The sequence below is a fragment of the Orbicella faveolata genome, unplaced genomic scaffold, assembly GCF_042242905.1.
Source record: "Orbicella faveolata isolate gen_17 unplaced genomic scaffold, um_ofav_v1 contig_24, whole genome shotgun sequence".
Lineage (NCBI taxonomy): Eukaryota > Metazoa > Cnidaria > Anthozoa > Scleractinia > Merulinidae > Orbicella > Orbicella faveolata.
Window position 1 is genome coordinate 14,856,368 of NW_028301552.1, and position 68,168 is coordinate 14,924,535.

At 42.6% G+C, this 68,168-nt stretch overlaps 5 protein-coding genes, 3 long non-coding RNA genes, 2 other non-coding genes and 3 pseudogenes across 11 annotated transcripts; 5 read left to right on the forward strand and 8 right to left on the reverse strand.

Annotated features, from left to right (window-relative positions):
* Positions 1-8,517: 8,517 nt before the first annotated feature.
* Positions 8,518-10,168, forward strand: LOC149110544 (uncharacterized; annotated as a pseudogene).
* Positions 8,613-8,684, reverse strand: Trnam-cau (transfer RNA methionine (anticodon CAU)). Its single transcript has one exon. It is a non-coding gene; the product is annotated as a tRNA-Met (tRNA).
* Positions 10,169-17,727: 7,559 nt separating the features above from the next.
* Positions 17,728-18,672, reverse strand: LOC149110546 (uncharacterized). Its single transcript, XM_089292250.1, has one exon. The coding sequence runs from the start codon at positions 18,644-18,646 to the stop codon at positions 17,783-17,785; it is 864 nt and encodes a 287-aa protein (XP_089148376.1). The 5' UTR covers positions 18,647-18,672; the 3' UTR covers positions 17,728-17,782.
* A 2,657-nt stretch (positions 18,673-21,329) lies between these two features.
* Positions 21,330-22,446, reverse strand: LOC149110547 (uncharacterized). The gene has a single exon (XM_089292445.1). The coding sequence runs from the start codon at positions 22,272-22,274 to the stop codon at positions 21,447-21,449; it is 828 nt and encodes a 275-aa protein (XP_089148571.1). The 5' UTR covers positions 22,275-22,446; the 3' UTR covers positions 21,330-21,446.
* Positions 22,447-24,327: 1,881 nt separating this feature from the next.
* On the forward strand, positions 24,328-24,399 carry Trnah-gug (transfer RNA histidin (anticodon GUG)). Its single transcript has one exon. It is a non-coding gene; the product is annotated as a tRNA-His (tRNA).
* Positions 24,400-25,682: 1,283 nt separating this feature from the next.
* LOC149110549 (uncharacterized) lies at positions 25,683-29,207 on the forward strand. Its single transcript, XM_089292306.1, has 4 exons — positions 25,683-25,929; positions 27,518-27,608; positions 28,653-28,778; positions 29,102-29,207. Exons 2-4 carry the CDS (start codon positions 27,535-27,537, stop codon positions 29,205-29,207), a joined length of 306 nt encoding a protein of 101 aa, XP_089148432.1. The 5' UTR covers positions 25,683-25,929; positions 27,518-27,534.
* Positions 28,057-28,590, forward strand: LOC149110550 (uncharacterized). Its single transcript, XR_016207971.1, has 2 exons — positions 28,057-28,194; positions 28,490-28,590. It is a non-coding gene; the product is annotated as an uncharacterized LOC149110550 (long non-coding RNA).
* A 7,417-nt stretch (positions 29,208-36,624) lies between the features above and the next one.
* Positions 36,625-37,849, reverse strand: LOC149110551 (uncharacterized). The gene is made up of 2 exons (XR_016208163.1): positions 37,509-37,849; positions 36,625-36,806 (listed from the first exon to the last, which is right to left on the reverse strand). It is a non-coding gene; the product is annotated as an uncharacterized LOC149110551 (long non-coding RNA).
* A 1,042-nt stretch (positions 37,850-38,891) lies between these two features.
* Positions 38,892-40,534, reverse strand: LOC110040704 (uncharacterized). Its single transcript, XR_016208193.1, has 3 exons — positions 40,370-40,534; positions 39,359-39,481; positions 38,892-39,078 (listed from the first exon to the last, which is right to left on the reverse strand). It is a non-coding gene; the product is annotated as an uncharacterized LOC110040704 (long non-coding RNA).
* A 1,944-nt stretch (positions 40,535-42,478) lies between these two features.
* On the reverse strand, positions 42,479-43,821 carry LOC149110552 (uncharacterized; annotated as a pseudogene).
* Positions 43,822-44,297: 476 nt separating this feature from the next.
* Positions 44,298-46,859, reverse strand: LOC149110553 (uncharacterized protein F54H12.2-like). Its single transcript, XM_089291962.1, has one exon. It carries the CDS (start codon positions 46,525-46,527, stop codon positions 45,127-45,129), a length of 1,401 nt encoding a protein of 466 aa, XP_089148088.1. The 5' UTR covers positions 46,528-46,859; the 3' UTR covers positions 44,298-45,126.
* A 5,087-nt stretch (positions 46,860-51,946) lies between these two features.
* On the reverse strand, positions 51,947-56,490 carry LOC149110554 (uncharacterized; annotated as a pseudogene). The gene is made up of 9 exons (XR_016208067.1): positions 56,166-56,490; positions 55,774-55,895; positions 55,563-55,692; positions 55,301-55,453; positions 54,742-54,939; positions 54,461-54,511; positions 53,613-53,928; positions 52,705-53,347; positions 51,947-51,994 (listed from the first exon to the last, which is right to left on the reverse strand). The product of XR_016208067.1 is annotated as an uncharacterized LOC149110554 (transcript).
* Positions 56,491-65,163: 8,673 nt separating this feature from the next.
* LOC149110555 (uncharacterized) lies at positions 65,164-67,434 on the forward strand. Its single transcript, XM_089292258.1, has 7 exons — positions 65,164-65,253; positions 65,485-65,562; positions 65,754-65,837; positions 66,089-66,202; positions 66,498-66,617; positions 66,710-66,889; positions 66,988-67,434. Exons 1-7 carry the CDS (start codon positions 65,164-65,166, stop codon positions 67,288-67,290), a joined length of 969 nt encoding a protein of 322 aa, XP_089148384.1. The 3' UTR covers positions 67,291-67,434.
* The last annotated feature ends 734 nt before the right edge of the window (positions 67,435-68,168 follow it).

Here is a 68,168-nt window from a genome sequence, read left to right on the forward strand (position 1 = left end):
ACATCCTTAGTGCACATGATTTATAGCGTCACTAGCACGCACTCGTGCACGTGCACATTGAAAACATGGCAGATTTGCCTTGATATTGAGTTCTGTCAGTTGAAAAATGGCTATAGCTCACTTACGAGCTTTGGCACCCCAATTTCTTTTCCATTCGTTTTAATCAACTAATCACTAGCTTTGTGTGAGAAAAGACTGATCTGATTTCTATTGCTGAAAATTGAAGAAACAAGGAAAATAGCAGTGCACCGTAGTCGTTTCTATTTTGCAGTTTGATAGCTGTGGCAAGCAATTTGGTTCCAATATTTTAACAAGGATTCAGCTGTCTGTCAAAGTCAAACTTAAAAAGTTTAGTTACATCAGAAACAAGTATTGACTGCAGTTTGAGGCATGTTTTCATGAGTCTGGGCTCACAAAGATTTTACAATAACTTGGAATGAGCTCTTGTAATAAGCATTAAGTAATGCCAAAATGGGACATTTTCAATGTCTCACTGCTCCTTAACGAGCATGGGCACCCCCCCTTTTTATTTTGTAATTAAAGTTCTCATATGATAAATATTCAGCAGACAAAGTTTGAACAAAAATCTATTAACAGTCTTTTTTTCTGGGGAATTACCTTAAAAAGACACACTTGGTTAATTGATTGTATTTATTTTTGGCCAAAGCAGAAACCTCAACATCCTGTTTGACTTAACTCTTTGGAAAATATGATAACCATGACAACAGGAAAGTTAAGAGTAAGTAAATGTACCTCTTACACAAGATTACATCAGTTGCTAACAATTTAGTCGCCAAGTTCTCTCAATTCACACTGTTTTGACATGGTTTTTCCGTAGTTTGTCCACTTCAACAGCAATGCTTGAACTCAAAATAGTTTAAACTTTGCGTGGGTATTTTCAACCCCAAGTATGATCCCCTGAAAAATGTTCGATATGTTTTTCTGTCTAGTTAACTCTGCAAATGGTACCTTACAGCAACCACACACTACTAGCATGTAATTTAGGATCTACACTGTGTATCAACAATCATGGACAAAAACAGTTGCAACACTCCCCGAAAGAGACCTGTTTTGTTGAACGTGTGAGTTTTTCAATCTCCAATTTACACATTCCGACCCTATCTCCCCTTTTCAATGTTGTAACCACGTGACGGTGTCCACAGAGCCTATTTCAGCATTGAAAAGGGGGAGAGGGGGGTTTTTCTTTCGGCAAAAAAGATGTTTTTTGAAATTACAGAAGGAGGCCGATAGAAAGCGTTTGTTTTGCTGAAATGTGTCAACACTTTTGTCCATGATTGCAGCTGTATCTTTCCTGACCAGTTGCTAGTATCCAGATGCAGTTCCCCTCCTTGCAATTACAACTGGAACAACTTTGTCAATATGTCTGACGTATCTGGTGCACATCGTAGGGGTTACTGCGGACAAAAAGGCCTTAATTCCCGCAATTAGCTCTTCCTTCGTCTTAGGCTTTACAAATTTCCTCAAGAACCATTTCAAAGTATGCCCGAAAGCCCGTTCACTTGGAACTGTGGATGTGAAAAATGTCGAGAAGTACGTATTGGCTCGTCTGCCGCTTTGGCTCAGTAATAGATGTGTGGATGTATGGAACGAAAAATATATGTCTTGGGCGATAACAGGTTTATATATTTGGTGTTTGAAACCGACTTTTACTACGGGCGAACCAGTTTTCAGGCGAAATGACCGGATTCCCCTGTGGTCTGAAAATGGTTGCAGTAAATCGCATACTATGAATCACTGGATGCTCTTTAGTTCCATAAAAGAAACCTAATGTTTATGAAATAACAGTAAAAATCCAACAGGCTTATGTATTATGTACTGCCTTACGTATTTCGTTGCACTGAAGTAGGAACTTGTCACCCTAGCTGGTTTTTTGGTTTTGTTGGGTGTTCCCTCGGGCGTCCGCATATTAACCGTCTCTCCATAAACACATTTAAAACATATTTTAAAACTCACCAAACCATAACAAAAATGTCCTGAGCATTTTATTCAATTCGTTAATTTAATACTTCACCACACACCAGTGTATGAAGTACACAAATTATTTTCCTTTCAAGTGACAATGAAAATGTGAACTGTTTGCAAATAAGCTAGGCTTATGACTATTTGGCCACACTTGCACAGAACTATGAAGTAATAGCGGAGCTCCCGCGCACCAAAGGTGCGCGAGCAGAGCCCCATACCTTAGAAATTTGGGTAAACCCATCAAGCCGAGAAAATTTGGTTATGACGTCAGTAGTAAAGCACGCTTATAGGGGCCGTAACCAATCAGGAGGCGATGCATATCATTAAAAAAGGCTCTCGACCAATCAGAGGGCAGTATTTTCGATTTGCATAAACAAGATGGCGTCCAGGGGGGTCAAACATGGCGCCCATGCCCAAATAAGGGCAACATGTCCAAATAAGGCGATAGACAGGAAGTGAGTTTTAACAATTGATTTTTATTGATTTTTACAGGAAGTTACATGGGTGTGTATCCGTATGGAAACGATTTGAAAGTGTTCGTGTCTCTGACGCGTTTGTTGAAGACGAGTCCGTAGCGTTTGGTGCGTGTGATGACCTTGAGATGTTTGGTGGCTGGGTTTCTGTAGAAGAAGTTGGGGTTGACGACGGGGATGTTGCGTCGTCCACCGTCCTCGAGAGGTTGTTCGAGTTCGTCGAGGAGATTTTGTTTCATGACGTCATAGTTGAGTTGCCTGGATCCTCGTACATTGAGGGAGAAGCCACGCACCTTACAGCACACTTTTCCATTTTTTGTCTTGTACCCATAATTCTTGGGTCCTGCTGAGGTGAAATCGATGATGTAATCACCGTCGTCCAATTCGTTAGTCATCTCTCCGAGGTAATCGCCTAGCGGAACGTCGGCTTGACCTGGTTTGTGCGAGTAGATGACGGAATCGGTGTCAAAGTAGAGAACTTGTTGCTTTAACAGTTCCAGGTAGCTGTATAATTTGAGCCGAGCCCAGCAGGTGGTGAAAGCGGCGACGAAGATGTTGATTCGTCCGTTATCGGGTTGATTGTCTTTGAGCTCGGCGTAGACGACCTCTAGGGCTTCGTCGTTAGCGATTTTGACTTGTTTTATGTCGTTGAAGTGATTGGAAACGAGGGCGAAGAGTTGCGCTGCGGTGTAGACGACTTCGGTAGTGGGTTTGTGTAGGTTTTCGCCGAACTTGCCCCAGAAGGAGTTGAGCATGAGTTTGGCGGTGGCTTTGCGTCCGGGATTTTTCTGGATCATGGCCGGATCGAGAGCGATGCCTTCTTTCTGGCGGTATTGTTGCACGTACCGTGTCTTGTCTTGGGGGGTGTGACACCAGCTCGGGTAGCCGGAGGATTCCTGTTTGATTTTTAGCCAGGTGTTCACGTAATCGGCAGAGTCCTCTACGGCGTTGTTCTGGCGGGAAATGGTAGACTTCGTGGATCTTGATGAGCGTGTATCCCATGGCAACGGCTTTCTCGATTTCGGGGGTGCACCAGGTCCCTCGTAGCGTGCGTTGCTCGGACGTGTGAGGGCAACGAGGCGATTTCTCAAGGAGGGGTTTGGTCATTTCGTCTTCCACGCACGATCGGCAGAGTGGGAAGGTGAGTTTACCCCTGTGCCGAAAAGGTAGAACGGGATGGTAAAGTTCGTGAGGTGGTAGTATGTCCACTTTGGCCATGCCGAAGTAGTAATGGATGTCTTGATCGTCGGGGTTGACGATGATTTGTGGGTGTCCTACGGGGTAGTCGCTTCCCTTGTTGACCCAGGGGTAGAGCGACGTCACGTCGACGTACTTGATTTGTTCTCCTCGAGCCCCGTCGGCCACGTGATGCAGTTTGACGGCGTTCGTGCGCCCTCCGAAGAAAGCTTCTCGGGGTTCGAGCGGTTTGACGATTTCGAACGTGTCTAGAAACTGGCTGAGATCAGGGTCGGTTTTGACTTCTAGGTTCCAGTCGCATTCCCACTTGATGCAGAGCTGGTAACCTTGGCGACTGAGAAGGTCGTGTTTGCGGAGTGTGGCCTCGTAGACTTCCTGCATGGTGCGATCGGCGTGACAGATGGGATATCGGTCTCGATGGGTCGGGAAACAGCGAGGACATCCGTGCCATAGACATCCGTGGAATTCGTAGACGGTTCGAGTGGTCGGATCGTATCCGTCCACGAGATGACCGGCTAGTCGGACTTCACCCCCGTTTCGCACCGTAAGGATACGATCGCCTTGACCCGTGCGTTGCAACGAGTGTTCTTGCCAGGCTAGCCATTTCAGGGCTTCGACGGACTGATTGGATCGGGCCCCGTGCCATCCTCGCGGGGGTCTGGAGGCGATGGTGTTGATCGGGACGAGTTTCTTGCGCCAGAATCGGTTGCAGGCGGAGGCGATGGTGACGCATTTCTCCATGGGATCAAAGTCGGCTTTTTCTTTGAATTCTTGCCGGAACTTTTGACAGCCCGCTTTGAGGAGTTTGACGTCCGACTCGCAGTAGGCTTCCATTTCTTCCCTTAGTACGAAATGGTAGTCGTTGTCGACTTTCTCTTGGTACCACTGTTCGAACTCGGCTTTCTTTTTGGCGGACATGCCGTCGGGATCGTACATGTCTCGCGGTGGCATGGGACCTTTGTACGCTTGGTTTTCTAGGGTGTTGAATTTGTGCGGGAAGAATCCTTTGCGCAGTTCCTGGATTCCGAAGGTGGCGGGAAAGTTGGCCAGCGGGAACGGGAGAAAGCAGAGGGAATCTTTGAAAGTCAGTCTGTCGGATTTTAGGGACAGTATCTTGGTGCCGACGGTGATTTGGCCGGTGACTTCTCGATGGGTGGCGTAACAGTGTTGCAGGATGAACATCCCGTCGTAGCCTTTGAGATTGTGAAAGAGGACGATGACGTTCCGTTCGTCATTGTCCTGGTCGACGGCGAGGGATTCGAGTTGGTCGAACATGTCGGCGGTGCAGTTGGGCCCGTAGAAGGAGTAGCATATCTCATTTTCGTCGTCCTCCAGGCAGAGTAGAATGGGGGTCTGATTCCCTTCGGCGTCGGTGATGGCTTCGAAGTCGCAGTACACTTGAAGGGGCGGATCTCTGTCTACCAAGACGCTCGTGTCTGGATCGTCGGGACCGGATTCTTCGAAGGGTCGACCGTTGACTTTGTCGCGGGGGACGAGTTTCTTTTTGGGCTCGTCTTCGTCTTCGGGGAGACGTTGGATGTAACAACGGTGCGTCGGCAGATGGACTTGTTTTTCGCAGATGCTGCATTCGCCCCATTCGCACTTGTGATCGGGGGAACGACGACTACCTCCTTGTCCTGTCCTGCGTTTACATTCGTAGACTTGGCAACACTTCTCACACTTTTTGTGAGTGTCGCAGATTGAGGGGATGCTGAGACTCCGCCGTTGCAAGTGGTCGTTGTAGCATCGGTCACCGAAGAATTGTCTGTGACACAATCGGCAGATCTCGGTGGGTTCGGGAAACTTGCCTGGCGCTAGGGGTCGTTTTTTCTCGATGAAATCGGGACAGTCCTTTCGTTTGCAGGCGGGACACCATTGACCGAGGCAGGGATGATTTTTAAAGTCGTCGTGATCGTAGCCTCGATTGCATTCGTCGCAGAAGTAGGATTTGCCGAGGAATCCCTTGAACGAATTGCATCCGTCGTAGTGATCGCCTTCTTCGACGAGACGAATGATCTTGGTCGAGGGTTCGGGTCCCGCGTAGATGATCATGTGGGGTGGGTCGATGGACATGACTTTGAGCTGGTAGCCAGGTAAGGCGGCCTGAAACTTTTGCAGTTCGGGAATGCCACAGGGTCCTTCGGGAACGTTGGCTCGACGGTGGAGGTCTTGGGCCAATCGCTCTTGGACGGGTCGTCCCTGTTTGAGATTGTGGTAATCTTGGTCACGCGAATTCTCGTTCGCGTCTACCCAGGCTTTCATGGTGACGATGGCTCGGGCGCAGCAGAGAGTGTCTTTGTTTTGGATGGTCACGCGCGACCGTTTGACGATTCCCCGCACAGCGGCGCAACTCGGCTTGTATCGTTTTCCGTTCCCGCTGCCACGACCTGGGGTACGTATGAAAGTGGTTTCCATGGTAAACGTGTCGTCGGGGGTGAATTCTTCGTTGGAGTTGAGTTTGGCCGCGAGAGACTGGAGATAAGTGTTTAGTCTTTCACTCCCTTCTTCGAATTCGCGCACGGTGAAGGTGGTGGACTGAAAGGCGTGCGTGAAGGCACTGGACTGCATGGTGAAATGGACCGTGGAGTCGGGTGTCAGGGTAGGATCCTGAGCGATTTGTTGCTCGACGGATCGTTGAAGGGCCCGAGTCAATTCTTGGCCTAGATTGTCCTCGCAAGTCACGTCTCTGTGTTGTCTGAGCGTGGCTTCGTACCGTTGTTTGTGGAGGACGTTTCTCCAGTGACGTCGAGCACCTATGGGTCTTAAGTCGAAGTCTAGGAGGGGTCTTGTATTGTTACCACCTCCGGTTTGGATCATCACTCGGTCGTCGAAGGGGAAGGCTTCGTCGTAGGTCCGTCTGTTCTGTAAAAGACAACAAACACAACGTTTTTTAATTAGGCAGTTTTTATTGTCGGGTCTCCGAAAAGAAGCGGGCAACTTCGCGGGTTGGTTTTTCTAAGTTGTCTAATGCGTTCCTGAAACTACTTCCTAGATAGAAACTCCTTTTCTCGTCACGCTTGTTGGTAATCCGCCATAATCCGCCATAATCCACCATACAATGTCCATGTATTTGGCCAATATCCATATATTTCAGGATCCACGCGACAATTACAGAAGTTTGTGCAGCTTTTAGACGGTCGTAGTTCTATGTGCCCGTAAAACCATTGTCTTTTCAGTTCGCCATATTTCGAGATTTCTCTGTGAAGGTTTCTCAGTCGATAATTTTTCCTTCTATCGCGTATGTGTTGCCGAGTTGCTAAGTCAAGTACGTAACGCTTTAGTTCTTCCGGTAACCAATCCCAGTAACTCTATGAAAGAAAGATTAGGGTTAGAGCGTATGTGTTGCCGAGTTGCTAAGTCAAGTACGTAACGCTTTAGTTCTTCCGGAAACCAATCCCAGTAACTCTATGAATGGGTATGGGTATGGGTACCATTCCTGGCCTAAACAACCCTAACAATACGGTTCTTATACAGTTGTTGTATTGGTCCACGTAGGTTCCGTACATGCGCATTTCCCTATTTCCATTTCGTGAGCATATCCGTTGAACCACTTTGATTGGGCCATGGTCCCATGATGCTTTGATCTTGGCGAAGGTGCGTATCTCGTTACAAAGCTCTCGCCTGATTAAACGTTCGCGTGTCTCGACGAGAGCCTGGGCCTCTCGTAAATGGAGAATGTAAGTCTGCACCTCGGGAGGTAACCAATCCCAGTAATTCTATGAAAAAGATTAGGGTTAGAGTTCTAAAGATGACTTTCTTACATAGGGTACACGTCATACTCACTGCTTCATATTGATCCGTAAGTTGGTTCATCTCTTCATCGGTCACTGATTCATGTTGATCCATCTGTTGGTTCATCTCCTCGTCTGTCAGCTCTTGTGCCATGATTTTTTTCCAGCGCTCGATACAAGTCAAAAACTCAGAGTGACTTGAACGGTTCGAACCGATCTTTTTTATACCTACGGTGAAACGGGGTCCAGTCTCCGACCGAGTGGGGGTATAGGGGGTAACCCCCACTCGACCCGCCCCAGTCTCCGACTGAGAGAGGTATAGGGGGTAACCCCCACTCGACCTGCCCCAGTCTCCGACTGAGAGAGGTATAGGGGGTAACCCTCACTCGACCCGCCCCAGTCTCCGACTGAGAGAGGTATAGGGGTAACTCCCACTCGACCCGCCCCAGTCTCCGACTGAGAGAGGTATAGGGGGTAACCCTCACTCGACCCGCCCCCAATCTCCGACTGAGAGAGGTATAGGGGGTAATCCCCACTCAACCCGCCCCCAGTCTCCGACCGAGTGGGGGGTATACCCCCCTATCCCCTGGGTCTGGTTAACACATGACTTGGTTGGGCAGATCTTTATAAGGCGAATCCGCGCCGTCCCCGATCTTCACATGACTAGTTTCACGTGGAATGCTTCAATGTGGCTTACATGACGACGACATTGCGAAATCACTCAAGTCAAGTCAAGTCAAGTCAAGTCAAGTGCATCATTTCAACGTCCTAAAGGTATTTGAAGTAAATACGAATGTAATTTTACGGTTAGCAAGAAATTTGAAGTAAATACGAATGTAATTTTACGGTTAGCAAGAAATTAGAAGCGAAAATTTTAGGTAAGTGAGCTTGCATGACCTTCGCCATGTGCTACTCAAATTCAAATTCAAATTCAAATTCCCTTCGGACCGCCGTTTTTCCGTTTGCAATCTCAAATAATTCTTGAATTATGTGTCTTGAATCGTTTTTGGGATCGTAGAGCTCAGGAACTTTGGAAAAAAGCTTCGTTTTGTTGAGTAAACACACTTTTCGAAAAGATGCGTAACTCGATTCGAGTTAATATTCAACTGGCTGTTGCCATGGTGACGGAAATGCGAGATTTTTTTTTTGTGATTTTTTTGTGATTTTTTTTTGTGATTTTTTTTTTTTTAGATTACCAAACGTGTAAAAAGAAATGTGAATTAAAAATGGGCGGGGCGAGGTTTCGATCCTCGGACCTCTGGGTTATGAGCCCAACGCGCTTCCACTGCGCCACCCTGCCTTTATTAGAAATAAAAAAATCGGAGTGTGTTTTTTTTTTTTTTTTTTTTGTGAAGTTTAATTTATTTAAATTGTTTAAAAATTACTACTAGCTTCCATGAAGGAAAACTTTTTTTCTAGAGAGTATTTTTTATGCTCTTTTAAATGAGATATAGTAGATTATTCTCCTGTAAATATTTGCTGAGATATTAATGAATAATCTTATGACCTTTTCCACACCCATTTTAGAACTTGTATTGACCGTCCATTACGAAAGACCATGCCTGCCAGCTCCACCGAAGCGTTAAAACGAAAGAGTGAAAACAAGAGAGATTGTAAGAGAGTGGAAAAAGAAGAATCCTGAGAAAGTTCGAGAACAGAAGAGACGATATTGTGCTCGACGCAAGGACAAGACAAGTATGTACGACATGGCGCGCGATGCACTAAATCGTTGGGAAGGGAAGGGCAACACGCACGATCGGAATGAGATTCTTCAGAGTCTGTTTAGAGCCCGTATTGTGTTGATCGATTTCAGGCCCACCGCAAAAACCCCAGGGTGGAGTAAGAGGAACCCAGAAAGAGCTAGAGAGTACAAAAGAGAGTGGAGGAGGAAAAACCCCGACAAAGTTCGAGTACAAACGAGAGTGGAGGAGGAAAAACCCAGAAAAAGCTCGAGAACAAGAAAGAAGACGTTGGGACCGACGCAAGGACAAGAGGCGTGAGGTGAGGAATGAGGATATGTATGATCCGGATGAAATTCTTAGAGGTTTGTTTCCGGGTTGCTCGATAACATCATCATCATCATCATCCATCACCACGGCCACTTCTAATGAAAGCGCCATCACCTACGCCTCCACCACGACCGCCGCCGATAAGAGCACAAACACCACTACTGCAACACTACCAGCATCACCCCCACCGCAACGCCGTGGGAGACGATTGTCTTATTCCTCCTCCTCCTCTGACTCTGACTCTGAGCCTGATGAAGGGTTGGTGGCAGAGTTGGAACGCGCGTTAGCGGAACCAGAAGACCCTCCACCGAAACGTCGTGGGAGACGATTGTCTTATTCCTCCTCCTCCTCTGCCTCCAACCCTTCATCAGGCTCAGAGTCAGAGTCAGAGTCAGAAGACCCTGTAAAACGGAGACTTTCCGAAATCAGAAAAAATAGAAAAAAGGCAGAAGAAAATAGAGTGACTCAAATGCAGGAAAGACGGAAACGAATACGAAAAGAACAGGAAATGGAAGAGAGGATCGTAGAAGTGGCTAGGGAGCTGGATCAGATGACATCCATGCTTCACGACATGGGTAGATGGTTCGCGCAGTTCGAGCGCGAAGACACAGTAGAGCAGAACTTGTGTCATCTCCCAGTCTCCAACGACTTTATGGATCAATTGGAACGTTATTTATTTTCGTCTTAAAGAAAAAAAAGAGACTCTTTTTTGAAAAACAACAAAGCGTGTGTAACTTTTAATTACAACAACAATAAAAGGTTTTACAATTTCCAACGTTTCTTGGTTTGCATGATTTTCTTAACAATGCGTTCTGTCATGGTTTTACGTCCGGGTAATTTGTCGATGGCCTGGATCATCTTAGTGTCGGCATCCCATTTGTCCTGTAAGTTCTTGGCCCTGGAATAGTCAATGTCGTGTTGTTTGGCCAGTCGGTCCAGACGGTTGATCCCGGGGTCTCCACGCGCCAGACGTTTCTTCAGTTTGGTACCAGGTCCCATGTACTGATAACCGGGCCAATGAAACTCGATCCCAGTCTTGGCCAACCATTTTTGGATGTCGATCCCATACCCTCGTTGGCGACGGCGACGTCGGGTACTTCTCCTCGGGGGTGGAGGTGCCTTTTTCCTCTTCTTAATCCAAGTCATAGTCCAGTCCCCTTCTCCAGGGGTCTTCGAAATCTTCCCACCCTGCTTGTAACTTTTCTGCGGCTGACGGTTTGACCTTCTTGTACTTCTTTGCCTTGCCTTTGGGACTGTAACCACCGTCGTCGTAGTCGATACCGAGTGATTTCAGTACACGTCTGGCTCTATCGGAGATGGGTGCTTTTTTCTTGGACGATAGGGGAGTTTTACCTAGCGTGACTGGTTTGGGTGGAATGGTAGGTTTGGGGGTTTTCTTCTCCTTTTTAAAACCTGACGTGGAGGGTATGGGGGTTTTCAGCTCCTTTTTCAGTCCTGTCGTAGAAAGGGGTTGTGGCGGGATGATCACGGGGGCTGCGGCTGGTTGGTTGACTCCCTTGAGGATCTGTTTCAACAGAGTTTCGACGGGTGCGTCGACCATGCCTTCGGGTTCTGTCGTTCCCTGGTACGAGATGGGACCGCTTTTACCCGTCCGTATACGTTTCACCAGTTTCCCTTCCTCGGAGGCGATGGGTTTGGTCATCTTGACGGCCATGCTGTCGGGGATGCGTTTGTCGTTCAGGATGAGATGTTCTTCGGCGGCCAGACGTCCGGCTTTGTTCAACAAGGCATTCTGGCTGATCTTCCCCTTGTAATAATCTTGCAGACGATTGAATTCTTGAACGGGCACCATCATGACTTCGTTCATACCTTCTGACTCAAGGTCGTGTCAGGAAACTCGGACAATTCTCTCAAGGCCGTCTCGTAACAGTCTTGCCAGTACCGTATGGATTCGTCTTTCTTTTCCAACTCGAGTTCGAGACTTCGAACGGTTCGCTTGCCTTTACCACACTCCCTGCACAACTCGATGCACCCACCGGGCGGCGTGGTATCTCGTTTCGTTTGACAGGTTTGGCAGAAGTCACCGAACTTTAAAGCCATGTATTCTTGATACAGGTCGTGGTACCTCTTGTTCAAGTACTCGTACGAGTCTTTCCATCGGGATTCGCGACGATTGGCGTCTTGCAACAACTGCACAAGTTTAGGAATGGTATTGTGGGACTCGTCTTCTCTCGGTGGGAAATTGGGTATGACGTCGATCCCCTCCAGCGGGTAACCGTCCTCACTGCGTCCTTTCACCGTACACAACATGCTTTGAAACAACCGTGCAAACCGCTCCAGAACCCCGCTCCGTTTTGGGTGAGGAGATGTTCTCTTCGACGCTTGAGAGAGTTTTTGCGTCTACCCACTTCGCGCAGAACCCTTTTATGTCTTTTCAGTTTCCCATAAGTCGTTGCGTTGATGGGGATCCTCTTTTTCAGCAAATTGAGAACCATCTCGCTGATGGCGTTGATCTGATCTTTGTCGGCGATTTGTAACATCCGTTGACGTTTGTTCCGATTGGCTTCTTTCAGGACGCGCGTCAGGAAAGGACGTTGTCGTCGTAACCGCTTCATCGTGGACTTATGCGTACGAGCGGATTGGTGTACTCTTTTTATCGCTTTCCTCGACGCCTGAAGGCCGTTTGAAATGGTATCCTGCGTAAGACTCCTTCGATCTTTCCCCTGTTCTTATGGATATGTTTGTCCATTAAACCGAAGGGTCCAGCCAAAGAACCCAAACCCGCTGCTCTCATCATACTCGCCAAATCACCCCCTTTCTGTCTCCTTCTTCGTCTCCTCTTCCTCCGTGCTCGCATGGTGTCGAGTGAGGTGTACGACGGCTAGTCTCGTCCTTTTATTTTCACATGATGGAGCATCGGAACTCTTCGCCCTTGTGTGGAATTTTTTCACCTCGTCTCATTCGTTCCTGCATCCTTTTGGTATGCACCCGTTCTTGTTTGGCTCTCAGGCTTTCTATGCCTTTGGTGATACCCCAAGCCGCCTTGGGTAAACCCGCCACCACAGTGCCGATCCCTTCTCCCCTTTGGTACCGTCTTCTTTTAGTGGTTTTAGCGGTTTTACGCCTTCTTGAAGACGCTTTCTTTCTCCTCGACCTCTTGGGCATGTTGGTTCTGAATGAAGAGGATGCCTGAGATGTCATTTTTTATAGCGGCACGTGCCTAAATCGTAGGGCGTAGTCTCGAACGTATCGGTCGTACGTGGGAGATGTAAAATCCGTCACCACGTCGTCCAACGTTTGCATCTTGGTCAAAAACCCATCCAATTCCTCCACGCCACCCAGAGCGTAGTTCCTGAGTTCTGTCAGCGTCTTTTCGTACGTCGTGTAAGTGAATTGGGCCATGTCCATCTTGAACGAATACTTCTTGAAATCGTTCCATCCTTTCAGTAAGGTGGCAAAAGCCGTCATTCCTACCACCGTGTACCCATCTTTCCACACGGATCCCAAGACGATACTCACGGCCACCGTCAGTAAGGCCAGTCTGTTGAGAATGGCGTTGCACAATTTGTAGTAACCGAACATCTGCCTTCGACACCACCAATACTTGTGGTAGAAAGCGTACAAGACGTCCAAACGTTTCAGGGAATCCAAATCCACCACGGTGTTGAAAGGTTCATCCAATAAACAGACAGAAGTACTCATGACTCTTTTCCAACCAGTGCCAAACGTAGTCTGACTTTCTGTCGGGACGTTCGATCCTTTTAGCTTGTTGCTTGTATTCCCAGATCTCGTCCTTGAAGGCGGTTTCTACGGATTGGTTCAGGATGTCCTGGACTTGTCGGTAACTATCGCACTCGTCCGCGATACGTTTCATGTCTTCGTGATCCATGCTGGTCGCATCCCAGTAAGAGCGAGAGCATCGACATAGATGCAAAAAGTAGGGGAACCACTCGACTTCACTCCTCAACATCTTGATTCGAATGGTTTTTCATCGACGAGGGGGTCGTCTTTTCTTAAGTCTCACGAGTCTTCGGATCCCTCGACCCACGCCCACTCCCACACCGCCAATGGCAGCGGTCGTTCCAGCTCGGATGCCTGTTTTCACGGCGCGACCACCCAATGCTTTGGCCAATCCCAAGGCAGCCCCTTTACCAATGGGTAACATCGCAGACAGGGCATTCGCAAGAGCACCGCCCCATTGCTTTCTCCTTTTCGGTCGACAACGGCGTCTTCTCATGGTTGTTGTTCTCAGTTACGTACACTGGTCGAATTGCGTGTGACGGTAGGACGTTGTCCGTTTTTATAGGTGGTCGTAATCGTGTTAGTGGTCGTGATGCCCGCAATGCGACGACCCGCGGCCGTTTGTTGTTGTTGGCGCAAAATCTCTTCCAATTGTTGTTGCATCTGGGCTTGGTCGAGAACACGGTCTCCTCGCCTCCTTCTTCTTCCTCCTCCTCGACCCGATCGAATCGACGAAGGCGGTGTGGAGTCACTACCACTTCCGCCTCCACCTCCTCCGCCTCCACCTCCGCCTCCACCTCTGCCTCTTCCACCGCCGCTACCACTAGCGCTACTTCGTCTGCGGCTGCCGGAATCACTGGAGGACGTCGGTGTGTTTTGACGTGGGACGCGTCTCGGTCGTTTCCCTCCTCGAGCGGCTCGTGCCAAAGGTGTGGACATTGTTATCCTGGGTTCCCTGACACCTGCCGTGATATTGGCGCGCGACACCGATCCAGCACTGCCGACACCCACCGTGACGTTGGTCTGCGGTGCACCCGAGCCAGCGGTGCCCACTCCGACGGGCGAGACATTGGGCAGGGGCGGTGTCGCCAGTGACGATCGCGGTGAAGGAGGCGTGTTCAGACTCGTACCCACACCCGCGGCAGGCGGAATCGGAGTAGTCGTCCGATTTGGTGTCCCCCAAGGCGAATAATCTTCCAGAGCCGAGAAGTTGAAATCGTCACTACCATAAGAGCTCATTTTTATCCATGTACCTTTCTCTTTCTATCTTCTTCTCGGCGAGTTCTTGTTGTTTATGAACCAAATAATCGAAACCTTCACCGTTATATGCGTTGATGATGGACCGTACTTGACGGTAACTCTCGCATTCCGTGACCTGTCTCATCGGTTCGTAGTCCAGCTCGTGGGGATTCATGATGTATTTGAGCCTGTTTTTACACAGGTGAATGAATAGCGGAAACCACTCGACCTCGCTCCTCAACATGATGATGTCGCAAACTGATGGCATCGGACGAATCCTTCGTCTTTTAATACGTGACTGAGGACGCGTTGATCGTCCTGACTGGCTGGATGAAGATCCAATAGCATGTAACCGTAAGGTCGATCGGTGACCTTGCGAAACGTGTCCAACACCTCCTGCCATTGCGTGGGAAACGATTGCAGAAGTAAATTTCGTATCCCCAACTGATCCCGAGGGTTCTTGAAGGCCGCGATGTAATGCGCGTTTCTGGAAATGGTCTTGGCGAATTTTCCGTTGGGGAATAGATCCTGACACAAGTAAATCACCGTGATGTTCCGATGATGCGAATGTTTGGTGAAAAGATCCAACACGCGCTTGTCGTTACCCCCCTCGTCCATCAGATCGTCCAGGACCAACACGCCCCCTCCGGGAAACCATCGGGGTAACTGTTCGCTGTCGGGGATGCCTTCGTAAAACTTGACTCCACCCTTCTTGAGCTTTTGGAAACCGTCTTGCCACGATCCGTAGCAGTAATGAATACTCTTCGGTGTCTGTTGGAACAAGTCGCCGTTCTCCAAGAGCAGTTTGGTGGTGAACACCGTCTTGCCGCACCCCGACGGACCCGCTATCAACAAACTCGACGGCGTGTGAAATTGAAACGCTTTGCGTCGTTCCATGATCATGAAATGGTCCAGGGTCTCGAGACGTTCCGTTTTTATCTGAACAACTTGGCCAATGGGGTCTTGACGGCCAGGATGTGTTTCAACAGACCCAATAGGGTGACCTTACGATTGAAACAGATGAGTTTCTTCTTGGCCCGACTCCTGATCTTGGCCATGGCCCTCTTGGCAGCGGCTCTCTTGGGACGCCCTTTTTTCTTGGCAGGCGCCGATCTCTTTTTTCGAGGTTTTTTCTTGGCGAATTTACTCAAATCTCCGAACTTGTCCTCGTACCAATGCCTCTTTTTCATTCTTCTTTTCCTATCTTCCTTCTCGGAAAGCTTCGGCATGGCAGGGGCGGCTCTCTTGCGTTTCCTACGCGTGGTCAGCGTCGCCGGTAATGCACCGGTGTCCAGGACGGACGGCGGTTGAAAAGACACTTGTCTTTTGGTGGGTTGAAGTATTTTCAGATTGAGTTGTCGTTTTGGCGGTTGGTTTTTCTTGAAATGAGCCTCACTGGGTTGAGGCGTCTTTCCACCCGCTTTTCCATAGCGTTTTTCTAACCTGGCTATCACGTCGTCCAAATGTCTATGCCCTTGAAACTGAAGAGCCATGACTACCACACAACCTCTTTTTCAAAAATGAACCTCTTTTATTTCGAACAGCTTACTTTATAACAAATGACGCACTCCTCGGGAGGAACCGCTCGTGTCCTGGTGACACGGGGTTTTACAAATCTTGCGCCAGGCCAACTCGTCCACGATCAGACGTTCTACCATGTGTCCTACTTTACGATCGTTCTCCACAAACTCGTTTTGATTGTTGGCGAGTCCCATGACATCCGCTGTCAACAGATTCGTCGTGTTACTTTTCTTAACGGTCAATTCCACTTCGAAGAAACTCTCGTTCAAGTCGATAAAGTCTTCTTGAGGATCGACTTGGAAGGTCACGGGGTTGATCCCCGTATTGAACGGGTTGATTCTCACCAAACGTCGAGACGACATGCTGACATCCGTGGGAGGGGTACTGAACATGTTCAGGCGAGGGTTACGAACCCCCGCCGACCGGGCATGAGCCACGAGGTCCGTCATCGTCTACGTCGTCGTCGTCTTCGTCTCCTTCTCAGGGCCGACTGCACCCAACGATAGTTCGGGCGTTTTGATCGGGACGGGAAGATCGATCCGCCTTTATACGTTCGTCATATCGGAATAAGTCTCACGCGCCTCGAGTAAATGGGATTCATACTCCAAATAGATCTTTTCTCACTTTTTTCACCAACGCTCGTTTGATCTCTTGCGTCGCTTTACGTTTCACGGCCCGTGTCGCTCCTCTCTTGACCCCGGCGAGTCCACCTCTCCAATTGGGCTTTCCTCCCTTGCCGCCCGAATTTAAACCTTTCAGACCTTCCGTGGCCGTCTCGGTGATAAAGTCTCGGAGAATGCCGGGACCTCGTTTCTTGACACCTCTCCAAGCCATGCCGAATCCGTCTCCGGATTGCCTCATTTTATCGGGATGAAATCGTACCAACGTTCCCCCAATCATTCTTTCTTAAAGTGTAACGTCACGATCGTATTGCCAGGTCCAAATCTCACCAGTTCTCCAGTTGTCTCAGCCACTTGCACCTCTATTATGTCAATGACGTCTTTGCGCACGGGAATATATTGAATGTGGTAAGGCTCGAAATACTGGACACCCGCACCTGTTCTAATCAAGTTGACCTCTCTCAGTACATCCGTGACTTGATTTCCCACCACGCCACTTCTACACACGTCAGAGTAGACGAACAAGGAACGCGAACTGCTTCCCACCACCACCTCGAACGCTTTGTTCAGGTTTAGAAAACGCCAATTGCAATAGATGCTGAGTTTTAAAAAATCTCCATTTCCTCCCTTATCTGTGATGACACCCCAAAAGACAGGTGATCCTTCCTTGTCGTGGACGTCCCCGATGACGCTAATGTCCGGAACGACATCGTCAAAAAGTTCGAACTGCAAGTTAGGTCCCAGATCGTAACCACTGCTGTTCTTTTTGAGCCATCCCATTTTTAAAGCCAGTTCAACATTGACGTGGAACGTGGGGAAATGCGTGACAGGACGATAGGTGTTTTTGTTGTCCGTGACCAGTTCATCACCTTCCCACTTGAATTTGACGTAGCTTCTCTTCCCATCATCCGTGACATATTTGGCTCCCAATTTGGGTCCGGAGTTCTTGAAGATGCGTTGTCGCGTGAAAAAGGAGATCATGGATTTCATGAATCCGACACCGTCCACGTTGTAAAATACCTCTTTGAGGTCATCCGTGTCGAAGTAAGCTTCTCCAAACGAGTAAAAACTACTCGATTCTATGCGTCTCCATGAGAAGGAGGACAAGATGGTTTTATCCTCAGAAGCGGTGAAAGAAGGCAACGTCACGTGCGCATCCGGCATGGCGATGCTACTCATTCCCACTTTCCAACCTCCTTCTCCATTCAGGCGTAGGGGACGTGGTAACCTGATCTTGAAATGGTTCGCCTTGTTGTCCGAGAACTCGCTCTTACCACTGTGACTGGGTAAGCTGACGTAAAAATTACTCATCCTTTCTTGAAATGCAACGTGATCGTGGTCACGCCCGATGCAAAGTCCACCAGTCGTCCGTCGCTCTCAGATACCTGCGTCTCTACAATGTCCAAAAAGGTCGTGCGCACCGGTAGATATAGGATGTGTCTCGGTTGAAGGTCGACCACGTCCGGATCGTAACGAACCTGTTTCAACAGGTCCGTGACTTGATTCCCCGTCACCATACTCTGTCCCACATTCGAATACACGAACAAGGAACGACGCTCGTGACCGAACGCCTCTTCGTAACTGCGATCCAAATCCGTGAACACCCAATTGATGAAACAACTCAAATGTAAGGTGTCCGGGTCGATCTTGTAAAATGTCTCGTCCCCGTCATTCTGAGCTATGATCAAGTCCGTGGCCGTGGGTACGACTTCCTTGGGAAATTCTTTCCTCAGGTGGGGTCCCAAGACGTAACCCGGTTGTCCGTTCTGTAATCTTCCCATCTTCACCCATTTCATCTTCTTGGCCAATTCGATGCCGATGTTCATTTGCGGGTAGACGCGTTTACCGTTGATCAGGAGGCTGAGGCACGTTCTCGAATTGTCCAGGACGCATTCTCCATGCTCGGCCCGATGCATGACCATGTACAGCAATTCGGTGGGATCGTCGGGTTTACTCTTTTTCTTGTACATCGTCACGTCGGCATCCGTTCTAGATCTCAACCTATGCAGGTATCGATCTCGTATCGCGTTCATCAACTCGGTACCGGTCCTCGGCGTGAACTCCAAATCGCCCTCTCGCGTCGCTGAAGAGACCCGACTGTATAGGTTTATGGAGGCGTTCACCATGTCGATCCACCAGATTTCAAACAGAAGAGAATCTTTCAAGTCCATCTTTTGCGTCGCGGACGGAAATGAGAGGTCGCTGATACCCACTTTCCATCCCGGCTCTCTCAACTGCAACGGGTTCGGTAGACAGTTCTTGAAACCGTGGGCCTTGTTGTCCGGGAACTCGCTCTTGGTGGCATTGCTCATCAGTTGCACGTAAAAGTCGTCGACAGACTCATTCATCCTTAAAGTGTAATATCACCGACGTCACGCCCGAGGTAAAGTCCACCAGTCTTCCGTCGTTCTCGGCCAATTGCACCTCCACTATATCCAAGACGTTGCTGCGCACGGGTTTATATTGAATCTGAGTCGGTTCGTACGTCGTCTTGAGCGAGTCGTGGGGGACTTCTCTCAAGAGATCCGTCACGCGATTCCCCGTGATGGTGCTACGACCCATATTCGAATACAGGTACATGGGACTCCGAGGCGGAGGGAGGTCCGGATGAACGACGACTCCGCGCTGATAGGTCTTGGCGTATTCCTCGTCCAAGTAACTGAAGCGCCAGTTGCAATAGGGACTGAGCTGTAACGTTCCGTGGCTGTCCAAATTCCAAAATTCACGAGATCGATTGCTGTCATGGTTGGTCCAGTCTTTCTTGAAATCAGACGGGACTTTGTCGTCGGGAAAGATCTTGATCATATTCACATTCAAGTGAACGGAGTAATACGATTCCTCGCGAATCAAACCCAACTTCTTGACCAGTTTAGTACCAAAATACACTCTGGGACGTTTTCTGTCTCCGGAGTCGTTGAGGAACGTGTCGGTGTTATCGATAATCAAATCGTTCCCCTCCCATCGGAACACGGGGTAGTATTTTTTCCCGTTCGGTGCTCGTAGACTTTCACCCTCATGATCCATGTAATGATACAGGCGTTCGTGAAAACGATTGATGAGGTATTGCATGAGAGATGTGCCACTCGTCACTTTGTGTCGGTTACGGTTCAGTTCCTTTCCGCTGACGTAAAATGTCACGGGGTATCGATAAGGACTCCACGTAATCCCGTCGTCTAGCAACCTGAACGTTTCAATGGTCCAGTCCAGGCCAAACACGTAGTCGTCGTCGTCAAAGTCATGCGCTTGAGGGACTGGTACTTGATGCGGTCGTGACGGAGGAATCGGGTAAGACACGCTCGCCAATCCCACTTTCCATTCCTTGCCGGATTCAAACAGGAGCGGATACGGCAGACGGTTCTTGAAACTGTGGGCCTTGTTGTCCGTGAACTCGCTCGTACTGGCATTGCTCATCAACTGCACGTAAAAGTCTTTCATTTTTTCGTCTTGGGCTTTTGGGTCACGTACAAGCCTTTTTTATCCACCCAACTGTCGTACTTGACTGGCCAACCTTTCCAACGCACCAAGACTTTATCCCCTTTTCGTTTGACGATCTTGTCGATGCGGAACAGATCGTCGTCTTTCACGTCCACCTTTTGCAAATCTTGCGCGTAAAACGTGCCCTCGACCGCCGTGCCGTCCCATTCTTCCACCTTGTACGTGGTGACCTTCCCAGGACGCACTCGGCGTATCACAAACACCTCTTCGGTCCAACCGGGTAAATACCCTTTCTTGAATTGACGGAACTTCTTGTTCAGTCTCACACGATCCCCGACTTTCAGCGGAGGTCGTCTTGATGTTTTTCCCTTTTTCTTTTTTCCGTAAAGAGTCTCCCACACGTCCTCGCTATTGGCTAAAGTCACTTGATCGGGAGCCATCTTGATACTGCGATGATACGATCGATTGTACCCTTGGACCAGATCTTGTAACACGGGCACATACGTCATCGTATTCTTCACGGTGCAGTACCGGTACAAACGTTCTTTCAGGGTCCGATTGAACCGTTCCACCACACTGGATTTCGTATCCCCGCGCGTCGAAAAATGATGAATGCCTTTCTGCTTCATCAAATCCTGAAACGTCTTGTTGTAGAATTCCTTCCCGTCGTCTGTCTGGAGATTGATGGGTTTTCTACCTCCTTTCAGGATCTTTGCCATGGCTTCCGTCACCGCTTTACCCGTCTTGCTCTTCAAGGGCTGGACCCAGGCGTGTTTGGAAAACACGTCCACTACCGTCAAGAGGTAACGATACCCTTGATTGTACCTCGAAATATTGATCACCTCGATCAGGTCGGCCGTCCACTGCTCGTCGATGCCGAACACCACCACCGGGACCGTGGGAAAATGACGACGTCTGGGTTTGTGCAACGTGTACCCCAAATCCCGTTGCAGGACCTCGCGAGCACGTCGTACCGAGATCTTATTGGCCTGGGCGAATCGCGTCAGACCGCCCAGACTACCGGGTCTGGAAGGATCCCGATACCGTCCCAGTAACGTTCCGGTCGAAAGCGGCTTTTGCTTCTTCTTTTGACCTTTCTTCATAGTCGATAAAGTTTGTACACGCACTGTCTCCACAACTCGAAACGTTGCTCCCGTACCTCGAGATACTTCTTAAATGAATCGGGTTGCCGTTTCAACCACAAGATATAAACCACAAAACGCATCACGTTGGGTTCGACGTCGGTATAGTCAAACACCTCCAAGGGCGAATCGCTGAAATGGTCGGGGATGGGTTCACCCTGACCGTATCGCTCGTAGACACTAGTGCACTTGGAACACAAGGTCGTCCAACACTATCGATCGGCTATGGTCGTACACATTCTCGAGATCAACCAACTCAAAGCATGGGACATAATGATTTGAACCCAATTCTTTATTCACACTTTCTTATATGTACAAAAACGTCGTGCCTGATTGGTTCTTACGAAAAATCGACTCTGATTGGATAACACGAAAAAGAAGGCGAAGAAAAGACTTAGTCTGAATCTGTAAAGTAATCAACATGTTCCATGTTCTTAAGATCTCGTCCATACTCATCATCACAGTCTTCCTCGTAGGTATCCATGGCATAATATTTACAATTTCTCCAACAACATTCCCCTTTACCGGGTCTCCACTTCAGGGCTTCCTGCTCGTCCCCCTTCACATAGAATGCTTGTCGCATACTCTCTTTACACTCACCACACAGGTCCTCCCGATCAGTGTCCATGGCACGAAAGAAAAACCGATCCTTCCACACATCACGTTGATGCATGATATCGTAGATCAACTCTTCCAACTTCAGACACGTTTCCTTGTAATCTCCCTTGCTGAAAGTCAGTAACGACTTCACCATGGGACTCTCGTCTGCCTCCAACACCCGTCGTGATAGGTCACGAGAGAAACGCAAGGGTTCAAACAGATCACGGATGGCATCGGTCATCATGTACGTGAGGTTATCCGTGGCGATCAAACAGGCCCGCTCGGCGTCCAGGGTGGGATCACTACAATGAATGAATTTGAATTGACCGCTACCACTTCGGTACATCACGCGACACCACTCACCGAAAAACAAAAACACGTGTTTGTTATTCTTCATCATCTCCAAAATCGTACCACCCCAGTCAGGACGACGTCTCATCAAGAGCTGAAAAGACCACAGACTATCGGGTACTCGACCTGACGGTTCGAAGAGATTGTCAAAAATGTACAGGTCCACCTTGGCATCCGGAATGGCGTCGAGATCTCTTAAAGTGTGTACCTTCAGATCCACGATCTGTTCCACGAGGTCCCGAATCTGGTTCGAGTTGCTATAGTAAGTCATCTTGACACCCTCAGACAAACTCGTTAAACTTCTTTCCTTCTCGATCCGCTCGCTTCGTGATCTCCAAGCCCGACAAATGAGGATAGCAATCACGCACACCCCAGTCAATCAAGTGCCTCTGGAGCCTATAGTACAAAGGAGAGACAAGACGTAACTCCAATTCAATTATCCTCGCGTGTAACAGTCTTTCGCCTTCTTTTTCGATTCTATCCAAAACGTCAGAAGCTCGATTCAACTGTTGTCTAAGATCTTCAAGGATCTCTTGCACGTCTCTCTCATCCAAAATCCTACAGGTCATCACCGCGTCAACAGCAAGTCGAGAATGATTCGCTGCGTCCAACGGGCTCCTTTTATACCCGCGCCGTGGATCCACTTTCACTCCGTACTTTCCCGGATCACGTGCCCACTTCAGATCCCGCCAATCGGAACGAAGACCGTCACATGATCCCATCACACCACACGTCACTGATTGATCAAAAACGTCCATAAAGTCGAACAACGCATTCCATCACGAGTCACTTTTCAGCAGAAGTCGTCATGGATTCACACGTCGAACCCATCAGGAAAAAGAAAAAATTGTCCAAAAAGAAACTGGAACTGCTCTTACCCAAGAGAGTGGAAAGAGAAGTAGGAGGTAAACAACTACAATCCACTTTAGATAGATGGTTATTCAAAAAACCTCGTGCCAGACTCCGTTTCAACAAACGCGTCCTCTTCAAAGAAATCACCCCGGACTCGGTCAGTTGGACCACCGTCCCTCTCAAAGGCTTCTCGCGACCCTGGAGCGCCTTTTCGATCCAACGCCAAGAAGTCAAAAGCCAAATGAAAAGTAACCATGACAAGCGAAGGCAAAGACCGACCCCCAAGAACGTGCGAAAAACCACCCACATCCTAGAAACCATGCGACGTGAAAACACCTTGTTGGGATACTAACTCATTCTCTATCTTCACAGACTCAAAGCTACCTGCCATTCAAGGCGGATGCATGACCGTGATCAGAGACTCACCTCCTCGAACCGTGCAAGTCCTGGAAGCCATGGGACTCGACAAATTCAAGAAAGACGACCTCGTAGAAGTACCCCCTGAAGTGGACGACCGAGGAGAATTCACCGAAGTCCAAGTGTTGGAGGAATTCGACCCCGATCAGTTCCTGAACCAACTGAAACCACAAGATTCCATCTGCCCACGTTGCATGGTACCCCTGACATACGGAAGCGTGCGAACCCCAGACGGTGGTACCTGGGAATATTACCGATGCCCCTCTTCCAGATTCTACACCAAGTGTTATGTGACCTGTGGCGTCAAAGAGGTGGGCACTTACCTGAGACGCGTCGAAGAACAGACCCACCCCTGCTACAGGAACATCGACCCGGCTTGTTTCCGATGTCTATGCAGCAAATCCCTGGTCTTAGCCACCTCCCACTCCCAGTCCAACCCAGACAGGCTCTATCTCAAGTGTCCCAAGCGTACCTGCAAGTTCTTTCAATGGATCGACGAATACCCCCGAGGAGTCGCCGAAGCCATACTGATGAATGGACAGGCCCCAAACTAAGAAAAAGACAGACACAGTTTTTTGTAAAAACACACTCTGATTTTTATTTCACACTATTTACACGTTGGGTAATTTGTCCTCCGCGTCGATCATGGCTCGCATCGTTACTTGATCACAATGGTTGAAAGTACTACAATAATCGTTTATTGATTGATTGATATCCCGAAGAAAAAGAGGGTGCCGGTCAATAGGACCGTGCACACGTCCCACCCTGTAATAAGTGGAATGACCAATAAAAGTTGTTTTTTGTTCTATTTTCAGACTCCATGTCTCGATTTCCTAACCCTCAATGTCTATGGTGCAAGGAAGGATACACTTTCAAACACAGTATCAGAGACTACTTCCTGACACCCTGTTGCGACCAATTCTTTCACGGAACCTGTAAAGCCCTCCACACTGAGCGGTTGAAACCCTCTGAAAGACTCTGCCCTCATTGCAAAGCCGTGAATTTCGGACTGCCTCCCGATGACAACCCCAAAACCAAGTCCTAAAGAGGTAAGCGCTTCGATGGTCTAATGGTTAAGACGTTGAGTTGTGGCCTCAAAGACCCAGGTTCGATTCCTGGTCGGGGCATTAAATTTTTTCTTTTTTATTCCCTATAGAGACGATGAAAAAATCACGCAACAAACCATGTACATTCTCTCGTTAAAGGATCTTTATTAGTGTTACAGGCATGAATAAAAATGTTTTTTCACTCCTCTGATTCTGGTGTTTTTACAATTTGTTTGATAAATGCTCGGTACGCCAACTCGTCTCGGTCCTCCCAACTGCTCTTCCACGCTTCCCATCCGTCCTCAAATCCATCCGACAACTTCTCCAAACACACAGGGTCTTTAAACGAGATGGACTGGTCATCAAACATCTTCTCAGACAGCATTTTTCTGAACCTCATCACCTCATCCGCCAGCTTCGTCACCTCTTTCTTCAGGAGGACATCCATAGCGTGAGAAACGGCGCATTTCATTATCTTTCCAAGAATACCGTCATGAACAGCATCCATCACCCTCGCGGCAAGTTCTTCTATCTTCTCTTCAGAAACACTATTCACCTTCGTCTCGCTCTCCTCTGAAGACATCTTCTAGTCGCCTAGCTCAAAACAACAATACTCACTCGACACTCACGCAAACCCTTTTATTCCCATCCGAACCTCGATTTCATGCACGTGACAGCCTCGATCTCATGGATTGGCTATCGCCTTATTTGGACATGCGCGTCACAACCTCGATTTCATATTTCTCCTTATTTGGACATGTTGCCCTTATTTGGGCATGGGCGCCATGTTTGACCCCCCTGGACGCCATCTTGTTTATGCAAATCGAAAATACTGCCCTCTGATTGGTCGAGAGCCTTTTTTAATGATATGCATCGCCTCCTGATTGGTTACGGCCCCTATAAGCGTGCTTTACTACTGACGTCACCGTACGAGCGAGCGAGCGAATGCCGTCCGTACAGACTCTGGGGGAGGGGGAGAGGAGCCTCGCGGTAGCGCAAACGGGGGAACCGAGGAATGCCATCTTTTTTTGGCGGGATTTTTAAAGAAAAGAAAACTCATTTCTATTTGCCATATCAACAAATAATAGCGGAGGTTGATCTAACGTTTTTAAGATGGGGTTGCACTGAAGCATAAAACAGAAACGAAATGCAAGAAATTACAGGCAAAGAAGTAGCAAAGAAGTAGCGAAGAAGATCGTGAAAGAGAGCGGGCCAGCGCTGGGGAAGGAGGTGAAACAGTACTGAACACTGCCGTTAATTATAGCGAGTCAAGGACTAGAGAAAGGGGATGAAATAATACGGAACAATGCCGTGAAGCAAAGGTAACGAGGACTATAGAAAGGAGACGAAATACCTGACGACTGTAGAACCGCTCAATTAATTCGCGCGTCGAGATGCTGTGCAGCCGAGCAAGAAAAGTCACATGATTAAAATCAGGTGACGAACTAGAGAACTGTGTGTTTAGTGTAAAACAGAAAACACAGCAGAAAAAAGTGGTTGATTCGTTGATCTATCGAAAAGATTAGATCAGTTCCGTTCAGTCTTCACAACTTTTGCAGCAAGTTTCTGCCTGGAAGATTTGCACTGGCCGAAGTGAATTGCCAACTTGAGGTAAGCGACGTTTGTTGTGGGTTTGCTATGGAAATTATGAAGTTGCCTCGGCGAGATAAGCTTATTTTCAGTAGGAATCCTTTTTCAAAGTCTTCCTTATTTGAAGCCATGCTGTGAGGCATTTTGTAAATTACATAGGTTTAATTTCGCTCATAACAATAACACTTGAGTGGTTTTGTGGATCGAGGTTGTAAGTTGCATATTGTAAACAGATCAAGTTTTGTCTCGAGTTTCGTCGTCACGTTTAAAAAAAAAAATCTGTATTTGTAAACACTACCGGGTGAGTTTTGAAGTTTTCTCTGTGTTAATTGGCACAACCGCTTCCAAGACTGCAAAAATTTCTTAAACCAAGATAGGTCAACAAACCATTTTAAGCCGAAGCGAACAGGATTTGCTAAATTTACTTTTGACGTACCTATGTGAATATTTACATCTTGTGATTACAAAGTATTTCCTCGTTTTGTTAGAAATGCTTGGGAGGAATTTCCAGGTTAATTTGGTTGAAGACTGGTAAAGCTACCGCCGATAAAATGACTGCAAAGCTAAATTAAGCCGTCGGCAAAAATACACACTGTGATATTCAAATCTATGCTTAAGCGTGAATAATTGTTAAACTTTAACACTGCAAGCTTAAACGAATTTTCTTCATCCTTTCTTTCATTCAGTCATCCTTCATTGAGAAGGGATTTGCTGTTTGATACTCAGCTGTAATGATATGCATATTGTGTTTATAATGTAGATTTCGTTTTATTTTGTTGTTGTCCAGTTAGTTCGGTTTGGTGAAATGCTTGTTAAGTCGAAATGTCGAGTAGACGATTATGCATGTAAACCCTGTTGGCAAGTAAAGCTCTACTTTGATTTTAATTTGCTATTTCATTTTATTAGTGCCACTGTTTTTGGTTGGGGGTACATGGCCTCTATTTTCCTAATGAGATGTTATTCCCTAGTGTGGTATTTACATTTATGGAAATGTTCCATAACAGTGAGATAGTACTAATTAAAAAAAATGCTAAGAGCTGTGCTCAGTAACTTGAACAGTGAAAATGACATTTACATACGTAGAAAAAATTTAGGGCATAGAAGTCCTTGCCCTGACCATTTCTTGGTAATAAAAATAACTTTTACTTATGTACATTCAAAATTTAGTTGGTGAGAGTGCATTCCTCGCTCCACTCTCTCTCTGCTCTCTTTTTCACACTAATTTTTGATTGACTAACTTATTAACCGAATGTCACTGACTGTTTTCTTTGTTGTGCTTTACTTTTTTGCTCGTTGAAGAAAGTTAATGTTAAAATCTGACATTTGAATGCCTCCTTTGCTAAAGTTAGTCACCATTTAATTGTTATCACTCCCTGTGAATTCATAGAGAATTACCACCTAATGTGGAAGTCCTGTCTTCAAGTGTGGGAAAATGACACTGCAAAAAGTTACAAAAAAAGTTACAATGAAAGTAAAAAGAATTGTGAATGTCGATCATGACTTGGTGTACATTGTACATCATGTAAAGGTATGTGGTGAGTGCCAAAGGCATAATATTTCATGCATTTGCCTTTTCAGGACAAATTATATAACAGTGACATTTTAAAAGATGTGATCAGAAAAATAATGAGTATTGTCCAGGCAGTACCAGTTTATGGACGGCATATGCAGACAGTAAGAGGTGCTGTAAGCATTACCAGGTAATTAAGTTAGTTTTATGCTTATGACTTCTTGTACTTGGATTTTGTGTCATTTCGTCACAAGAATAGGTAATGAAAGATGCATTAGATGATGCAATTTATTTTCAAAGGCAAACTTAAAAGTCTGCCTATGGTGGATATCGGTTGTGTGTAAAGTGAATGTAAAGCAAACACACTGTTAAAGATGTACGTGCATGTTAATATTGAATAATCTGAAATTTCAGCGACTTTGAAAATACATTATATCTATGACAGTTCTGAGGTGAGGGCTGTTACATGTACATGTAAATGGCTCATGCTCAATTTTTCACTTGTTATGATTTAGCTGCCAATATGTTCTGTAAATTAATTTTAATAGTCATCTGTTGGTGTGCAACGATATACACCAATATATAACCAAATATTGTACAGTGTAAATTAATTAACCAAATTATGCTGTTTTCAGTTGACCAACGCTACTAAATGTACATTGTAATGTGATGTTGAAGCGCACAAATTTACAAACATGCCCAGTGTCAACTTGTCAAATGTATGAACTGGCCAGCCAGTCTAGATTACAAAACTTTCTGAAAGTTGGCCTTACCAGGTAAGATATTTCTTAAAGCATATTTTGTAATTAATGATTTCTCAGACATTGCATGTGAATATCTTCTGGAACTGCACATTCAGATTAAGTCAGCAAGAACATCAGTATTTATCCTGACAAAGTCTGATTTTCAGTTATATGTACAACCAAACAGCCTGGATGGCTCTTTGATTGGGACTACATGCACATTGTTGTACTGCAATGTTCCAGTTTCTTGTTTAAAGCAAATTGCATGTGCGCTCAAAAGCAAGTCACCAAGTTCATAACAGTTATATATGTTTGCTTTGCATCTCAGGACAGAGCCTGCCACTGTGAAAGTTTTGGTGCCATCCCCCTAGCATTTGATTCACTACTGTAGACACTCAGTAAACAACTAGCAATGAAGGACACTGTATATCGATGAAAGGAATGTCATCTGTTGGTTATAAATTATAATTGATATGTCTTTGTATGTTCAGTGGTGTTCAAGTAGCAGCGATATACAGTATGATTACATCCCTGTTCCTGTCAGTCAATATACGAACAGTGTACACATGGGCAACCTGGATTAAAACAGCAAAGATTTTCAAAGCAACCATGGCCAGGTGAGATATTTCTAAAGAAATATAAATTGAAGGTCCTTATGATTGCTTATAGGGATTGATTTTTATTGTAAACAATATTTTACTGAGTGTATTTTTCTTGTGTACTAATTGTTATAGAACACAGAGACCGCTGTCATAACAGAGATATTAATGTGTGAAAAGTTCCATAAAAAAATGCACTGGGAGCAAATTAAATCATCATAGATGCAGCTTCTGAGAGATCCCCAATATTAATGGAATATACATTGTACATACATGTAAAAGAGTTCAATAATTTATTACTTAAGATTGTAATGCTTTGTTTGGTTTCTCTATATTCACAGACAACTTGATGCCATAATAATTTCTGCACAAAGTTCATTGAACAAACTGACTTGGAAGTTGAGTTCTCCAACCCATACTGTGTGTAGTAATATCATACAGCTGTAGCTGCAACATTGTGACAGATAAACTGTATTACATTATTAAGAAACACCTATGATACATGTATTAACTAATTATTTAAAGTGTCTGTTAAATTAATCAGTTTTTCTTGGAGAGAATTTACTCATCATGTCATGGTTTATTCAAATAATTGCTTTTTTGGCTTAAAAATGATATTTATTGTGCTTGGTTTATGTTGCTCTTAAATCAATTTTGTGATAACTGGCATTTGGCATGGCATAAATTAATATTTTGCCAACACGAAATGGAGAACTGGGTCTTAAGCAAAGTTGCAGGATTAGTATTTTTGTAGAAAGAAAGAGTTGAGAAATTTGTGACATTCTACTGACAGCCTTGCCATTCGCAACGTCCAATAAGGTTAATTTGTTCCCTAGAGTTGTGCAAATAGCGTTCTCTAATTTAGAAATTATTTCAATCAGTTGTTTAAATGATTGCCTTATAGTCCCATCTCCAGCTTTGGTGCATGCAGGATATTGATGTATTGTTTATCCATTTTGCTATAAATTATCTTTAATTGATGTGTCAATCTAAACATATCTTTGATATGCTGGCTTTTTCTGACAAATGTACCTATGCCTCATAATCTTTGAGTGCGTTTGGTTGTGTAGTGCAGACAAAATACACGTACATAATATAACTTACTTATAGCTTACATGTACTTATAATTCTTGGTATAATTTAATCATTATGAGCAAAATTAATTAATGGAACCCAATAACAGCTCCTGTATTCCACAATCTCAGTCGAGAAAAAGAACAAATCACATTGGAATTGAATAGTAAAATTATTATCAGAAGCCTATGCAAGTATTCATGATCAGCAACAAAATATCATATTTATTGTTCATGCCAGAGTGATTTTGCCTATACTTATACTTTAAGAGATGGTGCAAACCCTTTTAGCAGGAGGAGATGCCATACAAAAATGAAGATAGCTAACTGTCTTTGGGGATCAAGTTAGAAAACAAAACTTTTTAACTTTTTACATGTGTATACTACTTTGGTATTTTTGTGAGATTTCATTTGGTAGAAATTTGGGGACTGAATATATTGTAGCCACTACATTTCAGTCATACCCCACAACAACAAAAAATGTGTAAATAAACTTCTTTTGTGCAGGAGTCCCAATTGTTAACTAAGAAAGAATATAATGATTAATAACAATGTCATGTCTTTCTCAATAAGAAAGAACAGGAAATGTCACCAAAAAGCACAGAAGACAGTTCTGTTATGTGATCAACATTATTGGTGGCTCCCCTGAAATGCTTGAAATCATGGCTCTGTTTTCATCATTACACCATCTTACACCTCGATCTGCTGATGTGATCCTAGTTCGGGCTGAAACTATAAAATCGCTCGCAGTTTACTTCACATACATGTACATGTTGGATTATTTTCATCAGTAACAACATTCCAAAAAATAACTGACGAGCTCCGCTTTTAGGCTTGGCTAAATCTATATATTACAGAAATAACTAAACCAGTACAATGCATGGTTCATGAAATTTGATTTTTTTTTTCAGGTTTTGGTTGCTTGAGAGGGAGTTAGGATAGTGAGAAATATTTTTTTCTGACCAATATCTTCGCATGATTTGAAAAAAACAAAAACAAAAACCACCTAAAACCCATCTTTTAGAATCTCTTTAATATTCTTATCCTTGCCTTGGATGGATTATTAACAAGGCAACTGATCACTTCGCCATCAGGGACTCTCGCAACCACAAACCAAACTGGCCAAGATACTAGCCATACCATATATTAACTGTTCTATGTACACAGTCAGACAAGTAACAGCATGTTTGTTGGTGGAGAAACTCCATGGTGGTGAGGTGACTGGTAACCATTTACATTCAAATCAGGCACGGATTCAAACCAGTTTCCACCGTTTTATGGAAATCGGTCAGAGTTTTCAGAATGACTCAGAAACCCAGGAAAGGGGACTTAAGAGAGTTACTGCAAATCCAGAACATTTCCTGGGGAAGCATGGCCTTAGACCCCTGTAGTTTGCACCTTCAGCACTTGTTGTTTCTGGCAGAAATCGGTCACCATTTATCCTAAATCTGCACCTGCAAATTAAGAATTTTTGTCACCTGTTTAAAAGCAAAGACCTAAAAATGTGTAGTTCCAAAAACATGTACCTCTCCCACAGATGTTTCTTTTCTTTGTTTAATGAGATTTCCAGTTTACCTTTCTACTGTGAAACCCCCTCCCACTCAGAATTTTCAATGTCTGACCATTACTGGTTTAGTTATGAGTTCTGGAGTTCCTAAAACATTTACCTCTTCCAAGGATGGGAGAGGCATCTTAGGTTTTTGCCATGTTGATCCGCATTCCAATTGTGATATCTTGGAATAATTTGGTAAACAGGTATAATCCTGTTACTTAGTTCATTCTTCTGATAAACTTGATAATAGTATCTCCCTGAAAATATCTGTAAGTAACTTAAGGCTTATATTACCTGCAGGTATTTATGAGTCTCACAAAAAGAAGACTGGGCAGAGTAATTCAGGCTTCATTTATGCAAACCAATCAAAAGGAAAGCCTATCAAGTTAATGCCAGTTTCCCAGCCACAAACTGGAAGTTCATCTGCATCTTCTAGCACATTGAAAAAAAGGAGTCAAGTCATTAAGAAATTTGTAGAGAGTGTAGCATCAGCAACAAAGATGGCAGATGATGTCATACATCAGACTGCAACATCAATTAACAGACATAGGATCAGTTTCTGAAGTCATTTTCAGAGGGAGGTCTGAACATCATAAAATCTTTTACACTTAAGCAGATGAGTAACGACTACAAAGATGTTTTATTTGGAAAACAAAATTGAAAATTTTCAGTTGTTACATGTGCATTTTGAAACAATGCAGCAAAATAATGAACTAGTGTGAAGCCTGCATGGATAAAAAAGAAGTTAATTCATCCTGCTAACCCAGTGTGTGCCATTATCTCAGCTCTGCAAAACATCTTTTAAATTTAATACAGGTTACCAAAGACATAAAAAGAAATAATTTCACATAAAGTGATTGCCTACCTTCCTAAAATCTACACTGTATCAGTACTAGACAGTATAACAGAAACAACAGCCTGTAACATTTTTGAAATCAAAATGGAAAAAAGCTCAACCCACTGTTTGTCTGAAATTTATTATCACAGTTGACATAAGCTTCTTTCAGGTTGCATAGCTTAAAGCCCATATGCCCAGTACCCCTCTCTGTCGCCATGAGGTAGCCTTCCTTGCGGTCCGATGTGCTAGCTTTGGTCACTGGTTTCCTATAAACTTTCCGAACACCAACTTGCTTCAAAAATTGCATGTGTTAACTTTCCATGTCCCTGAGAAAGCCATTTCCAAGAACACCATGGGCATGGAAGCTGAACACTGCTCAGAAAGTATACACCCAGAGGGCAACAGGCTTGAAAGGACTTATGCAACTACACAAAAATATTAATACATGTGATTGCTTGGCACTCAGGTAGTCAAGAGCCAGTGGCTTAAAGGCAACTCCACTCGAACAAACTTCAGGAAACCTAAAGACAGAAACAGATCAGATGCAATTGTAATTACAACAGAAGAATAGTTTCTATATTGAAAATCGAAAAGTTGCCAAGCTTCCATAATAAATGGGGACTTATGGCATATTGCACTAAAATATTCTACGATTCAGATAAACTGTAACCAGCTGACATGTGGAGAAATGTTTTTTTTTTTCAAACTGTAATAATTGTTCCTGTAGCTATTGTGATGCAGGCAGTAGCAATATACTTTAAGTCTTAATTTATAGCTGATCATGAGGAGAACTTTATCATACATGTAAATCAACAAGTGCAATGAAAGTCACACAATACAATAACATGAAATGGCAAAAACACAAGAATACAATACAATACTATTTGCCAATACTATTTACCAATATTACATTGGTTCTATAATATACTTTTCTGAAAACCTTTTACCGAGGATTTATCTTCAAATTAGTACATCATGAATCATATACAAGAAGCCTAGTTTAGCCTGCTCCACAAAAAGTTCCATCCACATCATTCAGTGCTTTCACATAATTCACATCAATATGTGCCATTATGGATTTGCTTAATTTTTGTATGTCATAAATGTTAACACATCTTGTAACAACAGAAAACTGCAGTAGTATAGAAAACCAATTTCCCTTACACCATGTAGGGCCTAGGGGTATAGTATCACACAATCAAAACCATTTCTCTCATTTAGGGAAATTGCCACTAACTGGTTTGGCATTTAACTATTCTTTTAGAGAATTGGCATTTACATGTAAGGCATGATTATTTTGATGGCCAGTAAGCAATGTACAGAAATAAGAAAATGTAGTTGTCTACGCAGGACCATAGTAGCACCCTGGTGTATAATAATGTTATGCAGTGCTTCATCATTGGTATTATGTAAATATTTTAAATGATAAATGTACATAAGCATTTGAACTACTGCAATTACCACAGAATACCACAGTATTATTTAACCTAATTGTAGGATTTTTACATTACATGTACATCTATGAAGCTAGTTTCCTTGCTACTGCTATGTTAAAATCATACTTAATATAAGGCATTAAATAAGAGATCTCAACAAATAGACAATTAAATGAAAGTGTTAGTTGAAATAAGCATATAAATAGTTCCATGTTGCTGTCTTATTAAAACCTGAGGGGCGGTTGTATCATGGTGCAAAACACTGCTAAATATGGAAAAATTTACAGACATGCAAATGTGTATAAAAGCAATTTCATTGGAGACTTTATAGCACAACTTTGTCTGGGAATAAAATTGCACTTTTCATTTTAATCAAAATTGCACAAATGATCTTAACAAGTTGCACAATTCCCGGTGAAGTAACGTTCCCTTGAGTGGGGAAAGTAATTTGCATTATTATCAATATACGCGGCCAAATTGAAAACCGCCCTCTTGAAAACACGTGCTTTGCGGGCCACAAATGACTCCTAGCGGGCCGTTAATGTATTAACGGCCCTGCAGCTGATTGGTTCTCGGTTCATCATCCGATGAATATTAACCAATCAGGTTACGTTTATTGACGCGGGAAAACCATTCAGGTGCGAACAGCTTGCGTAGTGAACGTTTGCCGTTTGGAAATTTCATTTTAAAATGGAAGAACTCCCAAATTTTCAGCTTTTTTCTAGTCAAAACTCGGACTTAGACAACGAGCAACTGGATGAGATTGAGCAAAAAGCTCAAGCGAAAAACACCAAGAGAGCAACTGAGTGGGGAGTAAAAAAGTTCGAGAAATGGTGTGAGAAAAGAAAAATTACAGTGGATCTCAAAACAGTAAGTGCAACGGACTTGAGTGAAATTCTGCGAAAGTTCTTCGTTGAAGTGAAAACAGAGAAAGGCCAAGCATTAACTCCAAGTGCATTGACAGGAATTAGAGCGGCCATTCATCGCCATCTAACCTGTGCTCCACTCAGCCGAAACATAAACATTTTGCAAGACAGCGAATTTGTCTGCCAACAAAATGTTTGAAGCGAAGGCCAAGCTATTTACGAAAGAAAACAATGCGAAACCAAAACACAAATCATCCATTCAGTCAGGAGACATGCAGAAATTGAATCGATACTTCATGGAAGGGCAGAACACGGACGGCGTTTGGAAAGATGCGGAGAAGTTAGTTGAGTTTATTTGGTTTTCGTTGTGTTTTCATTTTGCTCGCTGCGGCAGAGAGGGATGGCGGGAGCTTACAAGGCAGTCATTTGAAATAAAAACTGATGACACTGGAGCCCGTTACATCACCGAAAAACTTACTGAACAAACTAAAAATTACCAAGGAGGCGCTAAACAGTCTGAGCAGTCATACTCGGATGTTCGTATGCACGAAACTTCAACTGCACTTGATCCAGTGGCTGCGTTTGAATTTTACCTCGGCAAGACTCATCCCGACTTTAAGGCACTGTTTCAGACTCCAAGCAAAGCTACCACCAAGAATGTAAACTTTGCAAGCACCCGACACTGGTACAGAAATGAGCCTATGGGAAAAAATACTATCAGCAAGATGATGGAAAGGATTTCCATCAAAGCAGAGTTATCGGAGCGGTACACGAATCACTGCATTCATGCATCGACTGTCACTTCTTTGTTCCAGCGCGGTGTGGACGCAAGGAAAATCTGTGCAATCACAAAGCACAAAGATGAACGGAGCCTTTCCCACTACATCAGCGAGACAACAAGTGCACAAAAGAGAGTGTTCAAAGATTTTAAGTGACACATTTCAGCCACAACTCGCTGTTCAGCAAGAAGCTTCAGGAATCACAAGGCAAAATGTCACGGGCCCGTCAGCCGGTCCTAGCTCAAACTTAAACCCACAGTCTCTTCTCCAAAACCAATTTATTTCCTTGGCACAGCCGTACCAAAATTGCACCTAACATATTCAGATTGGAACAATGAACATTTATCACGGAAAGTATGAAGAACTGTTGCCATCAACCCGCAAACGCCGCCGAATAATCGAGAGCGATGATAGCGACTAAAAGCTGTAACTTATTTGATGAAATTAGCAAAGACAGTCTGAGTCCACTGCCTGTGAACGGGAAGACTATCATTTTTTTAAATGTAAACTGTCTTTTTGCTAATCATTGTTACCAATCTTTTTAAAACTAGATTATATTTGACATTTTATTGTAAACAAAAAGGAATTTTATTTGGCTCTTGTTTAGCTGTTCGTATTGTAGCAACAACTTTCCATTCCATAGTTTCATGCTACATCTCTGTTAAACATTTTTTTCTTATTAAATGAATTTGTACAATTTGGCCTTGTGTATTGATAATAATGATAATCGCATGACTTTTGTCGGTCATATAGTTTATTTGTGTCCCTCGTAGCATCATTTGCGCCCTTGCGCTTCGCGCTTGGGCGCAAATGATGCTACTCGGGCCACAAATAAACTATATGCCCTCCAAAAGTCATGTGATTGTCCTATTTACTTAAGTTTTTCATTCATTTGCTTACAGCGCGATGCGCCTTCATGTAGCCACCCAACAAACTTTTTTCACAAGTTTAATAGCCAACCAGAGAGCGAGAATTTCTTTGACTGGTAACACAGCCTCCTTTCAATGTTAAAAAACATCACCACAAAACTGTTGATCTCATTTGTAAACAAAGCTGTGGTGTTTGCGGCATGATACAGAGCTAACTAACTTGTTAAAAAAGTTTGTTGGGTAGCTACACTAAGTGCGTCAAGCTATAAAGATTGGCATAAAAAAACTTGCACCACTTTCTCAACAAATCATGTCTTGCTCATGACTTGCTCATGTAAGTTTTTCAGAGGTTTGTACAGTCTGGCTAAGTGTAATTGCTTTGAGTTATGAATGGTCGAATGGCTTGTAAGGGGCCAATTATTTTGGGAGAGGCTTGCAAAACACAATAAGCCACAGTTACAGCTGTATGGATCAGTTGTTTACAAATTTATTGTCATTTGACAAATTTAATTTCACAAATTTATTTTCTTTTTTTTGGTTACTTTCTTTAGCCTTTCTCTTTCCAGTCTTTCCTTTAACTCTTCCCTTCTTCTCAATTCTTCTTCCTCTTGATGTCTTTTTTCTTCTGGGCTTCTGAAATGTATTAATCTTTTAAGACCAAAAACTCCTCAAGTGTCTCCTTTTTTAATGATGAAACCACATCAGGAAACACTGAATTGGCGAAAGCAAGCTACTTTTTTCATCTACTTCTGGCCATACAACACCTCTTGGTTTTGACCGACAAACAACTGTGCTTCTTCAAACATAGAAAAACGAATATATTTAGCTAGCAGCTGAAGCCAATTGCCTTGAAAATAACATTTATTGAAAGCAAAACAAAGCAAAACCCGACAATTAAATGCACTACCTTTGTTTTGGCATTCTGCAAGATACCAAACAAGTCGTAACCATTGAGCCACAAAATTGCAACACGCGCGGCAAAATTCCCACGCTTTTTGAGGACGCGACCGGCTGACTTAGCATCAAACAAAGAGTGGGAAATTTGTGGTCAAGAAAATGTCTGACAAAAGAGAACACTTGATCGAAATATTCGCAATTGACAGCTCGAGAATCTGCTGATCAACTTAATTTACAGTGAAGTTCGACACATTTAAATATGACAGTATATAGTGAACAATCTACCCCTTGACGTTGTCCTGTCAAGAGTTTAACACCGTAAATAGAGTGTCATGACCTTTGAGTTAACCGTTTAATACTCATAAGTCCGTTGTTAAATAATCATCATAATATTTCATCAATGAAACAAATAAACTACACAAAAAAATAAAAACTAACCTGAGGCAACTGTCAAAGTTCTCCACTAGGTTGGTGGAAAGCGCCAACAATCAGTACCACCGTATCTAGGGTGTTATACAAAACCGTAACGCAGTAAAACCTCGAAATCGTCTTGCAGATACTGAAAAAATTCCACTCTCATACAATCGAGATTGGTGCAAACTGAAACCAGGTCTGTAATCTTCTTTTGAGTGTAAGGGCTTAATGGACAGCAATCCTCGATGAGCCAATCTAGGAGAATGAGCAACGGGTGTTGTTCTGATGGATCCTTTCTGTCACCTTCCAATACATCCACTTCTGAGTCATTTCACTGGTGAATAAGGTCCAATATAAACATTTGCACTCGACAAGACTTTTCAATGTAAAATTGGACTGAGGCAACCCTATCATTTTTGAGCGATTGCAAACAACACGTAGACAGACTGTCAGGCGCAAAATCAAGCTTCTGGTAAAATGACAAGAAGAAACTGCTAACTATTAAAGTTTCCAATAAAATAAGAAAAACCGAACTTACCAGTATATCGACCTGTTTCCAACGATGACCTTTATAGCATATTCGTCACACATACCGTCAAAATTTATCACAAATGGCAAAAAACAGCAGGCACGTAACCACAGATTGAAAAACTTTGCTCTCACGTGCTGGAACGCAAAATGCAATTACGACCAGCGGACTCATCTCAAAATCTACCGCTGCAAAGTTAACGCGGGCTTCAAGTGGATCTGGTAGCCCAAGAATGAAACGCTCGTGAAGTGTCGTATGGAGAGCTTCGCTCTTGTTCCTTTCCTTGGGCGATCACAAAGACTGCCGGTTGCTTTGTATTGTTTAAGGAAAAGGCTCACTGCCAGTCTTGAAGCTACTATGGCATCTTCATCCCGTATATTCCAAGTAATTTGACTTACATTTTCACCACGAAAATGTAAGTTTACCATTTGTTTTCTCGCATAAAGCGAGTTTACCCATTTCGTGAAGTTGCAAATCACTGTCGCTAATTCCCCTTATTAAAAGCATTCTTGCAAACGGGTTGTTGGAAACATCATTCTTCTGAACGAGTTTCGAGAATGCTTACTAATGGAACGCTAACGGAATGGGAACGGAACGGATACAGAACGGGAACGGAATGGATACGGAACGGATACGGAACAGATACAGAATGGGTACAGAACGGATACAGAATGCGTTCTGTCAAGCGTTCCCTGTTAGGTTTCTTCTGATCGGTACTGTATTTCCTGTATTTGTGCCTAGAGCCTCCTGCATCGGTTTGAAGGGAAAACCTACTTCATGCTTTACATGTATGTATATGTACGTATATGTGCATGAATGTATGCCATGTATGTACACGTGTATGGCATATTGAAGTTACAATGGTAATGGTACCAAAATAGAAAAAGTGACTGCTTCATTTATTTTAAAAGGCATACATTACAACATTACAAATAAATATTCTTGAACTTATGCAGACTTGAAAACAAATCCAGATCCTTCCAACCTCTGCTCAATCACATCTACCACTGACTTGCCATCTTTGGGCTGTGGCCTGTTGCATGCCATTCCCTTGTACTTGTCTATCTACAATAAAGACCAGGTGTATTATTACAAGACAAAGAAAAATAAAGATCAAACTAGTTTTATAAATTTGAAACTAAGGAAAAATTTGAACCACAACATATACATTAAAAACCAACATAAAAGAACCTATGACTTTCAGTGTCAGGCTGAAAAATTTCAAGTATCAATCTAATAAACTGGACTTCAACCTTCAGCAAAAGTTATTATAAATATTGCTGTGTCCCACAAAGTGCTGATCAAATTTCATGAACAAGCAGGCAAATGTAAAATGTTGGTATACCTGATGTGCTCGCTTCCAGTATTTGGTGTTGTTCATGTGGTTTCTTCTATAAATCAAACTGACAGACAGGTGGCGAAGTATTTCTTTTGAACGCCCAGCAAGCTGTGGTAGCTCTTTTGTCGCCTGTAATAATAATTATTAGAGCAGGGAAATTAGCTCCACCACATTTTTCTTGAAACACAACAGAAATACCATATTACCTTGCTTACCCAAACAGTGAAGGAAAATTGAATCAATTATTCTAGTAATCAGGGATCCAAGTAATCCAATAGTAACTGAATACAAATTAAGAGTTTTGAATCATCAGATTTCAGTTCTAATGTTAGCACTGGGTTTGAGTTATCCATGTGAGATGTGATAGGAGTTGTTCTGTATATATAATGCTGGAACAATAAAGTAATTACATGTACTGTACCATAATTTATTATGTAATTTAGGAAATGTATGAAAATTCATGCAATATTTAATTCCCTGTTCATAAATAACTTATACAAAATCCATCCCATCCCTAGTGTATAAAAAGCTAGGTATACACTGTAACAATCAGGATAAAATAATAATAATTTATAATAATAATAATAACAACAACAACAACAGCAATAATAATAATAATAAATAAATGAAGAGGAAATCGGTAGAGTTTTATGGATGTCCCTCATGAAATATTAAAACTTCTTCTCGGTTGGAGTTTACTTTCTCACATTCAAGCACTCAGAAAGTCAACATCAGCGGTAAGTTCTAATTAAAGTTCAACAAAAAAACGGCGGGAAAGTGCAAGAGCATTAAGTACTGATTTCAATACCTTTCATGTCCCAATAAGCCTCATGGGCATTTAGTAAGTGTAATAAATCACATAATAGGTGTTAAAAGATGACAACAAAACTTTTAAAAAGCTTGATCAATATTAAGAATGACCATCCGGCGTTACAAACAGTAATAAGATAAGCCTTCGAAAAGAGCGGGAAACTTAAGTTGCAATTCAATATAAACCACGAGATCCAGTCCTCTCACCTTTTTCTCAAATTTGGCAATGTTTTTCGCCGGGATGTCTTTAATGTGCGGGGCACTCTCCCAAATTTTGCATTTCTTTGCGGCTTCTCCTAGAATAAACTGAAAAAAAAAAAATGAAATTGTTTACAAATTGTTTACAAATTTTAAGCCAGTGTGCTAGATATTTTGGCCTAGTGATTTTTAAAGTAATTACATAAAGTAATATTAGCATTATTTGGTCCTCTTAACTTTCATCGGTGCTACTAATCATACTTAATGTGTGAGTCTAGATCAGTTGTGGAATTAAATGTTTTTACATTTCACATTTTGAAATTAGAATTTCACACGTGGATTTTGTCTTTATGTAATTTCACACCTGTTTCACATGCTTGTGATGAGTTATTTCCATTCTACAGCAATTTCACATTCATGTGAGTAGTGGTATGGGCTAGTCCAGTACAGATTTCACAGGTATTGTGATGCAGGTGAAAAGGTTATGGAAAGGAGTTCTATTGTTTTCTCGAGTTTGACATATCCATGGTAACCAGAAGCCCCACCCCTATGATGTCATTAATCTCCTTTCCATGTTGACTGAGTAAAACGCCTGGTTTCTAAAATAGAGCACACACATTGTAATCAGGATTTTAATACTAAACTTTACTTTAAAACGAACACAGAGTCTGATATTTCATTTGTCAACTTTTATTGAATAATAACAACACGAACTCCCAAGGGAGAATCGATTACAATTTTAACTTTTTCTTCGCCTGCACGATTCTTTTCACAATCTTTTCAGTCACCATTTTGTTGCCGGGTAACCTCGTTATGGCCTTGATCATCTTTGTATCTGCTTTCCACTTGTCTTGCAAATTCTTAGGGCGACTGTAATCGATGTCGTGTTGTTTGGCAATCTTGTCCAGTCGGTTGATGCCCGGGTCTCCTCATTTCAGTCTCTTTGCCAAATTGGTCCCAGACCCCATGTACTGGTACCCAGGCCAGTGAAATTCAATCCCCATCTTGCCTAGCAATTTTTGAATGTCAAAACCACATCCACGTTGGCGACACTTGTGCGTACAGGTCTTAGTCGGAGTCATAATCGTGTTTTAGATTTCTTCTCAGTTTCTTTCCTTTGGCCCAGTCTTCCCAACCACTCGTAGGTTTTAAACGTTCAGCCTTGTTTTTACGTTTGCCCTTGCCTTTGTGCTTGTCTTTACCCAGGAGAATGTCAGCCTTTCTTAGGAGCGTTCTCAGATCCGAGTCAGGTGGTGGAATGGGTGTTTTAGCAGCGGGTTGCTTCTGTCTAACATCTGACGTAGACAGTGTAGCTTCTTCCTTGATCTTTGGTGTTTTTGTACCTCGAGAAGCGTTCTTAATCAATTGTTTGAACACGGTTTCCAATGGACCCTTCACCAAATCTCCTTCCTCCCCATCTTCCTCTTCACCGACATCAGCACTATTGCTTGACAAAGGACCAATTTGTCTGATACATTTGGTCAAACGACCTCTCTGACGAGCTAGAGGTTTAATTTTCTTGATGGCAATCGAATCTGGAATCGATTTATCACGGAGTATCACGTGAGTTTCGGTGGCCAATTGACCCGCTTTGTTCAACAAGGCATTGTCGGTGATTTCTCCTTTGTAATACTGAACCAATTGGTCAAACTCTTTTGTGGGTACCATCATGACCCCTTCTGTCATCCTCGAAATGTTGTTGGAGTAACATTTCGTAGCAGTCATGCCAGTAACGAACCTCTTGATGAACCTTTTCTAGTTTCAGCTCCAGGCTACGTTTTGTTTCTTCTACTGTAGAACACTCCTTACACAACAGGATGGTCTCACCTGCTTCGGTCTCGTCGCGGTGTCGTTTGCAAGCTGAACACAGATCCTCGTACTTAAATGCCATATGCTCTTGAAGGAGGGCGTTGTAAGCTCGATGCCAATGTTCCACATCACGTTTCAGGGCATCTTCTCTTTGGCTGGCTTGTTGTAATAACCTGACCAATTCGCTCAAGGTGTCTTTGGGTTTGGGGACGAAGTCGTAACCTTACAGTGGATAACCGTGGGCATCTCTGGTGTTTAACATCGACATGCTTGGAACATGTCGTTCAAACCTTGCCAGAATCCACTACCTTTTTGTTTTTGGAGATGTTCTCTTCGCCTCTTGACCGAGTTTCTGCGTTTCCCCACCTTGCGCAGCATTGTCTTATAGCGATGCAGTTTCGTCATGGTGATTGGGTGAACGGGAATTCTCTTTTGTAATAGATTGAGAACCATTTCGCTTACAGCGTTGATTTGATCTGCATTAGCATGTTCTAACATCTCCTGTCTCCTGTTCCGATTGTCCTCTTGGAGAATAGCTTCCAAGAAAGGGCGTTGTTTGCGTAATCGAATCACACTTCCCAAGGTGCAGGACGTCTGTTGTAACTGCCTGTGACACCCTTTACACCCATTCTCTTATACCGTTTGTCCTTTCCGAGCTTGTACCCTATCTTGGCTGCATTCTTGAGAACAGTAAACAGTGCACCTCCACATTGTCTCTTGTTATAGTGATTCACATTGTCTGATTCTTTTTGCTGCCTGACCCGCTAATTTCAAAGCCAGCGTAGCAAAGGTAGGTGAGGGTCCCGATAGTAACATACTAGCTCCTTCGGCGATCTTGTCAACCAATCTATGTTTACGTTGTGCCAGTGCTCCACCTCGCTGTTTACTTCTTTTCTTGGTCTTTGGTTTATTTTTCATCATCGACGTTTATGCGAAGCAACTTCCAAACCCTTTTTCACACCGTAACCAGCTGCACCAGAGATTCCTCCTAGAGCCGCCGCCTTGCCTGCTGCTACTAAAGCTGGAAAGAGAGCTGCCAATGGTAACAATCCCCCTTTTTGTGTCCTCCTACGTCTCCTTGGCTTTTTACGAACTGTTCGTTTGCTCTTCATGACACATACTACCACTCATGCGTAAGTGCTCCCGCTTTTATCAACGTGGTCGTAGCGAAATCGTTGTTCGTATTCTTGCACGCACTTGTCAGATACTGGGGGTGTGAAATCAGTGATTGTGTCATCCAAGGTTTGCATCTTGATTAAAAATCCCTCAAACTCCTCCATCGGAAGTTCTCACACGTAGGTTCTCAATTTGATCAATGTTTTGTCGTAAGTGTTGTAGGCAAAGCGAGACATGTCAATTTTGAACGAAAACTTTTTGAAATCGTTCCACCCCTTAATCACAGTTCCAGCGGCAGTTAAACAGGCAATCAGGAGACTGTTTTCTAAGACGGATCCTACGACAATACCTGCTGCCACGATGATCAATGCCAAAGCGTTCAAACAACCGTGGCACCACTTAAAGTGGTAAAACATCTGGCGATGACACCACCAGTGACGGTGGTAAAAGGCAAACAACCCATCCAATCGGTACAACAAATCTTTGTTTACCAACTGGGCGCTTTTCTTGGATCCGTTCATTAGATACGGTAGTGATTGAATCTTGGGAAGAACTCATCACGATGTCTTGATGAATTTGTGACATCTCATACATCCTTCGTCCTTTAAAAGGTGGCTGAGAATCCTTTGATCGTCCAAACTGCCTGGATGTAAATCTAAGACCATGTATCCGAACGGACGTTCTGTCAAATACTCTTGGCATATTTCACCGGCAGAAACATGTCTTGGCACAAGTAGAGCACGGTGACGTTCTGATGGTGAGAATGTTTGGTGAACAGATCCAACACTCATTTATCGTTCCCTCCTTCAGCCATTAGATCATCCAACACGAGTAATCCGCCTTTAGGAAACCACGTTTTCAATTGATCTGTGTCAGGAATGCCTTCATGAAACTTGACCCCCTGTTCTTTCATGGGCTGAAACCCATCTTGCCACACTCCGTAACAATAATGTATTTGGGAGGGTGGGGTATGAAACAAATCAAGGTTGTTCAGTAAAAGTTTGGTGGTAAACACAGTCTTGCCACACCCTGAAGGACCCACCACCAACAGACTGGAAGGGGGTGAAATCGAAAAGACTTGCGTCGTTCCATGAGCCAAATGACCAAACGCGCATGGGCATGCTACTTTTGATACTGCATGGAAAGGAAAAATTCCACCCAACGGGGAATGGAGCCCTAATCTCTCGAGTGACAGTCAAGAATACTAACCATTGTACTACAAGATCATCACACGGAAAATGAACGTTTCAATCGTATTTTAATGTCAAACCAACAATCATTACACTAAATATCTCACACCACAACAAGAGGTGTCTTGGTGATGTTTTACTTTACACACTTTATCCCATTCTAACTCTTTCTCGATCAACTTCTTTAACATCTGGCCTATTTTGTGATCGTTGTCTACATAATCATGTTTCAAGAAATGCCTCAAGAACTCATTCATGCTTTGACCTCTCGCTCTGTCTTTTAAATAGAACAAGGCGTAATCACCACAGCTTTTACTGTAAATCGATTGCAGAGACTGTCCATTGTAATTGACATGTTTCCATTGACGTTTTAACCAGTCTTGGAAAGGCTGTGTTGACTTGTAAGTCTCTAAAGGTAGGGCTAGCTGTCTATCACCTCGCACACATTCCCACTATGGGTCCAAAGCGTCAGCCAGTGTCGGCCCGGTCTATCATGTGGATCTGTGTTTACAATGTACCCACGAGGTTCTTTCTTGATCGGTCGACGTGGTAATCGATCACAAGCCACCATCCCGCAAAAGTAACGTTTCAAAATGGCATCCGCTTTCGCCAAATGATCCAGTTGCACGTTATTCAGAAGTACGTTTTCCATTAGTGTTGGTAAATGTCGTACAACACGGCTTTGTTCTGGTCTATTTCCAAGAGGTTTTCAAACTCTCCGTACAAGATGACTGTGATGTTGTTACCTGGTGGTACACCGAAGTTCAGCACGATCTGTAACTCTCCTGACTGCTTGGGGTTCAACACTGGACTGTCCAAACATCCGTTGGCTGCATTGTCAAATACAAACAGTGTGCAATTCTTGCCTTGACCCCAGTCTTCGCTTCTGACCATGTTACCTTGATGTTTGCACAAACATCCTGTGGCTTGTAAGAATCGATAGTAACCTCTCAGATCTTGGGTACCGTCATTGTGCACTAGCTCCAGGGTCTCGTAAAGGTACTCTTCTCCTCTGACCAGTTGCCTGATGTTACTCACACCAAACTGTTGAAAACAGAACGGGTCATGTGCCACAGTACCATTGAAGGCTTCTGAAAGCACAAGCCCAACAATGACTCTGTTAGGAATTCTGCCTTGAAATAAATTGTTGCACTCGTATCTTTGCTGGTTCCCTTGCATGTTGAAGGTCCTGATTTCACTTCTCACGGTCGGGTAAGCCACTATGGTTCTGTTGACGTTCATTTTCGTCATCAACTCTCGGTAGACACTGGGGTTGAGCCTTACTTGACACAGGTACATTCTCACTTTGACCTCTTCGTGTGTCAATCTTCCAGCTACGTTCACACCATTCAAGAACAAATTGGAAGAATTGAAGTACATCTGGATTCCAATCTGCACACCAGGTACCAGCAGTTTGTTTAAGTGGAACACCTCAATGTGGGGTGTGAACCTTAGCACATGTCGTTTTCCATCCGTGTAATTGCCTTGTTCTGCTTTCATGAGTTGCACTGAAGCTTGTTGGTTGGAGGACAATGCTTGGAAAGCCTCATGCCCATCTCCTTCCGTGTTTGTGTTGTTCACAGTCAATTGCGCTGGCAAGTCCAGGGCATTGTACCAACCTTGAGGCTTTAACACAGTTTCTCCATCATCTCTGTTGTAGTTGAGCAATGTTTCCAGGTATGCTTTGTAGTGATAAGTGTCGGTCTGAGGACTGATCAAGGTACCATTGAGTCTCACACTGATCTGTTTGAACAAAGTGTGGGAAAAATTGTTCGTGGGCCAGAGTCTTGTGGCTTGGACTACGTTATCACCATTCGCCAGTTTGAGTGCCAACTCAATCTCAAAGAAACTTTGACTGAGATCCACATCTTCTTGAGGATCCACTTGGAATTCAACAGGATTGATGCCTGTTGTGTAGGTCTGAATGGGTACAGTGGGATAACTGGACATGCTGAGATCAGTGGGTGGAACGGTGAACAGGTTCAGTTGAGGATTCAGGACTGATTTGGAACCCGGATGTAACAAGCCACCGTCCATCAAGGTATCCATCATATTTTTCTTCTTCTTCTCCGTTGTCTTCTCACTAAGATGTGATCCCAATCGTAGCCAACGGGTTTACTGACCTCAGGACCAATCCATCCGCCTTTTTGTGCCTTTCGTCGACGTTTCGAGGTTTTTGCGAACCCTTCACAACATGACGTTGACAACCCCTTTCTAGATTTGACGAGTCTCGAGCCTCTGGAGTAGATGGGATTCATTATTCGCCGATCATGATCATGATCATGATCATGGTGGAGTAGAAGTGCAAGATACATCATGTACCTCTTTCCAACCTGGAAATGTATCTCCTTGCCGTTATCCTATCACAAAATCAAAAAGAAAACGAAAAATGGCAGACAAAGATAAGAAGGAGAAGCAGGTGAATATCAAAAAGGAACCTGAGGAAGGTACAGAAACGTTACTTGATAAATGGTTACATTCGTGCAAACCATCAACCATTGAGTTCAACGAGAAAGTAGTGATCAAGACCATAGAACCTCAACGAAAGACATTCACTACAATACCTTTAAAGGGTATCTTAAAACAAACAAAGTTTAATTCCAGGTGCAAGGTTGATTTTAACTATTTTGTAAAATCAAGACTATTTTAAAAATGGTAGACTAAGTACGCGACAAAAGATTCGTTGTCTAGTAGAGGAAGAAGACGTGGAAAAGAAAGAGTTTCTTCAAGACAAAGAGAAAGCAACAAAAACAACACATGAGGCAAAGACATTTACTTAGAAGAAAAGACGTTACACCAAGGCGTGTTAGATTAGTAACACATATTTTAGAAACTTTAAAAAAAGTCAATGTTTAAATAATTTTTTTTCAATAGTGTCTGAGCATATTGATGTGGTTGATGAGTAACGAAGACTTTAATGCTGATGAATTCTTAGTCGATATTACTAGAGTGGAACGATTTACCGAGAGTCGCATCGTCTGCCAACACCTTCAGGAATTCGTCGCCACCACCACTACCAAGACCAATTACAAGAGTAGATACTGAGATTTTGTACCGTTGCCCACTACACGAGTCTGAGGCTTTACAGAAGAAAAAGACTGTCACAAAGTACGGAGAGTGGGAGTATTACAAGTGTCCTGTTGCCAAGTGTTTTGTGTCCTGTGGTGCGGATCGTGTAGAGTATTACATAGACTCGGGAAAACGTCAATGCACCAGTTCTACCTCGAGAATGAGTTGGACAAAATGCAGTGCTACTGTGAACTTCCCTTGAGAATGTCCCAGTCTCAATCTGAAAAAAACCCTGGACGTCTCTTCTTCATTTGTCCCAAACGTAACTGCAAGTTCTTCCAGTGGGTCGATCAAACCCCGAGTAAGAAAGTGAAAGCCTGGTTATTAGAGAGCCAACACTCCTCCAATCACGCAGGTTACCCATGACCGCATGAATTATTCAAACCCGACAGGCAGAATTATGTGTCCAATTGGCTAGGACAATTGCCCTACAAGAAGCAATCTAACTGATTCTGTGATGAGCAGATAGTGAGAGATCACGTGATCTCCAAACCTGGCACCCCTTTGACGAAGAGTTGTGGGACAAATGTCAAAAGGTCAACATCTTCTGCGTAGCAGACCATCTCGACATCATTGAATTTCCGCGGGAATTGAAAGGGTGTCTTTTCAATCTGAAAAAAGAAACGGAATTTCCTGAAGACTCGTATAAGTTACGTGTCATGGCAAAGGTCAGGGAACAAAGTAAAAAAGGTCGTCGGAGCTGCGATTGTTTCGCTGGAAACAGAAGACTGCACGATCATTAGTCTCCCGTGTAAACTAGATCAATCAAGATAATTCATGTCAAGAACGTTGATTGGTTCTAAAAAATACCATAAACTTAACTCTAGAGACATTAAATTTTCAGTCTCGAAGAACATGGCTTCTGTTAAGGACAGCTTATGTCTCATCATAGACTTAGAGGGATTCTTTGTGCGAAAGAAATTTCAAGTGCGTGAAATGGGTTATTACTGTTGGAATGAACACTTTGGACGCCATGCTTTCTTCCAGCCAGCAACACTCAAAGACTTGTCTCACAAGGATAAAACGACAGTGAGCTTTGCAAAGCATAAAATACACAGACTCACTTATCAACCCCATTACCAAGAGAGCTTATGAGCAAGATCAAGCAGATATTGTCTTACTGTGCTTGTACAACCAATACAAGACGGGGAAAAGAACTGTGGTAGCCTACAAAGGAGGTCATGTTGAAAAAGACTTGTTAAATGAACTGAACATTCCTTGTCTCGATTTAGAAACTTGGGGTTGTCCGAAATACGAACAGTTAAAACAAATGATTGTAAAACCGTTAGCGAGTTGCGGTTTTCACTTAAATGATAATATTCACCATTGTTCCATGACCGAGTGTCACGCGTTTTGGTTATGGTTTCAAACTTATGTCATGTAAATAATCAGTTTCCACGTCCTGTAATTTCAGGGAAAAAATTGATATTAAAGTTGGTTAACTTTAAAGTTGCGTGATTGATTTGTTTATGTTAGAAACCAGGCTTGTTTTTTACTCGGTCAATACAGAAACAAGATTAATGACGTCATCACACCAGGCTTTTTTTTTAATCGGTCAACACAGAAACGAGATTAATGACATCATTACACCAGGCTTTTTACTCGGTCAACACGGAAACGAGATTAGTGACATCATTACACCAGACTTTTTTTTTACTCGGTCAACACTGAAACGAGATTAATGATGTCATTCTTCACCCGTCAAAGGGAGCGGGGCTTCTATTACCATGGATATGTCCAGCTCAAGAAAACATTAGAACTCTTTCCCATAACAATACCTTTTGATAAACATCACTCACTGGACGCTCGTGTTATTATTATTCAATAAAAGTTGACAAAGTAAATATCAGACTCTGCGTTCATTTTAAAGCAAAGTTTATTATCAAAATCCTAGTTACAATGTGTGAGCTCTAGTAGCAACGCGCCCGAATTATGTTAGAATCGATGCGCCCAACTTAAGAAACATCCATTGAATGAATTACCTACTCGTTATTTAAATGCATGTCGGTTGAAACAGAATACAATTCTATGATTTGATTCACTTGCCATGGAAATAAATAGTAAACAAACTCTCGAAAATGAATGTTATCCCAAAGGTTATTTACACGGCAAGTCGCAACATAAAAAATTACATGATAAACATTCCTATCAATGTTTTGGATGACACTTTCTAAAACATTAAAAACTGTTACAATGTTATCCGTACTGATGTGGTAGGGAAAATGAAACTGAAACAAAGCAAGAAAAAACTCCATTAACATAATGCTTTCTAACCTGTAATCATAAATGTCATGCTGGTGATACACTCTAAAAATACTGCAATAATTTTGAATTTCCTCGGGTAAAACATAGTCCAGAAATATGCGAAAATAGAAAATCGATTAAGTTCTGTATCAGCGTCACAAATTGCTAATGTTATCATAACATTAATTTGAGCGAATGGTGAGTGGATCAGGCCATATAAGATTCTCTCCATCAGAAATCGAACATGTTCTGCAGGAAGCGATTAGCCAAATTTGAACTGAAGAGAAAAAAATCGTACGATTAATGTTTGGCATTCATAAGCATGTAGCATCAATGTGTATGTGGAATCCTTTTGACTTTGTGCCACGTGCACAAAACTAGCGTCGGTTTATCACTCACTCACTGGACGCACGTGGTAGTCAAGTCAACCTTAAAACTGACATGTATATATAAAAAGTCAAACTTACCGCGTTAATTCGTTGTTTGAGTCCTTCCCTATCTTGTATCGCTTCTTGAAGAGTGTTTATTTCTCGCTGTCGCGGTGAAACCTCTCTGTTACGAGGTTCAGTAAGTTCCACAGGTGGGAGTTCGTCACCTCGTTTTCTTCGGCAGTGGGGACACAGAGGCGAGTTTCTTTCCCATTCTCTTTGACAACCGCGGTGGGCGAACTTCTTGCAGCATGGGAAGCGTAGGACATTTCCTTCAATAATATTGAAACCATGCTTCTCATCGGTCAAACAGAATACACAGTGTTTGTCGCGGGCAGTTTCCGGCACTATTTCTGCATCCAAACCATGTAGCCTTCGGGATTGACATTGCGCCATGTTTTTGCAATGAAAACTGTAAAATACTCTGGACTCGATTTCACTCGATTTGCGTGAAGTAATATTAGCTGGCGCGATGCTTATTTCAAAGTGACGGATTTTTTTTCAAAAGGACGGGTCTTTCAAAGGCACAGTATTTCAAAGACTACCCCACCGTTCATGCCGCCATAATGCACTAATCTGATTGGTTCGGCAGAGCGTCGCACTATTCTGATTGGCTTGCTAAACACAGATGGTACATGTCACTCAACTTGGGTGTGCTCATAAAAGATCAGGCATAGTAGAGAAAAAATATTCTCATTCTCACTCCTGGAAAAATGGCAGTCAGTTTTGAAAACAATTACGTTATCCAATCTCACGACCATGCTGAGCACATCAATGAAAGGCACGTGGATTTGGATAAGGAACTCAATGCATCCAAATTCCTGCGGACGTTTAATTTAACGTTAACTGTGGCCTTTCTGGTAAGGGAAACTTTCGTCGATAGTGACGATTATGAAATCGTCGAAGAAGGTTACAAGACGGGACATGGCCACTATTACATGTACGTCTTCAAAATGAAGAAAGTCATCGGAGTCTGTCTGTGGGGTTATCCCACGGATGAGATTTGCGTTTAACACAGGCTAAAACTATTCCGGAACACACAAAAAGACTCTGGAATGAACTCATAAGTATGCGATAAACCAATCACAGATCGCTAACTCATTAAGTTGACTTCACTGTACTGAATAAGTATTTACCAACCAATCAGGAAGTAGGATGAAGACAGGTCACCAAATTTGAACTCATGAGTAGAAGTACGACTTCTTTAGTACAAAATAAACCCAATCAGTACGATTGTGAACTTAAAAAGTCTGCCAACAGCAAATCAAAAGCTAACATTCAGAATAAAACGTTCGTGTTCAGCTTTGCTCACCAAAATATGGCAAAGAAGGTATTAGTTGTCAATCATCATTTTCCTTAATAAAAGCTGTTGATAAACTGTAGCATGAAAAGTTGTCCTATATATTATATCCTAAAATGTCGCAGATGTCAAGAAATTAAATAATACAGCATTTAACTCGTATTGATGGCAGCATTTTTGGCGAAAATTGTGCTGTCCGCTGATGTATTTTCACTGACTTAGGATAAACGCGGCCTCGATCGCCTTGGGTTATCAACAACCTCCCAAGACAACCTACAATCCGGCAGAAGCAAATATCTCAATTAATGGAAACCCGTTATTTCTAGCTTAGTTTAACCTCGCATTTAAGTCGGAATTTACAACTAGTAAATAAATTACGGTATCAATTCTCATTCTAATTTACCAGAGCTCTGTATTTCTCTTGGTCGCCTTTTCTTTTTCTATTCCCTGTTTTTATCTCGTTCTTTTTCTTTGCTACCTGAAATGCAGAGTATAACAAACTGAATAAGACTTATTCAGCCCGAGAAACTGGTGCCGCACTTGGCTATAACTTAGTGCTTTTCTAATACTTCTTATGTTCCAAGCAGTTCCCTGCGTCACATAATCATGTACTCAGTGCGTTCAACTGCGATGAATAGATGAAAAATTTATTTAGAGACAGCTTAAAAATATCCGTTTTCGGTATTCTTCATGTGCAATTCAGCAATTCTCTTAAACTTGTTGAAATTTTTGCGGTGTGGATTTTCTGGAGCCAAAAATACTTGAAAATAATAAACACCTCTCTTAATAGCCCTGTTTAGCTTAGGCGGTTTGTTTTCCCATTGTAGATCACATGATATTCTCTAGAGAATGTTTCTTTTATCCATCTTAAAATTAATCATTCATACACATGCAACTATTTAAAAATTTGAAAGCAAGAATTCTCTAGAGTATCATCACGTGGTCTGCAATGGGAAAACAAACCTCCCAAGCTAAAGAGGTCTATTTGGCCTAATGAACTTGCTCAACAGGATTGTTTTGTAGAGAAGCACCATGCACTGTAGCTAAAGCTGCGCTTCCCAAGGTAGCTAGTTCTTGGTTTGGATAGACAACACCCAATGCAACAAAGCCAATTCAATGAATGTTACTAGAATTAGAGCAGCACAAGGGGCACCGGTTATCGTGTAAGGTGAAGAATACCTGTCATACCTGAGTCTTCTTTGGCCGTCCTATGACTACCTAAAATCAGATAAAAGAAGTATAGTTAATGCAGGCAAAACGTTGACTTTTTCATTCCTACTTAGTTTATACGTGCATAACATTTGTTTACAATAGCAGTAATGTAAGGTGTACTACTACCCGAAAAGTGTCAGGTTTACGTAGGCTTTTTGCAACTGTAATATTTGAAAAATCTCATATAAATACTTAACAGCAAAATATATATTAGAACGTATTAGGAACATGCAATTAACACGAGCTATTAAACCTTATAGTACTATCTCTGGAAACTTGTTAACTTTTTCTACAAGCATTGCAAGTTTCCCATCCATATCCGTCTCGTTTTCTCCTGGCAAGGAATTTTCTCTCAGATCTTTTTGGCTGAAGGGCAAGAGAAGGGAAATAAACCAGCCTTCTTTGCCCATCTCTAACAGTTGTTCTTCACTGGCAGAAGACCACAGCTTCCTTATCTCCTGTTCTGATGAAAGGTACTCCCTCCACCATCCACGCTGGCAGATATCGCGTCTCACGCAACACTTCTCAACTTTGTTTGCTAGCTCTAGTATTTCCAAAGATTTCTTGTAGTCTGGTCGGAGGAGACTTGGTCTACCAGTGGGAACACTAGAAAGAACAACTTAATGATATTTTAACGGGAAGCTTTCTCACCCATAGGTGATCTACAGAAAGGTCCCGATCCAAAATAACATTAAATTATTAAAAAATAAATACACAAATTAAAAGTATATATTAAAAATACAAAAGTAAATTATAGACTAATAGATTTTAAAAAATTACTTTTAAACTGACATATGGTGTCAGAGTTCTTCAAGTCACTGTCCAAGGCATTCCAGTCTTTAAAGGCATGATAACAAGTTCTCTGTTTACCCCAGTTCCGTTTTACTGTTGGAAGTCTAAGATGATCTTTGGAGCGAGTGTTATATCTATGGACATCGCTATTTCTAGATAATTCAGGCCACTATCTTCATTTGGCAGCCACAGTTCGTCGCTGGCCCAGCTCTTGTAAAACATCTGAACAGTCCCTTCCTTCTCCTCAAATTTGAAAGCGTGTGGGTAGATGTGATTTGACAACTGCGACGCGAAAGGCTCCAACCAGGATTTATAATCATACATCTGTGTCACCTCATAAACATCCGGTCTAGGTGTAAAACTCTGGGATATGGCATCACAGCTGTCTTTTGAAGTTTTTGAGGAATCCTACTAAAAAACTAGAAAAGAAAAGAAAGGATTGGTTTTTCTAGATAATTCAGGCCACTATCTTCATTTGGCAACCACAGTTCGTCGCTGGCCCAGCTCTTGTAAAACATCTGAACAGTCCCTTCCTTCTCCTCAAATTTGAAAGCGTGTGGGTAGATGTGATTTGACAACTGCGACGCGAAAGGCTCCAACCAGGATTTATAATCATACATCTGTGTCACCTCATAAACATCCGGTCTAGGTGTAAAACTCTGGGATATGGCATCACAGCTGTCTTTCGAGGTTTTTGAGGAATCCTACTAAAAAACTAGAAAAGAAAAGAAAGGATTGGTTTTCGAATGTTTTGTTTGGAATTCGAACATCAAATGACTTGCGAAAAGGGGAAAGTAAGTTAGCCGCCCTAGCAGATTTTGAAATGTTAGCACCATGTTTGGGCTCCAACAAAGGGCTCCAAAGTTCACCTCTGTGAATCAGCATATCAACTTGTCGTTCATTATAACTAAAAAAAGCTTTTCCAATAAATCAATCAAACCTGGTCAACATCCTCATGAGTATGCCCCACCATTAGAAACGAGAGTCGGACCTGTGAAAAAAATATTACATGTGTGAAAATAACCTTTCTTCTTGTTATGAAAATACCGTGTCTTACTGGAAGTGGCCTTCTACAGGAACTGTATTGGTCCCTTAGGACATATGAAGAATGTGCTTGTTTTTGTATTGATTGATTGATTTTTTTACTTATTTTGTGCGAACACATTGGTACTTGTATCTTAATGCTGCGAACTCTCGTCAATTAAAATATTTAGCAAACACACATTTCTTCAGTTCAATTTGAACAACATTGTAACACAGCATATGTATTTCCAGAAGTTTATGTAAAAGTATTACTCTACCCACCTTAAATATTTTTTTCTGCACGAGAAAAGCACAAAATGCCATGATGTATCGGTTCTTACATTCTCGGTAACAATTGTCCATCTGCAAATATAGTACGGGGGCTAATCTTCCCTTCTGAAAAAAAGGTTATAATAGTACTATTACTACTCCTCCTGGAGCTGCTGCCTCTCCTATCTATATGTACTGTTCAGCTGAATTGCATACTCTTTGCGCCGCATACCCATTTCAGAAAAGAAGTTAAAGAATAGAAGTATAATAATTATAACACCACAATATATTGCACAACCTACACGAAACCCGTCTGAAACAAATGGCTACGAATCTCGTGGCAAGATTTTACATCAAACTGCCTATCTACCATTTAATCTCTACACAGAGAAAACAAAGTTAATAAGTAAATATGATTATTTGAAATCAGTAAATGTAAGACGTTTAAGTTCGAGCTATAATCAGACAAAACTTTATTTTTACAAACCTTTGCTGTTTTAAGGAGAATGTTAACGAGAATGTTGATTGTCAAATTCGAGTCATGAGGCCACTCCAGTTTGTCAATGAATGCAAACGCTTTCCCATCTCCATGCGACAACACACCAGTAACATGCATCCTTAGAAAGCTGGATTCCGCAGCCTTATGAAAAATAAAATTGAGTTGTTGGCAAAGCAACATCCAATGGAGAATCGATTGGTGGGCAATAAATTAGTGATCTTCAGATGCGAAAGGGGAATTCTTAGCCTACCTTTGAAGCTTCTGGAAAGCGAGGAATATTTGTTTTCGCTTGATCCATCCCATCTATTATCAGGCTAAGGTATTTCTTTGGTCTTTCCTCGGCGAGCATCTGGTGGCGGTAGTACTGTTCTCTCTCTTGCCTAACGTATTTCAAAAGTAGTTAGAGGCCGCCCACTTATGAGCTCCTTTTCAAGGTTTTATAAATGCGGAAAAAAACTTACATCTGCTGCTTGTTATGATACTGCTTCATTATCATCAGTTCTTCCCTCTTTTCCTTATTTCTGGTGACTTTCAAGTAGTCTTTCAGTAAGACACATACTCCACATTTTGTGAATCGGCTCTCCTGAAGAAGAAGAGGAAGAAGAAGAAAAGAAATTCAAAAATTAGGTTTTAATTTAGGATACGAGAAGCACATCATAACAAATAAACCTTTGAGCAAATCCTTGTCTTTTACTTTGGAAAAGAAATGGCAATATGTCAAAATGGTACACAAGAATCAACTTACATTGTTTTCTTCCACAAATTATGGTTAGTATGAAAACATTAGTATAAAAACGAAAACATTTTCGGCGAAGCAAAACAAACATAAATTGCCACTGTCGGTCAACCATACCTTTGGAATAGTTACATGAGAGAAGTAATTCTCCCAGACTTTACGAAAGTCTCCCAGGACACTGTGGAAGGGTTCCTCATACGTTCCATATCCTGAAGGTACATCTTGTAGATGTCCCTTTTGGTAAGGCAAGCAGGGAGACAGACTTTATCCTTGTGTGGCATGCTATCTCCAGATGTCCTCACAAATTCCTGAAACCATGCCCTCGCCTTAATTGCTTTTGTAGAAAGGCCTTTTGAAGAAGTTTTATTCATCGATGACGGAGTTCTACACCCCCTTTTGAAGTCATCCCAAAGACTGTAGAACCTTCAGATCAAAAAAATGTGATTTTAGTCAAGGGCAAATTTTCAAAGTATCACTGTATGGGGGTGCTGACACATTGCCCTTGTTGCTGTTTCACCAAAAACAACGTCTCTTGCGTGAGTCTACTTTTGTATATTTCTCTTACGCATACTGCGAATGGATTTCGGAGTTGCACTTCTCTCTAAAGCAGAGTTATTGGCGGTTCGTGCCTCTCACTGCTGATTATAACTTCCATGAGATTCTATTTCACTAAAAAGAGGAAAGTTTGAGTGGAGTTTTTGCTACTTGGTTCCTGGTTACAAAGTTTGCCTTTTTCCCTCGGACCTTTCTCGTGCTTTCAAATCACTATTTACAACTAACCTTCCATTGGAGATGTGATGGGCCCTGAGCCATGCTTTCCTGCACACCTGCTTTCCAGCTATAAGAAATTTCAAGTCATTAGCACATGCCACTGTTGTCCCGCCTGCAACCTGGAAAAAGGAAAAAATGAACTGTTGCTGCTGCTTTTCCAAGCAATCGCCCCAAAACGACGTTCTGGCCTGCTTAAAATCTCCAAAGCTTATTTTTTCGGAACACTTTAATGGACAACACCATTCCTTTTGGTCGGTGCGCATTTGGTCTTCACTCAGCATCTTCTCTCTCCTCTTGGAATGCCCGCCTTTACCACAAGTGGTTGGTGTCGAAGAGTCCTGAAATTGAAATTGAAATGTCAGTGAGAACAACTATGAACAACTCACGGGTGTCGAAAATTTTCCTTCGGCTTTGCACACCAAAGAAACAGGGGATAATTTAGTAAGTTCTGTTAGGTTAGACAGTAGTTTCACCATTTATGACAAATTGATTGGCTCAACACTCTTCACTAGTTACCTGCTGTGGTAGCGATGCAAAAGACTCCTCGCTATCACTTTCCGACAAAACATCCTCTGTGCTTGTATCCCACATCGACTCCTCTGAAAGATATTCCTTTAAAAAAAAAAGAAAAGCTACACTTGAAATTAAGTCCACCTTCCCCTACTACAACTATGTAACGCAAACTTGTGTCATTGTCTCAAAGGGCGTAAACCTACCCTACGGTCTGCATCACTATCTTCATCGTCCCAGTCAGGAGTTCCACCCTTCAGGCCCATGTCCTCAATGAAAAGCGTGCTTAGATTGTGAATTCCATACTCCAAAAGAGGTAAGTCGGACCTCAAGTTCTTTCCACACCAGGTAATTCTTGTCGATGGTGTAATCGTAAAGGAATGGTTGAAATTCACCATATCAATAACCTCCCTCCAAGTTAAACTCAAGTCTACAAAAACGGTGCAGATATCTCCTAAACTTCTGTGTAAAAACAAGGTTGCATTGGTGGATGTTGGCAGTGTAACGTCCTGGTTCGAGGTCTTGGAACGACAAAGTTTATGTATACCGAATGCAATAAAGCATGCTGTTAAGGTAATGCAGTTTGTAAGTGCAACAGTAAGGAGGACATAATCTGATTTTAAAGAATTGCAAGTAGAAATTGCATTGTCAATTAATACCATTTCTACTGTCATTGATGAGAATAATTTAATGACATCCTTCAAGGCTTCTTTCTCAACTGAAATTGCAATTCCTGTGCTAAGAGCACCCGCGTAAAGTAAGACATGTTTTATTTCTGCAAGTGCTGCAAGGTGTACCATCGCGTCCAACAAAATACCATTTATTCCCAGCAGGTGACCCGCGGCAACAACTGAAGCACAAGTCAATAAAAGTCGAGTTTTATCGTACATATTAAAGGCAAGTGCCGCACCATCTAACACCGTTGCAAGTTCCTTTTCTTTGCGATTGGAAGGGATGAATTTAATGTTGTCACAGAGTGCTGGTGACTGGTAATACAATTGTTCTTCAAACAAACATACAGAGCAGGAACACAATGTGTACGATCCAGTAATAACGCCAGTAAACAACAACAGAGATGTCGTTATGATGAAAATTGACAACAACAATTCACTACCATCTGCCAGACTTTTGAAGAAACTTGGCGTCGTTTTCTCTGCTGCCGTCGAACCACTGCTACTGTTAATTGTTTCTCGAATTGATTTGCAATCTGTCACAAGGAGAACAAAAACTTCAATTTTACGACACAATTACTGGCTAAAATCACCAAGGGATCGCAACAGTACATGTCAAGCTGTACTTACCGAGGAACGAGCCAACATTTGCGTCCCGGTGAGGAAAGAAAGCTCTCAGTAGGCTGCAGGGGCAATGAACCGACTCCGGAGGAAGGGGCAGCAAACAGAGGAGAAGAATGGTACGAAATTTCCACATTTCGATATCAAAAACCAACCCAATGTTACACATTGCAAATAAACGCCAAATCTAGATTTCCGTTTTTGAAAGAAGCGCCAAATCATCTTGAAACCATGGCAGTTTCAGTTTGGCCACTAAGGATCTACAAAAATTACTGATTGAGTAAAAAAGAAACTTTGAGTTGAAACCTGATAACAACCAGTGAAAACTCAACTCTTCAGCTACTTAATAAGTTAACCCAACACTCAAGAAGTTACAGATCACGATATATGCGATGTAAAGTCCGAGAATTTTCAGTTCAGGAGTAATTCAAAAAATGCAAGAAGTCTTTATGGTGACAATACTGCCTTCCACGTTTTAGTTTTCTGCCACAGTCGATTTTGTTCTTGACAGTGATCATTTAATTAACGGGAATTAAATGGGTACATCTAATAATTGGCTACGAAATCCATCAGGTCGTATGTTCATAAAACTTTATTTCATCAACGTTTCCTAAACTTTTCCTCGAATCCTGCAGGAACACAATTTATCCACCTCCCTGAGCAAGGCTCAAAACAAGCTACAGATTTGAATTTAGTAAACTGATTATTTGCTCGAGTGTTGGTTATCTCACGCCAAGGTATATTCCTCACGTCAACTTAGATGTCAGGATACACGCACCATTACATCACTTCCGAAACTTTCCCAAATGGAAAGTGATGTACAAGTATACTGGCCACTCTTTAGTCAAATTTTTCAGCGTTGACTGCAAGCACAAACCAACCAAGAAAGGATCTAGTAACTTCATGACATGCGACTTTAAGTTATCATACTTCTGTCAGCGTCAATTAGATCTCACATGCGTGTGTTACCCGTAGAATGTTCCAAAAGGAGGCCAACAAGCACGTGCAATTTAAATAACTCATTCCAGCGTTGCATCATGGCAGCCGGTCAGACTTGTTCTAGCTCTCTTGTTTATAACCGCAACTACCATTAGAGAGAATACCGACAATGTTATCATATCACGGTCATTGCAAGTTGGAAGTGTTTTTCAGACTGACCTGGCAACTGAACTCGTCCTAAACTCGACAACATACTGAAGATCTAAATCACGCGTCAAGCCATTCACTTCATGCAGAATTCAGTATACAACCAAAGGTACAAGCAGCTTCAATTTGGAGAGAAAACTACTTGTTTGTGGCGACATTTCGTCTAATCCTGGGCCTAAGGGGACTAAGGTGCCACCAAAATACCCTTGTGGTGAATGTGACAAGGCAGTGAGAAATAACCAAGATGCCATTTTGTGCAGCATATGCTTCAACTGGTTCCATGCCAAATGTGTCAACATGACTCTGCCTACATTCCACTACTATTTAAACCAACCGGACATTGAATGGACCTGCCCCACCTGTGCGCTACCAACATTTATGGATTCATTTTTTCAAGAGGTCACAGGAGAAGATATGATAAATGAAACTGAGAGTGGTAAACAAGACCAAACACAAATGCTTATTGAAGTGGCTCCCGAGTATACGCTTCAGAGAGAAGTCGACAACATTTCTGACACTAATGAGCAGCTGGTACACTTCAGAAAACACCACAACAAGGATTTTCTGATTGCACACCTTAACATCAATAGCATTCAAAACAAATTTGAAGAGCTCACGCATATCATCAAGAAATTAAATACCCATATTATATTCGTTAGCGAAACCAAGATCGACGCAAGTTACCCCAATGCCCAGTTCACCATCCCGGGCTTTTCACTTTACCGTAACGATCGAAAGAAAGGCGGCGGCGGAATTTTGGCGTTAGTATCTACATCATTGATCAAGTTGCGGCTCAAACTCGATAAAAACTACAAGACATTGGAAATTATTGCTTTCGAAATTAAAACGAAGCGGGGTAATATGGTAATCATCGGCATTTATCGTTCCCCGAGAACTCTCTGCGGTGCATATCAAACACAGCTTGAAAATGAACTTAGTCATATCTGTAACTGGGCTAGTCTCAAGAGTAACTTCGCTGTTATCATTGGCGACCTGAACTTGGATAGAATGCGCCCGGACAAACCCGAAGGTAAACTACTCCGCGATCTGGAAGTTGAACAAGGTTTTGAATGTCTAATCACCAACCCGACAGGAATAGAAAAGCGTGGATCGATTATAACAGAGAGTTTAATTGATGTTGTGCTTACAAACAGATCTGAAGTTTTTCAATGGTCCGGCAACTATCATCCCTGCCTTAGTGATCACCAGCTTGTTCATGGAGTTCTGAAGCACAAAATAAATCATAATAAACCAAAGGTCATCACTTTTAGGAGTTACAAGAACTTTGATCCTGAACAATACAATCAACTTTTGTCCTCAGCCCCCTGGTCCGTTGGGCAATTGTTTGACGACGTGGACGACCAAGTTCACGTGTGGAATGTATTGATGAACAACATTTTGGATGAAGTGGCGCCTGTAAAGAAAATGCGTGTGAGTGACAAAGACGTCCCTTATATGACAACTAATTGGAAAAACGCAATCAGGGCTAAACGTAAAGCCAATAACAAATACCTGAAAAATAAAACCACTGAAAAGTGGGAATTATGGCACATTGCAAGGAATGAGGCAACTAAACAAAGAAGAATAGCAATTAAATCTTTGTGGGGTAAAAAGTCAGAGGATCTTAAGAACAATCCCAAGGTGTTTTTCAATACTTTTAAACCTTTCTTAGGCTCCAAGGGCTGTGCAGAAAAAAACGATATCCACTTGAACGTTAACGGTACCACGATCACTGATCAACAACAAGTGGCTGAGGAACTGGTGGAGTATTTCACTACCGTTGCAGACAGTACTGGAGGCCAAGCAGCTAATCTAAGATCTATTGACGACTTTACGAACCACTCTTCTGTTCAAAGGATACAACAAGAACACAGGAGTTCTGAAGGAGCTCTAGAAATCAAACCAGTCACGCAGAAAGAAGTCCTTCGGGTCCTCGAATCACTTGACGTGAACAAAGCCACTGGTAACGATGGTATCCCAACAAAGGTCTTAAAATCTGGCGCTGAGGAGTTATCAAGTTCTTTGACTACTCTGTTCAACTCCTGTATAAACAAAAGTGTATGGCCTACTGAGTGGAAGAGCGGAGATTGGGTTCCAATACATAAAAAGGATGACAAAATGGTGAGAGAAAATTACAGGCCAATCACACTGTTACCATGCGCAAGTAAAGTCCTAGAGAAACTAGTGGGGGTGCAAGTGAACTTCTGCTTCCATGATCGTATATATCTGCATTCTTCCGCCTATCGTAAAGCGCATAGTTGCGAAACAACACTGATCAATTTAGTAGAAAACTGGAGACTTGCTAGGGATCAAGGAAAAGTAGTCAGTATATTATCAACAGACATGTCTAAGGCGTTTGATTCTCTCCACCCACCGCTACTATTGAGCAAGTTTCGGGCATACGGTTTTCAAGAGAATACCGTACAACTGCTAAATAGCTACCTCACAGACCGGAAATATCAAGTTAAGATCGGTCGTCACGTCAGTTCGAGTTGACTGGTAAACCGTGGCTGTCCACAAGGCTCCGCCCTTGGCCCGCTGTTATGGAACATTTTTCAAAATGATCAACCCTATGGCCTCAATGCGAAATTGTCGATGTACGCAGATGATCACCAAATTTATCATATCGGGGACGACCAGAGAGCCGTTACATCGCAACTCAAGGAGAGTGCTAATTTTGCTACAAATTGGTACGGCTCAAATCTCTTAGCCGGGAATATCAAGAAGTACCAAGCCATGAACATCGGCTTTAGTCAGAGCAATGGTGACATCCATGTAAACGGAGAGGAAATCAAGACCACGGATAATCTTCAGCTTTTAGGCGTGACACTAGACTCCGATCTTAGTTTCTCCGACCACATAAATCTTAGCTGTAAAAAAGCTAGTCAAAGAATAGGCGTTTTAATGAGATTAAGAAACCTAATTCCTACGCAGTCAAAACTAACATTGTTCAAATGCACCATTTTACCCTACGTTACCTACTGTCATTTAGTATGGCACTTTTGTAAAGCTAGCGATACTAGAAAACTGGAGAGAATACAAGAAAGAGGCCTCAGAGCAGTTTTTAAGGACAACAGCTCAAGCTATAATCAACTGCTCGCGAGGGCCGGTCTGCCAACATTACTTAATAGACGACTTCAAGACCTCTCTACTTTGATGTATAAAGTTAAACATAAGTTATGCCCCTATTATCTCTAATTTTTTCAGCAATAACCCTAGTACGTATAACTTAAGACAATCTGACTTTACAATGCCAAGGTTTAACTTGGTGAAATATGGTAAGCACTCGATCAGATATCTAGGACCCAAATTGTGGTCAAAATTACCAAAGAGCATGAGAGAGGCCACATCTCTCAGCACTTTTAAGACGAACATCAGAAATCTCAACAATCTTGATGCATTATTAGATGATGGCTGCAGAGGCTGTCCCCTCTGCTCCTCTTAAAGAACTTTTTTTAAGTATGTATTATTGTATTATAAAATCCACTGTACATAGTCCCATAACATCTTTTAACTATTGTAAATAGCTATAGTTTTTTTTTTCTAATTTAACTCGTTTTTGTTATGTCCCCGTATTAGTAGGGGAGTTTTTCCCCAGCTAGGTGGTTGATGACATTCTTAATAAAGTTTCTATCTATCTACTATATCTCATTTTGAAATCCATTTCGGCCGGACCACAGTTCTATTCCCCTGATTTAATCTGGATATTTTATTGTTTAACAAATACTATAGTAAAAATAGCTATTTTTCAATGGTTTTTTATAGGGAAATCTGACTCTTTCTAAACTCTCAGTCATTAGCACCGTGACATGTCATGGATCATTGAGTCATGGATCACGGATCACGATTTCAGCTGAACCCAAATACGCGTCTTGTTGCTTATACGTAGGCCAATCTTCCTGTTTCCCACCTTGACCTACGCCTAATAGTTTGGACTGGGGCAAGGCCTTTCTACCACGACATGTGACTACAGTGGACAGAAAGATCACGATGTTGGAAGGCATACTACATTTGTTGTCTCTACAAAGCACTGAGATCTTATTCACTGACCTACGTGAATGCATGCAAAAATCACGGTGCTCAACCCTCTTATGCATCCATATACGTATCCCTACGCGTTGGCCTATCTATTAACTGCCCAACGCCCAATAACTAAGGCCTATACGAAAACACGTTTTACTTTCCGTTTCAAGTGGTAAAAATATTAGTGCACAAGCACACCGAAAGTAGTTTCAAGTGATGCTAAGTGGAGTCAATTGTTTGTTCACTTTTGTCAATGAAGTTCATTCTCATAATCCCAGCAAAATGTCCAACCAGGAACGTGTATCCGAAATGCCCGAGACCTCACCTTCACCTTCAGTGGATTCACTACATCTACATCTAGCAGGGGATGTACCCCTAATGGAGGCTACCTTGATCCCCTCTTTTCCACAGCACATTGTCTCTCCTGTTCCACGGTACAGCTTTTTGAGAGACCTTCAGGGTGCAGATTTGACAATTTCAGAGCCTACCACGTTCCAACCCATCGTTCCATACCCAGAATCCTTGCAACGTTCCGAAGCAAGTGCTTCTTCAATGTTGAGAGAAGAACCAAACTTCATGAAGATGGTTCGGGATATGCGGCAAAACCTGTTCGGATGTGCTCGTGGTAGATTAATGGGAAGAGATGATCCTCCAGAAGAAAAAGCCCTTGCGCGCGAATGGATAAGAGAAATGAAAAAGATCTACGGTAGCAGCACGACTGCTTCTATAGTGCACACACGAGTAAGTTCGAATTACGTTAATAGAAAGGTAGCGCGCGTGTATTTGAACAACTTTAAATCTGATGTCTTCATGTAAGACTAAAATATTCTTTATACATTCTTAGATTACAGAGTATAGTATAATCGTCTTTGCCTAGTACATGCAACAGTCATACATGTACGCGCATGAATGTCCCGAGCTGTACACATTATTTTGTTAAAAACATTCTTTTCAATGGCATAATGAAGTTATTTTCAAAACAGGTGCTTTATTAAATTTCTGGGAACATTCTTAAACAAATTATTTTTCACTGAAGAGCGGAGAGTGCATATTCTAAGCATATTCTGAACTTGTCCTCGATATTATTCTGAAACATTCTCGTACGAGAAAAGAATAGTATAGGTTGTTAGATTAAACGGTGATTCACTTTTCAATAGAATCTCCAGTACTATACATTGGTGGCTTCCCTGAGCCACAGATGCTTTGAACAAGTCAAAGAAATCGTTAAGAAGTACAGGCAAGGTCAATTGCTCCTGACCAATAAGCGTGCCACGGTAACAGCAAGTTCTTTTACATTTCTGGAAAAGAAGACTAAAGAAGAGAGGTACAGGGACCTTTTTGAAGTGGCAAAAGGGACAAAGTCGTTGTCAGCGATGAGGAAAATGCAACATGAGTTGGATGAGAAAAGGAAAACAGATGAGGGAATTTCCGATTTGAGAAAACCTAACGTCAAAATTTCAAAGGCACGTATATAACGTTTATCCATAATAGGAGGAACGCACTGGCTTACACTAATATAACACTGAACTAAAAACCACATAAATATTTTACAGTATGGTCTATTGAATCTTCAGTTTTCCTTTTGGATCTCTGAAGGAAAGTTATGTTTGCATTCGCATGGTCATGTAATACAAATCTGACTAGCGTTCTTTAACGTCTTCAAAGAACTCGGCCCGTGTCACGTTTCCTTGCAGCCAAATGAAGTCAGTGACAAGCAAGCTGCAGATAACCTGGAGAAGCAGGTTGAAGACCTGAATAAACAGGTTGCCTCGGTACGTTCACTTTATCCTTGAAAATTAGTTAGTGTCAAAATTTAAGCCTTGTTGAAATATAGGTAGACGAAAATGCGATGTACTGAATACTGCAAACGACTTGAAGGGAAATACGTTACCTTTGCTACAGTTGGGGTGGATAAGAAATGAAAATTACATAGTCACCCCATCTAAAGTTTTCAATATTAAAGTTGCAGGAACAACTCAACAAAGTGAGGGAGGAAAAAACAGAACTGGAGCTCCAGCTGGAGAAAGAAGTCGATCGGTCCAAAAAGGTGAAACATATCTTTCGGGATAACATATGGACCACACATCAATTCGCAGTTTCAAAAACTGTAGAATGCAAAATATTCTGAAGATTGAAGACAGGGGATGCTCACTGACGTGAAAAAGGCGTAAATGCCCGAGAGCTGACCACGAGGCCATTTTTTCAAACCTTGAAAAACAAACGTATACTCAAACACGCCTTTAATACGCTATATGTATGTGCCTTAAAATTTAATACTGACTTTTTTCCTTCTAACAGGAAACCGATAAACTGAGGAAAAACCTTGAAGAAGCAAAATACCAGGTGTATGACATAAAAGCCCGTTGGCTAGATGATATTAGGAAGAGAGATTTAACAGCTGAAAAGACCAAGGTGCACTACTTGAAACTAATATGGGCATGTTAAGGTTATCCAGAGGTAATGGTACATTACAAATCCTAAAGAGATGAATCAGTAGTGTCCAGTGCCAATGATATGTTGCCAGTGTGTGTGGGTGTTAGGAAAGATACTGGCAGTAATCCACCATACATTTCTTATAAGAAGCATTCCATGAAAGTATCAACCTAAACACTTTTGAAATGTAAAATTCCTTCCGATATTCCCTCTTCGAAAAACATGGTGTCATGTAATTTTTGCAAACACGTTTACTTAACGTGTTTGCCTTTAGGTCAGCGCCCAAACACCCTCGGTAAAAGCAACGACGTTGGTGACCGCAAGTTCATCCGAAAATGAAGAGAGCGAGGATGACGGAGAAAGTTCGGAAATCGAGGAAATTGTGGTAACAAGGGTACAAAATAAAGAACTGTAAAATGTTTTTCCTGCTTTGTCAAAAACAGAAGTAATGTTATAAGGTAACCCAGGCATACATGATTCTTTTAGGAAAAAGTGGTTGCAAGTTCCGCAATGGATGATCTGAGAAAGAGATTCAAGAGGACAGAAGATTTAAACTGCCAACGACAGGAGCAGGCAAGAAGTCGATCCTCAGCTCCACGTGCTCCTCGTTTAGTGGAAGAACAGAAGTTGGAGAGAGATGATGAACAATCAAAGAAACAAGATAAGGTAAGAATGGGAAATTTTCTTGGGAAGAATAGTGCTGATCGATTCACTGATTGCAATCTTGCAAATTTGTAAGCCACTGCCATTTGCTTCTCTTTAAGGTCCATCCCAAAGTTAATGAGAACTGGGCGGTGTACTGCTCTAACTGGGGTCGAGAGAGACCTTTGATTGGAAGGGTCTTAAAGGTGAAAGAAAACAGTATTACATTAGGCTGGCTAATTGGTCGATACAAGTATGCTTGGAGTGACTGGAAGAGAGCAGGAAAGCACCAGACGCAGGAAATACCGCTAGAAGACCTACTTATGAAAATAGAATTTGTTGAAAGAAAAGGGGAAAAAAAGTTAAGCAATGAAACAATAACGAAACTTAAAGAGAAATACAATGATAAAGAGAAAGCCCCATAAGATAAAGATTGTTTTACTCTAGTTTTATCACAAACTGAAACATTTGTTTTAGAATCTTGTCCAGTCAATCTGTGACAATTTGAAGTTCCGCTGTTTCTCAATGTAGCAGATATTTGGTGAGGAATCTTGTATGTCACACATAGGTCAACCGGACATTTGAATTATTGGATTAACATTACACATTTTGATTGCCATGTTGATTGCCTCAGTTCGCTTTCCTACAACAAACAAAAAATCTGCTGTACTCATTGAGTATGACATTGCCAACTCAGTATAATTTGTACTCGCTGAGCATGAGATAGCAATTGAGTTAATGTTAAGCGTAATTCTCGATCTTCGGTAGCCTTGCTACTAGTTTACTTAAAGAATATAATTTGTACTCATTGAGTACCAGATAGCGACTGAGTTAATGTTAAGCGTAATTCTCGATCTTTGGTAGCCTTCTTTAAAAGTAGCAATTTGTAAAGTAATTAAAAAGGAAATCGTGAAACCTTTTAATTTTCAATTGTAATTATAGATATTCGGTCAAGCTGTCAATGTTTAGTAGTCTTACTACTGGTTCTACTTACATGTAAAGAGTATAATTTGTACTCATTGAGTACGAGATAGCAATTGAGTTAATGTTCAGCGTAATTCTCAATCTTCGGTAGCCTTGCTACTAGTTTTACTTAACGAGTTAATCTGTACTCATTGAGTATGAGATAGCAATTGAGTTAATGTTAAGCGTAATTCTTGATCTTCGGTAGCCTTGCTACTAGTTTTACTTAAAGAGTATAATTTGTACTCATTGAGTACGAGATAGCAATTGAGTTAATGTTCAGTGCAATTCTCGATCTTCAGTAGCCTTGCTACTAGTTTTACTTAAAGAGTATAATTTG

Coding starts and splice junctions, on each gene's coding strand:
- LOC149110546 (XM_089292250.1), bottom strand. CDS start 18,646: ATGGACTTGAAAGATTCTCTTCTGTTTGAAATCTGGTGGATCGACATG.
- LOC149110553 (XM_089291962.1), bottom strand. CDS start 46,527: ATGATGGATACCTTGATGGACGGTGGCTTGTTACATCCGGGTTCCAAA.
- LOC149110555 (XM_089292258.1), top strand. CDS start 65,164: ATGAGGAAAATGCAACATGAGTTGGATGAGAAAAGGAAAACAGATGAG. Junction 66,618..66,709: donor AGGAAATTGTGGTAACAAGG/GTACAAAATAAA, acceptor TGATTCTTTTAG/GAAAAAGTGGTTGCAAGTTC. Junction 66,890..66,987: donor AATCAAAGAAACAAGATAAG/GTAAGAATGGGA, acceptor CTTCTCTTTAAG/GTCCATCCCAAAGTTAATGA.
- LOC149110547 (XM_089292445.1), bottom strand. CDS start 22,274: ATGACTTACTATAGCAACTCGAACCAGATTCGGGACCTCGTGGAACAG.
- LOC149110549 (XM_089292306.1), top strand. CDS start 27,535: ATGAGTATTGTCCAGGCAGTACCAGTTTATGGACGGCATATGCAGACA. Junction 27,609..28,652: donor GGTGCTGTAAGCATTACCAG/GTAATTAAGTTA, acceptor TTGTATGTTCAG/TGGTGTTCAAGTAGCAGCGA. Junction 28,779..29,101: donor TTCAAAGCAACCATGGCCAG/GTGAGATATTTC, acceptor CTATATTCACAG/ACAACTTGATGCCATAATAA.